At 39.5% G+C, this 72,089-nt stretch overlaps 3 protein-coding genes across 3 annotated transcripts; 2 read left to right on the top strand and 1 right to left on the bottom strand.

Moving 5' to 3' along the window:
- Window positions 1-22,040: 22,040 nt before the first annotated feature.
- Window positions 22,041-29,445, top strand: LOC104233619 (uncharacterized). Its single transcript, XM_009787045.2, has 7 exons — window positions 22,041-22,474; window positions 23,355-23,692; window positions 24,842-24,994; window positions 26,442-26,534; window positions 27,211-27,269; window positions 28,544-28,637; window positions 29,125-29,445. The coding sequence occupies exons 1-7, from the start codon at window positions 22,207-22,209 to the stop codon at window positions 29,338-29,340; spliced, it is 1,221 nt and encodes a 406-aa protein (XP_009785347.1). The 5' UTR covers window positions 22,041-22,206; the 3' UTR covers window positions 29,341-29,445.
- A 2,938-nt stretch (window positions 29,446-32,383) lies between these two features.
- On the top strand, window positions 32,384-35,527 carry LOC104233620 (uncharacterized). Its single transcript, XM_009787046.2, has 2 exons — window positions 32,384-34,913; window positions 35,061-35,527. The coding sequence occupies exon 1, from the start codon at window positions 32,556-32,558 to the stop codon at window positions 34,899-34,901; it is 2,346 nt and encodes a 781-aa protein (XP_009785348.1). The 5' UTR covers window positions 32,384-32,555; the 3' UTR covers window positions 34,902-34,913; window positions 35,061-35,527.
- A 738-nt stretch (window positions 35,528-36,265) lies between these two features.
- On the bottom strand, window positions 36,266-39,174 carry LOC104233621 (protein YAE1-like). Its single transcript, XM_009787047.2, has 5 exons — window positions 38,982-39,174; window positions 37,719-37,845; window positions 37,072-37,193; window positions 36,840-36,961; window positions 36,266-36,708 (listed from the first exon to the last, which is right to left on the bottom strand). Exons 2-5 carry the CDS (start codon window positions 37,822-37,824, stop codon window positions 36,405-36,407), a joined length of 654 nt encoding a protein of 217 aa, XP_009785349.1. The 5' UTR covers window positions 37,825-37,845; window positions 38,982-39,174; the 3' UTR covers window positions 36,266-36,404.
- Between the last annotated feature and the right edge of the window lie 32,915 nt (window positions 39,175-72,089).

The following is a 72,089-nucleotide window of genomic DNA, read 5'->3' as shown; positions in this document are numbered from 1 at the left end:
TCCTCTATCATGTTGCAATAAGCATGCTGATCACGAACCTGGATGTACGGGTTAACATGAATTTTGTCTAGGTGGTGCAACGTCGATGCTAAAGTGGCCAATGCATCGGCAACCTCATTGTGAACTCTCGGGATGTGTCTGAACTCCACTGATCGAAATCACTTGCTTAGATCATGCAAACATTGTTGATATGGTATGAGCTTCAAATCCCGTGTTTCCCATTCACCCTGAATCTGATGCACCAAGAGGTCCGAGTCTCCCAAGACCAAAACGTCCTGGACATCCATGTCTGCAGCTAGTCGCAGACCCAAAATGCATGCCTCATACTCAGCCATGTTGTTGGTACAATAGAAACGCAACTGAGCTGTAACAGGATAATGACGTCCTGTTTCAGAAATAAGTACCGCTCCTATTCCAACTCCCTTTGCATTTGCGGTTCCATCAAAGAAAAGCTTCCAACCTGGTTCCTTAGGTAATTCCAACTCATCTATATGCATTACTTCCTCGTCAGGAAAATACCTCCTCAACGACTCGTATTCTTCATCAACAGGATTCTCAGCCAAGTGATCGGCCAGCGCTTGGGCTTTCATGGCGTCCTCGTCACATAGACAATGTCAAACTCCGTGAGTAATATTTGCCATTTTGCTAACCTCCCTGTGGGCATAGGCTTTTGGAAAATATACTTTAATGGATCCAGGCGTGAAATGAGATAAGTAATATATGAGGACAAATAATGCTTCAATTTCTGGGCCACCCAAGTTAGGGCGCAACATGTCTTCTCGAGTTGAGTGTACTTAACCTTATACACCGTAAACTTCTTGCTGAGATAATAGATGGCTTGCTCCTTCCTTCCTATAATGTCGTGTTGCCCCAACACGCAGCCAAACGAATTCTCCAGGACCGTTAGATAAAGAATTAACGGTCTCCCCGACTCAGGTGGAACCAACACAGGTGGGTTTGATAAATATCCTTTAATCTGGTCAAATGCCTACTGACATTCCGCCGTCCATTCTATCGCAGCATCCTTCTTCAGTAGCCGAAAAATGGGTTCATAGGTTGCCGTGAGTTGAGCAATAAATCTGATGATGTAGTTCAACCTTCCCAACAGACTCATTACCTCTGTCTTGTTCTTCGACGGTGGAAAATCTTGGATAGATTTGATCTTTGACGGGTCCAACTCAATACCTCGCCGACTGACGATGAATGCCAACAGCTTTCCAGATGGAACTCCAAATGCACATTTGGCCAGGTTGAGCTTAATATCATACCTTCGAAGTCTTTGAAAAAACTTCCTTAGGTCTGCTACGTGGTCTTCTTGATGCTTGGATTTTATGATCATATCGTCCACGTATACCTCAATTTCTTTGTGGATCATGTCATGAAACACAGTGGTCATCGCTCTCATGTACGTTTCCCAGTATTTTTCAAACCAAATGGCATTACCCGGTAGCAATAAGTTCCCCATGGCGTAATGAATGCCGTCTTTTCAGCATCTTCTTCATCCATCAGAATCTGATGATACCCAGCATAGCAATCTACAAAAGATCCGATCTCACGTCCGGCACAATTATCGATCAAGATATGGACGTTGGGTAAAGGAAAGTTGTACTTTGGGCTTGCCCTGTTCAAATTACGGTAATCGACACACACCCTAATCTTCCCATCTTTCTTCGGCACCGGCACCACATTAGCCAACCAATCAGGATATCGAGTGACACGAATAACCTTTGCTTGCAGCTGCTTGGTTACTTCTTCTTTAATCTTCACACTCATATCCATTTTGAACTTCCTCAATTTCTACTTGACGGGAGGGCATGCCGGGTCGGTAGGTAATTTATGAACTACTAAATCTGTGCTTAACCCTGGCATGTCATCATATGACCATGCAAAAACATCTTTGAACTCAATAAGTGTTTTGATCAATTCTTCCCTGATATTTGGTGCAATGTGGATGCTTATTTTAGTTTCCCTGATATCGACTGCATCCCCTAAATTGATGGCTTCTGTGTCATTTAAGTTGGGCCTGGATTTTTCTTCAAACTGGCTTAGCTCTCTGTTTATTTCTTAGAAGGCTTCATCCTCATCGTATTCCGATTCACTATCATAATCGACCTCTTGTATGGTTAGTTCGAAATCAGATTGATCTTTTAGACTAGGTTGAAGATCCGTTGTGCATACCATGTCGTTAAGACCAGTATGAAAAGAACTGTTCAGAAAAAAAGAAAAGAAAGAAACAAAAATTAAAAATAAAAATAAAATAAGGAATGAATAAGAAACTTTTCATTTTATTGAATTATAGGATAACAAGGTTTCACACTTTGCTGAGCAATAATAAAGATAAAAAGGAATCTGGATTACAACCCTGGAATAATCCAAAAAACAAAAAGGAAAATCAGAGCCAACTACCAGGACTCTCTCCAAGTAGGAAGAGGAGTAGCTGTCCAATTGTTGACATTGGCCCTAGGCCCCACAAACTGTATGTCTGCCTTACTGGAACCCTCTCCAGCTTCTATCATGTTGACATCTGCGAACATTCTTTCAAAGCCCTTATTCAAATCTCCATCTGGCCCGATCAAGGGTCCAAGAACTTCCGAGACTGGCAACTTTCTGCACCCTGCTTTGACAAATGATCTGGACAGGCGTGGGATTGGCTTAGGAAGGACCCAGACTCTTTTCTTCAACTTGCAGGCCCACTTTATCCGTTGCGGTAGGCTTAAACCCAACCCAAAAGTATCCAGGTTATTGGGTAAAGAAACTAGCTGGACCATTCCCTGCAGATCAATCCCCAGACCTTTTCCTGGTACAAACCCGCTGTTCAACATCTCTGAGGCTATCATGAAGGTTGCAGCTGTGATTCTGGGAAGTGGAAGGCCCCCACCCTCAGGAATTTTGTCTACTAAGACTGCGTCAAAAACCTGATAAACCCATGGGCCCTTGTCATCGTCAGTTTCTATGAAGGGTACAATTGCATCACTGACGGAATGTGTGCCGTCATCCCCGTGTACCACAATCTCTTGTCTATCCCATTCAAATTTGACCATTTGATGCAGTGTAGAAGGCACTGCTTTAGCTGCGTGGATCCAGGGTTGTCCCAACAAAAGATTGTACGACACCGCCACATCTATCACTTGAAATTCCATGGTGAACTCGACTGGACCAATGGTTAGTTCCAGTACAATATCACCCACTGTTTTAGTACCGCTCCCATCAAAACCTCGGACGCAGATGATGTTCTTGTGGATCCTATCATCAACAACCTTTAGTTTGTTCAGAGTGGCCAAAGGACATTTATTGGCACTTGATCCATTATCAATTAGTACTCGAGTGACCACCGAGTCTTCACATTTTACCGTCAAGTAGAGTGCCCTGTTGTGTTCTGTACCCTCTACCGGTAACTCATCGTCAGAGAATGTCAGTCGGTTTACTTCGAAGATCTTGTGCACTATTTTCTCCAAATGGTTCACAGAGAGCTTGTCCGGGACATGGGCTTCGTTCAGAATCTTCACTAAGGCCTGACAATGATCGTTTGAATGGATCAATAAGGATAGCAACGAAATCTGGGCTGGGGTTTTCCTCAACTGCTCTATAATTAAGTAGTCCTGGGCCTTCATCTTCTTCAAAAACTCTTATGCTTCTTCCTCCGTTACTGGCTTCTTTATTGTTACAGGATTGGTCCTTCTCAATTCTGTAGGAACAAAACACCTTCCCGAATGAGTTAACCCCTGAGCCTCGTATACCTCCTCCACAACCTCCTTTCCCTTATGTATCACTGTCACTTGACTGTAGCTCCACGGCACAACTTTCTCACTTGTCATCGGCAACTGCATGACTGGCCTGATAACAACCGGTTCTACGTGGACCCCCTTCACCACCAACACTGGTGTGCTTGATACTCCCTGCAACACTACCTTGGCTGACTCTGGCTTCTTCGCACCAACAGACGAATCTTTCCCCATTACCATAAATGGCTTATCATCTGCCTTTCCCAACTGTACCACTACCTTTCCACTGGTCGAATTTTCGTTCGGACTAGCACGAATCATCATTACCGTTTGTGAGGGTGTTTTAAATTTCCCTCCTTCGTGCACTAGTTCGATCATGTGGGCCTTATGGTGCACCGGTAACGGGTTTTCATTGATGTTGGGTGCCTCTGGTGCCTGAACCTCGATCCTATTTGTGTCAATAAGATCTTGTATGACAGTCTTCAACTTCAAACACTTCTCAGTATCATGCCCGGGAGCCCCCGAACAATATTCACAGCTTACTGAGTGGTCCAGATTTCTGGGAAGGGGATTGGCAATTTGGGTTCAACAGGACTTAATAGGCCTATTTGTCTCAACTTGTGGAACAGAGTAGTATAGGTTTCTCCCAACGGAGTGAATGTTCTCGGCTTCTGCATCCTTTCATTCCTGAAAGCCTGATTTCCGCGGAAGCTTGGCCCTAAAGGATTCTTGTATGCTCTCGGTGGTGGATATGTGTTTTGTGGAGGTGGATATGTGTTTTGTGGAGGTGGATATGTATGTTGGGGAGCCGGCGCACGCCATTGCGGACGAGCCGGAGGCTGGGTGTAAGTTTGGGCATGATGGACGGAGAAATGGGGCTCTTGTGGTGGATAATATGGTTGTGGAGGGTTGTATGGATTGTGTGGATAGTTTGGGTAATGGGGTCTGGGTTGGTAGCGAGGGGAAAGACCTCTTGATCTGGACTAAGTACCTGCTTCGACTGTTGCGACCTCCTCTTTCTTCTTTTTCCCGAGCGCACCTCCCGTGCCGCTTTGGATAGCCTGAGTTGTGGCCTTGATCGCCGAATAACTCATTATCTTGTTGGACCTGAGTCCCTCTTCAACCATGCCGCCCATTTTTACTACTTTATTGAAAGATTTACCAACTGACGTCACCAGATGACCAAAGTAAGTTGGCTCAAACGTTTGTAAGAAGTAGTCCACCATTTCACCTTCCCTCATTGGCGGATCGAATCTTGCTGCTTGTTCTCTCCAACGGAATCCAAATTCCCTGAAGCTCTCTCCGGGATTTTTCTTAAGTTTTAACAGTGTGAGACAGTTGGGGACGATCTCAAGGTTATACTGGAAATGACCTGCAAATGCTTGTGCTAGATCGTCCCAAGTATACCACCTGCTAGGATCCTACCTCGTGTACCATTCTAATGCGGACCCGCTTAAACTTTGACCGAAATAAGCATTCAACAACTCATCCTTTCCACCTGCCCTCTCATCTTACTACAGAAACCTCGTAGGTGCGCCATGGGATCACCATGCCCCTCATATAGATCAAATTTTCGCATCTTAAAACCTGCCAGCAATTGAACATCGGGGAAGGGACACAGATCTTTATAGGACACACTAACTTGGCTGCCCAATCCATGCATATTCCTGAAGGATTTCTCCAGGCTTTTCACTTTACGGAGCACTTCGTCCTGCTCTAAATTCTTAACTGGCCTCTCAGTTTCTGTCGGGAGCTGAAGGTGAGGGGTGTAAGTGTATGGCTCGGGTGCTTTGAAGGTGAGTTCAGGAGGATAGTATTGATTGTCGTGAACCTGAAACACTGGTTCATCGGATGATTTTTGCAATGTGGCGGGTGGAGGTGCCACGAAAACAGGAACAACTGGTGGAGGAGGGTTTTATTTGGGTGGTGGAGCTTGGGGATTATAGGAAGTTTCCCCTTGATAGTATTGGGCAATGGGGAAGCTCGTTGATGGACCAGTAGAAGGGTGTTCCGGAGTCCGAGCTGGTGAAAAGGTAGGAGTAGAGGGAAGTATTGGTGGTGTTTGTCCCTTAGCCCAAGCTAGGTGCATCCCAGCAATCTCTTGTCTCAACCTGTCTACTTCCTCCTTCATCATTTGCATCTCTGTCTTTTCCTCCTCAACACTTTTGTCCGAACCAGACATACTTTCCAGAATGGGCCCTTTTGATCTTGTGTGGTAATGGTAATCTGCCAGAACGTTCTAACGAGCTAACTGTTTTGAAATCTCTTTCTCTGATATAAACAAAAAACTTGTTAGCGTTAGAGTTTAACACATATTGCACTTTCATATTGGGGAATGCAGTGTTCCTAGGCAGTTTAACCGTTTCTAACATGTTTTTGCTTTGACTGCATGCGTCATTCCGGCTTATGTCCTTTCTTTATTCACTTTACCTCTTCTTTTTATCTTTTAGTGGTGGTCGAATCTTATGTGGATTGCCTACGTATCATGTCCCCGCATGAATCAGACCGGGCGTAGTTCTGCCATAAGTAAAATAAAGACTCAATTTTGCATTTTATTACAAAAATATGCTATTACAAGCTATCATTTGAAAAAAACAAACGAAATACAGACTCCACACTATTAACATTGTTTGATATGAAAAGAGAACAGAGGGGTAGACAACAAACTCTTAAAAACAAACAAGTGCAGACTTGAACTAGGGATACATTAAAGCCTTGAATTTTGGTGCTCGCGAGGCATCGTTCGGCCTTTCCGCGGGCTTTGGTGCCAAGCCTCTTTGCAAGCTTTTTAATTCCTCCATGATCCGGTGGACATAACCCATGACTGAGGCATAAAGGGTATCACGGGGCATTTCTTCACATGCTAGGCACTTCGTGGTGATGTAGCGCCAATCTCATCGATCCTACCCCTGATTCTATCCTTTTCCATGCACAACTATTCTATTCGTTGATTATTTAGTCCCAATACTTGAGTGTTGTCAATGAGCTGATCTTGGAACCTCTCCATTTGTTCTTCCATTCGGGCTATCGAATCATAACAGCGTTCCCTATCCGTTCTAGCATCTCGGGCTTGTTTAAAGACCCGATCTCTAAGAGTGGAATTTGTTTCTCTTAATATTGCGATGCTCCCTTCATAATCCCTTCTCACTTGCCATAGGTGCTTTTTCCGTGCTGCTGTACCTTTTGCCCATCTGGCCCGCATTGTTGCTATGCTAGCCTTGGATCTTTCCAAGTCTTTTCGGCTTTCAATGACCTGATTCCTTAACCCTGATATCAACCTTTTATCGGACTGGCTCCTCCGTTGGTTGTCGGCATCCATTATGACTTGTCGGTTTTGAGCTCTAAGGGAGTCATTTTCTTGGTTTGATTTCTTTCTGTCCCCTTCATCGGCCGCGGTCTGAATTTCTCTTTCAAATTGAAGATCTATGACCTGCTGTTTCAACTTGCCTATTGTGGCCCTGTATTCTTTTTCCTTTGCCAACCAGTCCTAATGCTCTTGTGAGGACTTGGAAAATTCTTGAAGGTGAGGTCTTTTAGCCGGCCTTCCAGACGACACTTCCCCTTTGTACCAAGCCTGATATCCGTGTGAAACTTCCCCTCTTGCTTGATTCAGTAAACAAGTATTTGCCTCTAAGTATTGACATTGGCTCCAAATCTGGCGGACCCTTGCTTCAGGAAAATGGCCATCGGAACTGATCTCAATCACTTGGGTGCTCAGGTCCTCATCTTTTGGCACTATCTGACACCTCCCAAGTTGTCTCAAAACCCGATACGGCACATAAGGTTGAATTCTCTTAAGTCCCATCAAGAGAAAATGGGGCCTAGCTGCTGGCATGTATATGACTTCGTCGATCGGTAACCATCCCAGTGTCCACTGTATTTGACTGGCGTTGAGGGTCCGGAAATATGAGGTCCATGCCGAGACTCCTTCAGGTAGGCGGACCTCATTAATTCTGGTGTAGAACTCCTCTATGCAGGTTTTCTCAGAAGATCCATGGCTTAGGAACTAGGCTCGGTGACATAGGTGTTCGGTCATCCACATTTGCAATAACAAGTTACACCCTTCGAAAAAGTTCTCTCCGGCTTTGCAGGACGTGAAAGCTCGGAACATATCAGATACAATCATGGGTGCAAGCGTGCTATCCTTTTGAGTGAGCAAAGTACTGACGACCCCAACTATATTTATGTCAATATTACCGTCTTTTCTTGGGAATACTAAAAGCCCTAAGAAGGTTATCATGAAAGCAACCCATATATGTTCATCCCACTTTCGACGGTTACTTTTGCTGCACAACTTGTTTTCTGGCTTGTCGAATCCTCCTATGTGGCCGTATCTTTGGTATATGAAGCTCAGAGTGCAAAAACCTTTTGCCAAGTCAGGGTTATGGATTGTTCTGACTATCTTTAACGAGTCCAAAAACCGGTGCACCGCTACGACTCTTGGAGCAACCAGGTATTTATGCCTCAACGGAACCTCAGCACTGCCGAGGTACCCTGCTATTTTCTCTAAAGTTGGGGTGAGTTCAAAGTCCGAGAAGTGGAAGACATTATGCGCAGGGTCCCAGTAAGGGACCAATGCCCTTATAATATCCCCTCGAGGCCTGATACCCAACAAACTCGTGAGACCTTTCAGATGTTTCTTGATTTCGTCACGCCCTTCTTTGCCTAAATCATTCCACCATAGCTGCAACTGGAGGGGGATTTTATTCATGATTGAAAAAGGTTCATTTTGAGTCGTGCTAATTCTGCACATTTATTAATATGATTAAACAAAAGAAAATTTATTTGACTCAAAACGATTTGATCATTTTTCCTAAAAAAAAACAGATCTTCCGAACACGACCTTTCAGCACTTCAGGGACGAAGATTTTAAGGTTGTGCGAGTTAACCAATCAATAATAAAAACAAAAAAATGACAGAAGTGGCCGTTTATACAAAGTCAGCCTTCCGACGTTCCTTTTGGGAACATTCGGCTATTTTTGATAAAAACGGTATCACCCGACTCTATGACGAAAAATTAAAATTTTTGACATTTGTTTGGGCTATTTTTGCAAAATGGGAGGTTGGACCCGACGAGAGTTGCCTACGTATCTCACGCCCTGTGAGAATCAAACCGGCGTAGTTCGCCCCATATAAACTAAACTTTGTAAACAATACTCCTTTCTTTTCCAATAAATCAAACTAAAAAAAATATTTCAAAATTTCGGCAGGGTTTTGACACTACTCCCTACACTGCTATATACTTTTTTTTTCTCTTTTTTTTTCTCAAAAATTCCTGATTTCAGAAGCCGGTCAGCATGCCGATTTGAAGCAAATAAATGTGCAAAACAAACAAGATGCAGCAGAATGGTCTTTTTCATTTCAGGTTGCTTGTCCTAGACGGACCCAACTCCTGTGTTGAGTCCCCTAAGCCAAATGCAACATGATGCAAATAAACGTTCCTACTAGGGATCCGGCATGAAGTCAAGTTATTCTAGGTTCAACCTGGGTATATGTTCTAGACAGTGTGCCCGAGCGGACAACTCGAGTTGAGGAAGGAGCTCCTTTCCGGGAACCAAAAGGCCAGCCGGCTTAGAAACTTTCCGAGCCTCTTTTATTTAGGGTATGACACTAACAGAATAGGGAGTCTCAACCAGTAAGCACATCCCCGGAGGTGAGAAGAGAAGGTTTCGGCACAGTTTATATGTACAGTTCAAATAATATCAAAGCAGTAATAAGCATCATTTTGCATATTAAGCACAGATCATATGAGAATATCAGATAATAAAGCCAAAATACAACAATTTATCAAGCTCGAATTTCTAACCCTGAACTGGTGGTTCTGGGTAAAGAGTCCCCAACAGGGTCGCCAGAGCTGTCACACCTCCTTTTTCGCCCGCGCCACCGCAAAGGGACGCAAAAGGGAGTTTTCCCAATTAAAGGACAATCGAAACGAGATTTATTTATTTATTTCAGAGTCTCCACTTGGGAGATTTATGGTGTCCCAAGTCACCGGTCAAATCCCGAATCGAGGAAAAGATTGACTCTGTTTAACAGTCCGCAAACCAGAAATCCGGATAAGGAATTCTGTTAACCCGGGAGAAGGTGTTAGGCATTCCCGAGTTCCGTGGTTCTAGCACGGTCGCTCAACTGTTATATTCGGCTTATTTATCTGATTTTTAACAATTAAGAACTTATATGCAAATTTTAACTTTGAACCGCTTTTATCAATTTTATTATTATTGTTATTATTTTACGGAGAATTGCAACGTTGTGAAAACGTATCGCGAACCACGTCACAGTCAATGTACCCGTAGTTATCGACACATTTTGACTCCGTTGAGATTTGAATTTGGGTCACATGAATGCAAACTCGTATTTAAGAAAATAATTTATTAAAGACGCGCCTAAAGCGACTAGCGTATTATTGTTTTGGGAAAGGCCGTAAAATTTTGTTAAACGGCCCCGTCCCGAAATCTTAGCAGTTTCATCAAAACACATATAGAGGGCCCCGCAGCCAGCGTATTCTTGTTTGGCGAGGCACGTCTCATTAGTTAAAAAAATTTGCAACGTCATGGAAATGCATCTTGAACCACGTTACAACCAGTGTACACGTGGTCGTTGGCACATTTCGACTCTGTCGAGATTTGGATTTGGGTTGCATAAATGCACACCCTAGTTTTAGGAAGGTAAGATTAATTAAGGCGCGTCCTAAAGAGACTATCGTATCGTTATTTTGGGAAGAGGCCGTGAAAATTCACTAGACGGCCAACCCCAAAGTCTATCCGGTTATTGAGTCCTTTTATTGAGGGCCCCACAATTTATGATTTACTGTGGCGAGGCACACCTCCTTTATTTTAAGGATATCCTAAAGTGACTACATTTCTATTTAAATTAGTCTCTAAAATAAAAATAAAAAAATCCTAATTAATTACGAGCTTAAAAATAAGAAAGCGTAACATACTAATTGCTAGATTAAGACAAATATTAATGGAAAGGAATTTTACTAAAAAAAAGAAAAAATTCGAAATTGTAAATAAAATACGAAATTCGCCAACTAATATTCAAAAGAAATCAATTATAGCTAGATTAAAGCTTGCATTGTTATAAAAAAAACTATTGGAATTAATTATTCACAACCATTTGAAACTAGATTTAACCATAATTACTAAAGCTTATTAGAAAGTTTATTAAACTTAAACGTTGACTCATCTTGCTCAAACTCGCACCTAATGGATTAATGTTCTTAGCCTTGCTACGTTGAATCACACATTAAAAGCATCAAACCTGTTGATTCTACGAAATTATTGGCCTATTATATTTGCCTACTATTTGCTGATCTTCGTTACTAACAAGATTCAAAAAAAAAAAACCTCAAATTGCTTCTACTCCAATATTTGCAAATTCAAATCAAGATTTTACTAACCTCCCCCCCCCCCAAATTAAATCGATTTCCCATATTGACTATTTACCAATTTGATTTGAATGCGATTTCAAACTAAAATTTTTTATAAAGCCGAAACTAATACTTATGGTGTTCATACCGACACTCATCCAATAGCTCCGCAATATAACGCTTCACATTATACATACTTCTACCATTCATATAACATGAAACACATAATGAATATCTAACTAAAAATACGAATATTCTATAATTAGAAGCATAAATCTTCTGGCCATTTCATTTCAGCTTCAATGCATATGTCAAAATGATTCAGAGTAGTGTACCTGGTATTTGAATACAAGGAAAGGAAGAGTAGGATCAGCAGCAGTAGGAACAATGCAGCAACAAAAAACAACCAGTAGCAGTAATGCAATAGTCCAGAAACAGAGTTTAAAAACCGGTGGAACAGTAACCCAAAAACCAACCAGACTTAGGAAAAAAAAACCAAGCGAAGACCCAGAAATCCCAATAATTCTCAAAGGCAGGACAAAATGAACCCAAAAAAAAATAGAAGAGGCAATGGGATAATTCTGATTTTCTGTTCTTTAAGACTCGAAGTAGAACACTTTCAAACTACTGACTCTCTATGATTTCTAAAAAATCAGTCCTTTTCTCTCAATCCCTTAACTCTCAAGATTAAAAATCTATTTTTATCTCCTCTTTAGTTCTGAAATTTCTATCTCCCAATTTCGTCCCCTTTTAAGTGTCAAATGAATCCTCTTTTATATCCAAAGCAAGACTCCTCCTTTTCTTTTTACCTATTTCCTTTTTACCTTTTTAAACTATTATTACTACCCCTTTTTACCTCATTTACTCTTCAGCTCAATATTCTTCTACTATGTGTACCTTTTAACTTTTATTATTACCTATACTATTTCTGATTTTTAATTAAGTAAAAGCAGTCAACACGGACCCCACAGTCCCCCCTTTTTCAGTGGTCAAAGAAGATCGCATTATTAATCATCCTCCTTTTTACTTTACATCATTATGTCTTCTTCCCCACTACCACTTAAATAAATGTATTAGATTCCCACTACCATATGTCTTGTTCCCCACTATAATATTTTACTATTATTAGAGCTTAGTGGACGGAGCACTTAAATTAAATAAATCTGCAATTGGTTAATTCCAGTATTACCCCCTAAAACTACTGTTACTGCCCTGATTCAAAAAAATCTGTTCAAACTTCAAAAATTATCTAAGAACTAAAATCAGATTACCAGCTATAACCAATTCACCTAATCAATTAACCAAAATATAGCACCTATAACCAATTCTTAATCAAATTCAATCAACAATTCAAACTAAATGATGAACAACAAAGAAACAACTGGAATTATTTTGACTGAACAATATTTTTTAACACCAAACCTACTTTCAGATTCAACAACAATAACAAACAAGTATATTCAAATCACTGAGCTCAAATTCAAATTAAACTTAAACAGAACCAATAAACAGATTCAAATCACTAAACTCAATAATCAATTGAACCTAAAACTAAATCTAACAATATTACAATCAAGATGAAGGATTCAAGTTATTAAACTAGCACACTTCTGTATTAAGACTAAATTCTTTTAAATGAATAAAAACAAACTGAAGAAATAATCAAGAAATGATAAACAACGAACAAGAAAAGAATCAAACATATATTGATTTCAGATCCGAGAATATCAAACAAAATACGGACAGAAATGAAACTTAAACCAACTAACCGGAAATGACCGCAACGGAACAGAAACTCGGAAAGCAACCTCGACGTACCGGATCTCGACTTAACGAAAAACCCACCTTCTCTTTTAACCTGGACGGACTCAGAACGACAACCGACGACCTCGACGGATTGAACCTGAAGAACGACGAGATAGCAGCTGAGTTTCCAGGGGTGATCGTTTGACGATGAAACTGGATGTGAGCGAGGATCGTACTGTTTTTTTCGGCGTGGCTGGGGTCGACTAAAGAAGGAAGCAACTGTGGTTGTTTGGACGTGAAGCAGATGCAAAAGGGCAGCCATGGGAGCTTGGGCGTTTGGGTTTGTTGGAGGTCGACGAGGCAGTGGCTATGACGACGAAGAAGAAGCAGCAGCGATGGTGGTTTGGACGTGAAGCAGATGCTTAACGAGCAGAAACGCAGCAACACTGCTGCTCGTTAATGGCGGACGCTGGAGGGGTCGTTTGAAGGGTAGTTTCGAGCTTCATGTGGCGACGTTAATGGAGGTTTTACGGTGGTGGTCAAACGTGGCTTATTGTTGGTGTTTGGGGTGGCACGACGATGGCTGTTCGTGGTTGCCGTTGGTTCACGACGGAGAAGAAGACGAAGCTGGCGGCTTGGGTGGTCGCCGGTTGCTCGAATGGGGACGATGACGAAGAACGAACAGGGGAGGGTAGTGGGTGGTAGGCGGGCATGGCTGTAAGGTTTGGGTGGTGTCACACCTCCTTTTTACAGACCCGCGAGGGCGCAGGGGAGAAGATGAAGAGGAGAGGGGGGCGGGTGGTTTTTTAGGTTTTGTTAGGTTTATGTTTTTAAATTTTTTTTTTTCAAAAAATGAAAAATGGAAGAAGGGGGGGGTGTTTGTTTGGGGTTATGGGGCGGACCGGGTCGGGTCGACCCAGTAGGAGTTTATTTGGTTTGGGCCTGGTCGATTTAAATTAAAAGGTGGCCCAATCCGATTTTCTTCTTATCTCCCAAGCTTCTTTTTTATTCTTTTTATTTTTATTTTTTCTTAAACTAAAACTAAATTCTAAAAATCCTAAATTATCCTATAGAACTTAATTAATTTATAAAAGTGCAAATTAATTCTCAATAACAATTACCACACAATTAAATAGCAATTACGAAAAAAATCACACAATTTGGACATTAAATGCTAAAAATGCAAACATACATTATTTTTGTGATTTTTTATTTTTGTAAAACAAACTTAATTGCTCCTAATTGTAGAATTAAATCCTAAATGCAAATGCGGCATATTTTTGTATTTTTTTTTTATTAATTTAACAAATAAACATGCACAAACAAATACAAATAATTATCCAAAAATGTCACGAAATTCTCAAAATTGCACACAAAGAAAAATTATTTTATTTTGAATTTTTGGGAGCAATTCTCTCATAAGGCAAAAATCACGTGCTTACACCGATGATATAACTTTGTTTTCGGATTTTGTAGTCCCGATCGATATGGCAGTCATTGTTGTCGTATTCTCTTATCATCTCTCCCAGTGTTCGAATGCAAAGAATGTGAATTTGAACACTGGAAGTCTAGCTCCCTTGAAGATTCCTCTAGTGAATGGTTAAATAATAGTTAGTTCGATAGTAAGCTTCACTTCCCCTTAGGAACTTTTGCTATTGAGCCAAAGATTATCTAACAATCCCCTAACATCTTGCACTCGTGAACGGTTGTGTATCCTTTGGCCCGATAGCAAACTTTACTTCCCGATAGGAACTTTGCTACCAAGCAAAAGATTATCTAACCGTTTCGTAATGGCTCATTGCTCACATGACTTGTCATTTAAAGGTCTTATTTTTGCTGACGAAGCTTCATTCGTAGTATGTTTTCCGTTATTGCCTCGTTAAAAACCTTACCAGAAAAATCCAATTGGGATAAAAACTGGGCGAAAGGAAAAAGAGTGCAACATATACTTTCAGTATAGGCGGTGCTCATAAGCAATTGTATCTTTTGAGATGTACCACATTCGAGTTGCTCGGCAACTTTACTGTGTCTTTATTTTGCAATTTGTATGACTCTTTCCCTGTGACAGCTGAAACCCGATAGGGACCTTCCCACATTAGACCTAACTTTCCTACATCAAGCTCTCGGGTATTCTAAGTTACTTTTCTTAAAACCAAGTCTCCTACTTTAAAATAACGAAGGTTGGCTCTTCGATTGTAATATCTTTCCATTCTCTATTTTTGGGCTGCCATCCTTATATGTGCCAAGTCCCTACTAGGGGTGTTCGTCGGTCGGTACGGTATTTAGATATTCCGGTTCAGTATTTTCGGTATGGTTCGACTTTTCTCCTTTCGGTTTCAATTTATTCGGTTTGAATACTAACTAGTGCATAGAGTCAGACAGTAATATTCTTAATTAAAGTACTCGAAAGTACAAAACAAAATACATTTATTGACAAAAGTTTTGTCCAAAACCAGCAATACCAACCCAGAAAGAGAAAACTGTACATAAAAGAATAAATTTGATCATGAGAAATATCTTGTCACTTGCTTAGAGTTAATTGATGACCTTAGAGAATAAATGAAAGTAACATTTTAGATTTTTTATATTTATGTTATAACTAGTAATATGTGTATTGTGTATTATAATATATATTTCAGTACGGTATTAGTATTTTAGTATTTTATTTTAATATTCCAAACACCATACCTAATACCAATTTTTTTTAAACTTAGACCAAATACCATATCGAATACCAAATACCAAATTTTTTGATTTTGGTACGGTAATTCGGTATTTACCAAATTATGCACAGTCCTAGTCCCTACGTTCGTCGAGCAGCTTCAATTTGACCAACAAAGCCTCGTTGTTTGCTTCTTCATCTGTCTGGAAATATCTCAAGGTAGGTTCCCCTACTTCCACCGGGATCAAGGCTTCCGCTCCATATACAAGAGAGAAAGGAGTCTCCCCCCGTGCTTGATTTGGCCGTTGTTCGATACGCCCATATTACTCCTGGTAGTTCTTTGGGTCATTTGCGTGTAGCTGCTTCCAATCTCTTTTTGAGATTTTGGATTATCACCTTGTTCATTAATTCTACTTGACTGTTTGCGCTCGATAAGGTGACAATGTTATCCTTTTGATTTTCAAGTCTTCAAGGAATTTTGTGACCTTTGTGCCTATAAATTGTGGCCCGATGTCGCAGGATATCTCTTTTAGTATCCCAAATCTACAAATTATATTTTCCCACAAGAAATCTACCACTTCATGTTCGTCAATTTTCTGGTAAGGACCTACTTCAACCCACTTAGAAAAATAGTCTGTTAAAATGAAAAGAAATCTTACCTTATCGGGTGCCGGTGGCAACGGACTAACTATATCCATTCCCCACTTCATGAAAGGCTAGGGCGACAAAACCGAGTGCAGTAGATCTGTCCGTTGATGTACCAACAGTGTGTGGCATTGACACTTATCGCATTTTTTAACATAAGCCTTAGCAACTTGTTCCATCAGGGACCAGTAGTATCTTGCCCTAATTAGCTTTAACACTAAGGAATCCGCACCTAAGTGATTTCTGCAGATCCCTTCGTGGACTTCTCTCATGACATAGTTAGCTTCGGAAGCTCCCAAATATCGAGCAAACGGGCCTTGGAAAGATCTTCTATACAATTGACCTCCCTTTAAACTGTATCGAGCTGCTTTAGTATGCAGCGCCCAAGATCCCTTAGGATCTTCAGGTAGTTTTCCATGCTCGAGATAGTCAATGATCTCATTTCTCCACTCCCAGACCAAATTGGTCACGTTTATGTCGTAATAGCTGTCTACGTCCAATACTAAATGCATAAGTTGCACGACCGTACTAGAGTCCGATCCCTTCATTTTTGTGGACGATCCCAGATTGGCCAGTGCATCTGCCTCTACGTTTTCTTCTCTCCATATGTGGGTAATTGACCATTCCTTGAACCATGCGAGCAGGGCCTGGACTTTCACTACATATTGTTGCATGCGTTTCTCTTTAGATTCGAAGATCCCATAGACTTGATTTACTATCAATTGGGAGTCACATTTAATTTCTATAACCTCGGAGTCCAGTCCCCGAGCCAGCTCGAGTCCTACAATCAAAGCTTCATACTCTGCATCATTGTTAGTTAGAGGAACGGTTCTTATGGCCTGCCTTAGTGTTTTCCCCCGAGGGCGTGATTAGCATTACGTCGAGCCCGGACCCTTTCAACCGTCCGTGAACAAAGTACAAATTCTTGATGTCGATTATGACACCATCACTGCTTCTTTAGTAGCCAAAGGTAACAGTCCCAGGCTGAAATCGGCCGCAAAATCGGCCAAAAGTTGTGACTTAATCGCAGTCCTAGGTTTATACTCTACGTCAAATTCACTCATTTTGACTTCCCACTTGGCCAGCCTACCTGAAAGTTCAGGTTTATGAAGGATATTCTGCAGGGGAAAAGTAGTCACCACGGCTATCAGATGACATTGAAAATAAGGCCTAAGCTTTCGAGCGACGACTACGAAAACTAAGGCCAATTTCTCCAAATATAGGTAGCGAGTTTTTTCTCCCATTAAAATTTTACTAACATAATAGATAGTATATTGCGTACATTCCTTCTCATAGACTAGAACGACACTTACCGCCACCTCTGAGAACGCTAAACAGATCAACAGTTGTTTGCCTTCCTCTGGTTTTAACAGTAGTAGAGGACTCGACAAATACCTTTTAAAATCCTTCAAAGCCCGCTGACATTCCGGAGTCCATTCAAAGTTGTTCTTCTTTTTTAGAAGTAAAAATAAGTGATGGTTTTTTTCTAAGACTGGGAAATAAATATGCTTAAAACATCCAATCTTCTTATCAACCTTTAAACCTCTTTCACACTTGATAGCTGGTCAGGAATGTCTTTGGTGGCTTTAATTTTATCGGGGTTGACTTCAATCCTCATTTGCAACACCAGGAACCCCAAGAACTTACTAGAGCTGACTCTGAACGCACACTTCTCGGGGCTAAGCTTTATGTTATGCTTTCTTAGGATGTCAAAGGTTTATTGTAAGTATTTAAGATGATCATCTGCTCAAAGACTTAAGCAACATATCATCTATGTAAACTTCCATTGTTTTTCCTATTTTCTTCTCAAACATCTTGTTTACGAGCAACTGATAAGTGGCTCTAGTGTTTTTTTAACCCGAAAGGCATCACATTATAACAATATGTGTCGAAGTTTGTTATGAACGAAGTTTTTTCCTGATCCTTCGGGTTTATCTTGATTTGGTTATGCCTGGAGTAAGCATCGAGGAAATTCATTAACTCATGCCCGGCCGTGCATCGATCATTTGATTAATGTTTGGCAATGGGAACGAGTCTTTGAGGCATGACTTATTTAGATCCTTATAGTTTACGCATATGCAAAATTTATTCTTCTTCTTTGGAACAACTACTACGTTAGCTAGCCAGTCAGGATACTTTATCTCTCGGATTGAAGCAATATCAAGCAAACGAGTTACCTCTTCTTTGATGAATTTGTTTATGACCCCGACAATAAGACTTTTTTCTACCTTACCGGAAGGATGTTAGGATCCAGGCTTAGTCTGTGCACAACCACTTCTGGCAGCATACCGGTCATATCCGCATGCGACCATGCAAAAAAATCAATGTTAAATTTAAGAAATTCAATAAATCCAGACATGAACTCGAGGTTTTATTCTGTCCCCAAGTGGAGCTTCCTCTCTAAGAACTTTTCGAACAACGCGACTTGCTCAAGTTCTTTTGCTATAGATTTTGTTGCCCCTGTTTCTTCTGATACCTGGAAATATTTTGGTACCTGATAGGATTCCGACTCCTCCTCCCCCCCTGGTTGACTTCACTCGGCTCGGGAGTATGTGTTGATTCCAATAATTACTATGCTGCTTGCTCCTTCCCTTTGCTACTGGAAACTGAAATTGCATTCATTTACCTTGTTGCCGGTTGATCACCTCTTATTTGTTTAATTCCCTCGAAAGTTGGGAATTTCAATAATTGATGATATATTGATGGTACAACCTTAATTTCGTGCAACCACAATCTCCCCAGGATAATATTATAGCCCACATCATCATTTACTACCTCGAAAAGGGTCGCTTTTATTACCCTTTTGGCATTTGTAGGCATAAGGATCTCTCTCCGAGTCGTCACGCTTACTAGATTGAACCCGGTGAGGAGTTTTGTGGCCGGAATGATACTTCCAATCAGCTTGTCTTGCTCCAGCACTCACTACTAGATAATATTGGCCGAACTTCATGGGTCCACCAAAACATATTTAATTTTAAAATATAATATATTCAAAGAGATTACCAAGGCATTGTTGTGCGGCAACAGTAGTCTGTCTGCGTCTTCCTCCGTGAAATAATGTCGTCCTCAGCTACTTTGCAGAGTCTCTTACTGTGGGTTACTGACACCTTCGTCATTTTTGTCGCCGAAAATATCACACCATTAATCTCGTTCCCCCCAAATCATGTTGATAGTCAAACGTAAAGGATCTTCTCCTACTTTCAAAAGTTCCGTGTTATCATGATTGTGGTCGTAGTTGTTTTTAGCCTAGTCGCTTAAGAATTCCCTAAGATGGCCATTTTTCAGCAATGTTGCCACCTCCTCGCGCAAATGCCGATAGTCTCTAATCCGGTTACCGTTGGTTCTATGATATTCACACCACAAGTTAGGATCCATCTAACTAGAATTAGATCTTATTGGTTTCGGGAACTGTGCTTCCTTAATGTTACTTATAGCCGACACTAGCTCAGTTACACTAACGTTGAAGTTGTATTCGAAAGCCTGGGGTACGAGGAATATCGAGAACCCGATATCTCCTTGTCCTGCAATGATATGTTATTCCGGTCGCGATCAACTCTTTTATCGGTAGTGAATATATCTGCCGATCGGAAACCTCTGCCGCATCCTTCGGCCCTTTTATAAGGCAAAAACCAACCTCTTGAAGACCGCTGATGTGTGTCAAAATCATCATTTGACTTTTTATTGTTCTTCTCCTGGTCCCGACCCTTGGTTGATGCTGGGTAACCGAGCTGATCATCCTTAATTCTTATCTTCGACTCATACCGGTTGTGAACGTCTACCCATATCGTTGCCCGAAACTCAACAAGTCTTTCTTTTAATTTTTAGGAAGTTTCGGAACTTCTTGGATTCAGCTCTTTAGTAAATGCCTCAACTTCCCATTCGTCCGGTACATTCGGGAGCAATATCCTTTCTTTCTAGAATCTGGTCACGAACTCCTGCAACAATTCAGACTCACCTTTTGTAATCCTGAATATGTCGGCCTTTAAGGCATGTATCTTTCTGCCCCCGACATGGGTCTTAATAAAAGAATCTGCGAGCATCTCAAAGGAATCTATTGAGTGCTCGGGCAAGAGCGAATACCATGTTAGGGCCCCATTGGAGAGGGTCTCCCTGAATTTCTTCAGTAGGACTAACTCAATCTCGTGTGTAGTTAAATCGTTCCCCTTTACCGCCATCATATATGTGGTGATGTGCTCCTGAGGATTCGAAGTCCCATCATACTTCGGCACGTCTAGCATTTTGAACCACCCCGGGATCAATTCTGGTGCCGCGCTTGGTTTGAATGACAACTATGTATATTTCTTTTGAGTCCGGTCCTTTCAACACTGGTGGTACGCCCAGAATTTGATCCATTCGGGCATTTATTTCCCTCATAAACCACATGAGTTCTATTTTAAAGATATCATTCTCATTGTTGTTACCAGATTCGCTATCGTTCCCCCCGATCCTGTCGAAACCGACTTCGCCCCTCGGGGTGTTGTTGTCGACCCTCTGCGTTGTTTGGTTTAAGGAAGCACCGGGAGGAACTGGACCTCATCCATTCGCTTTGTTGGAAGCTCCCGACAACGCCTGCTTCAACTCCATCATGACCTGATACTGTCGTGAGAAGTGGCTCATAATGCTTTTTGTTGCTCCCTCATGATCCTTACTGTTTCAACATCGTGCTCTTCTTCAGCATCATCAGGAGTTGCCTCTCAAACATGTCGTGGATATTGCTCGCCATGGACCGGCGTCGCCTTATCCCGCTTGTTGCAGGTATCACTAATCGAATCTTCGTGCTGAGGCTGATTTCCTTGGGCCTCAACGTTGTGTGCGATGTTAACATCGTTATCTGCCATTTTATAATTTTTGCTAAGAACAAAGAATTAAACAGGTTAGTAATAGATGCAAGGATCAACTCAATTACAAAACCGTCTAAGTCCCACGGTGGGCGCCAAACTGTTTACCCATAAAACGGTACAATTGAATTTATACGTAGTTTATAGATAAGTGAATCGATTTGATCCCAAAAATGATAAATATATTAAATAAGAATGTAAGACTTAGCGTTGAAATCAAGGTAAGACAACTGAAATCCTGTTTTCGGGAGTAGAGCTTCCGGAGGCAACAATAACAATATTAATAAGCAAGAAGAAAAAATATTTTTGAGCTTTGAATAGTTTATAGCATAAGTTTGTCAGAAAATTCCTCATTACAATTGCTGTTGAGCTCACTATTTATAGTTGCACCTAAGGAACAAGGTCCTAGGATCAAGCTCCTCTTAAATGACAATTATGGGGGCCATTGAAGAATGTGTAATGAAAAGCAGAGAATGCCATATTCTCTGTAACAGACTACATACTTAATGCTATAGAATATTCTCTATTAAATGCTACCGGTGTCAGACATTTATCTCGTCTTCATGAACATCATTCCATTCGGAAACAAACGCGATTATTACCTTCGGATCTGATTGCCTTCTACATTCGGCTCAACGTATCGCCTTATTATGCAAGCATTAAGTATGAACGTACCACGAGATTTTCCAAAAGAATAATTCAGGAAATCATTGCTACATTCCTTGATGAGTATAGAACAATTGAAATAGAAGGAAGAAAACAAAATAGCTAATTAATGAAGGAAAAGATAGTTTTTAGAACTTTCTATTTCTTTGTTTGCTTTGACAAGAGAAAAGAGAAAGTTACCTAGAGACAAAGAAACAATATTTTTTGTCCACTACATATATTTTTCTTTAAAGAGGAAATAAAATAAATAGAGAATGATGAGACAAATAAATACACTTTTCTCATTAACTCCTCATTTCTTCTACATTTCCCTAAATGCAAAACACAGAAAAATTAAAACAAAAATAACACCAATATAAAGAGAAAAGAATGAGGTTGAAATTAGTAGCAGCTAAAATCTCCTCTTATCTGAGCTCGCAAACAGCACCTGTCCTGTAAATCAGCAGGGCAGCCTTATTATTCGACTCCCATGGCCATTTCTGCACCTTATTTATTATAAAGAACAATCCCTTGGAAATATTGGCCCATTAATTCAGCAGCAGAAAAGAAGACATGGCCTTAGTCCACAATTCCCAAGTTTTCTCTTCTTTTCCAGCAATCAAGTCTGGCCCATATCCCAAAATCATGAAATCGAGGACTCTCAAAATCTCAGCTTCAGAAGATAAGCCTCAGAACCAGAAGGCTGAAACTGATCCTGTGAAGCTTGCATTTTTAAAAGCTAAGGCTTACAAGAAAGAAACTAAATTAGCTAATGATAGTGATGATAAAGTGGTGTCTTCAGCTGATAAACTTGCATTGGACACTAACACTCTACAAGAAAGTGAGCCAAATATCTTCTTACTTATTTACCTATCTTTTTTCCAGAATTATTCACTTTACTCTTTTCAATAGTTAAACTTGAGAAAAGTTTCCACCCTCTAGTTATTTTATTCAAATGATTAATATATTCTCGTAAATATTTTTTTGTAGAAATTAGTAAGCTAGACCTAGAAAACCTTCAATATGGAGTTGTGAAGGAAGTAATTTTTTTTTTTTTTAAAGTTTAGTGCAATATGGATGTGCTTAGCATTTTATATTGTGTGATTTTCTGTTAACTGTAGATGGATTCTATGGATATTGTAAACCATGGTTAAAGGATGTAGCTTAAGATACTGTTAGTAGTTTGATCAAGATTATTAAGGGTTGTTTGGTTGGGGAGATTAAAAAAATAATCCCAACATGAAATGACATAATGCTTGGTAGGAGGGATTATGAAAAATAAATTCATTCGTGACTAATGCAGTGTTTGGAAAAATAATCGCCGTATAACTAATGCATTATTTAGTTAGCGGTATAGGATAATACGCGTATTAAATTGTGCGAGAACCTACGTATTATTTATGCGAGATAGAACATGAAATAAGAATACATGTATAAGTAATATAGAGATTAGATAATATCTGCATAACATTCTCTGACTTGCTATTCTTTAGGTATAATATTCCCTTCATTGTTATTCACCCCCATAAAAATAATCTCAGCAACAAGTGAACCAATGACCCTATAGACTTTGATTGTTATGCAAAAGATAAGGGCTTTATTATCCTTCGTTTGGTGCATCAACATTATCCTGCAGCATTCTTGAAAATGAAACTAGAAACAAGTATGAAATTATGTAATCTGAGTTGTATTCCACTGAAAGCTGTGAATATTTTCTGTAGGATCAAATAAAGGGAATGGGGAAAGTGACATAAATGCCTTACCCAAAAAAAGTGTTAGTAAGAAGGAAAAGTTGATGATCTCAAGTAGTGATTTCGTGGGGCTTGGTTTTTCTGATAAAAAGCAAAGCAGGGGACTGCCTGCTGGATTGGTTCCAATAGTAGACTCATTCCCTGAAGGAAACTTGCCTGATGTAGAGATACTTGTTGGGGATACAAGCAAGTTTGTGGATACCGAGACATCAAAGTCAAACCGCATCCGAGAATATGACACGAATACCTATAAGCCGAAGATTTCCACGTGGGGAGTTTTCCCCAGACCAAACGACATCTCAAAAGCTGTAGGTTGCCTATTATGACTTGCACTTCAGCTTTTTGTTATGCACTGTCTTCTTATTTAGTATGTTTTGTTGTATAGTTATCTACTATGATTTCATGGAAATAGCAGCTTTTGCTGCTACTGTAGGATATGTTTATTTGAATGTTTTCTAGTGCAATTAGAAGTTAATGCTTACTTTGATATGCCTGAGTTCAATGCTTTATGGATTAGCAGTAGGTTAATTTTAGTACTAACTCCCAATTCCAGAACTTCACTAATTTGACTAAGATTCTTCCTAAGACAGAAAGTTACTCAAAAGTGAAACAGTAAATGCAAGTACAATGAAAAGATATACATAGAAAGCTAAGCAAAACTGGATAGATGATATCGTATTTCAATCCTCTCCAAAAAAATAACAGGCTCATTGTTTGGAAAATTAAGTTTCTTCAGTTTCTTGCATTATGTTGTAAAACAATCTGTTTGTCCAGGGTATTTCAAAAATATGTGTAGCATTTAAGTCGGGGTTTTTATTGTTGCAATTATCTGGGGCTATGATGTGTAGTGCAATACAATTGACCATTACATGCATTTTTAATGATGGCTGGATCCCTGTTGATAACTCCAGTTGCAGCAGTGGAGAAAGTAATGAAGTTAAGCTTCAGGTCAGGAATCATTTAGAAGAGAAGTGGTAAAAGTAGAAAAGATGTAGTATTCTATATAGAATATCATAAGAACATCGAGTGACCTTCTTTAGACTGTAAAAAAAAAAATGCAATGTGCACTATCCAGTGTTTAATTGTAGTTCTGTTCAAAACAGGCATGCAAAATGATAGTTTACTCATCTGGTTAATATTGGAAATAAGTGGGTTGAGAGCTAATAAAAAGAGGTTTATATAGTCAGTTGTTTTCTGTTTTATGAGGATATTACACACACATATTGTAGATTGCTGATGACGAGTACATGAAAGGTTTCAGGAAATTGGCACTCAACTTCATCCATGCATGAAACCTTATTCTTTTTGCAGTTAAGAATGACAAGCTGTATTATGCTTGACTATGCCTCTCTCTATCAAATTTTTAATTTCTCTGAATACCATGATCTCTTGAACTAATGAATGTAGTTATTTATGCAAAACACTATGAATAAACTTATTGCTTGTTTGGAGCTTAGTTCGGCGGTGGAAGAACTTTACGTCCAGGAGAGGCTCTGGAATCAGCAGAAGAGAAAGCAGCTAAAGAAGCACGTACAAGGGAGCTACTTGCTGCCTACAAGAAAAGAGTAGGCCTAAGCATTGATCCAAACATAAAACTTGAATGTGAGAAGGTATAGTTTAACTGCTATTATTATTCTTTATATCATGATTCTTAATGCATCAGATTTCTTTCATTAAGGAAAAATGCATTTAATTTGCTTCTTATATTGATCATGAGAGCTGATGCAGAATTCTCATCAGTTATTCACAAGTTTTCACTTTTCAGCATATAAAAGCTGTTGTATACCATTCCCAGTTCCATGAATTGGCATGTTCTTGGCGGCTTGATTCGATAAACACCAGGCTTGTTAATTCAAGTAGTGGAATTAAATGTTTTTGCCAATCATTTCTACTTTGAATACACATAAAGCAGAGTCTGATTTTGAAACGAAGAGGGGTATCTTGTTACGTAGTCAGTCACTTAACTGAATGAGGAAGAATTGATAGTTTTTGGAGGGTTGGTACTGATGTACTCCTTATTTTCACAAATCCATTTAGATGGACTGAAATTAAAGGTTTTAAGACTTGGAAATTATATCATCGCCATGCATTTTCAAAAAAATTATATCATTGCCATGGCCCTTGGTGATTGGAGATAAATTCACATTACCATCAGGCGGAGTTAGAGAACCTCAGGGATATTGGCCTTCAGACTCATTACAACTTAAGCACACCTACCAAGCAGTGTAATTTTCCTCGATTAGATGATGCTTTGGATCTCCACATTCCAGTAGTTAATTAGATATGTTTGCACACTCAGGCAATTGTAGATTATATTTAATTGGGCCATGAACGAGAAATAGTGAAGTTAAATGCTGGGATGTGGACAATTATTACATTAGGTCCCTACGTAGTATGATTCACTCCTGAAATTTCTACAACTGACATCTTTGTTTCTGCATTGGCGGGTCGTCTTGAATTAACTTTTAGCATTAAGGGTGCCAACATTTCATGTTCATGAGAAGCATTCTGACATGCACGACTGGTGCATATAAGATTGATTTTACAAAAAGCATGACATTACCGGCAAAACTATGGATAGAAAGACTCACAGGGTTTGGCAATGGGACGTGCGAAGAAAATGGAATGATATTGGTCTGAATTAGTTATTCTCTAGAACCACAAAGCCCAAAAAGTCCTCTATGGGTGACATGTCTTTCCATTTGTGTTTCTTAATGCATTTAAGAGGTTAGATGTGGTTTCATTTCCTGAATTTACAAGTGGCAAATAGACCAACGACTTGTCAACATGATTGAAATTGATTGAAGCACGCTTTTGTAAAATAGATTTACTCTCAAATACCCCATCCCTTATAAGCAAGATAAAGTGAAAATTAAACTACTTCAGAAACTTATGTTTATGGTTTATTTGCATAAGTTAACAAGCTATGTTGAAGGAACCCTTCGAAAGGGAAGAGTGCTTTCTAGTATTATGCCATTCTTATGCAGATTTATATCTTGATTGATTGAGAATCATGGGGTATCACTTACTTCTTAATTTTAGTGTTGTCATGCTTAGGCACTGAAGGATGGAGACTCTTTCATGGACCTTGGCAAGCTCAGGGAAGCACTACCATTCTATGAGAAAGTTATGAATGAGTTGCCATTTCAGGTAATTTCTTGTACTACTTGGATATTCTTCAACACTTAAAAGCTGCAAAGTTGAGCATGTGTCATTTTTTCTCCCTTTCACTGATTCACATCATCATCAACAACAACAACAAAAAACCCAGTATAATCCGACAAGTGGGGTCTGGGTAGGGTAATGTGTACGCATATCTTACCTCTACCTGATGAAGATAGAGAGGTTGTTTCCGATAGACCTTCCGCTCCTTTTCACATCTTAAACCAAAAAAGAAGGAATTGTTTAGATGTATTTTTTCCAACTTCATTGTCTCTTATTTGAGTAACGGTGCCAACTTTATCCAGCTTTATCCAACTTCATTATTATGATGGAAGAGGCCTTAAACTAATTGATGTGCTTGCGCATAAGTAACAAGGACTAAAGTAATAACTTATACATTTTTATGTTTTTTGAATGATGTGAAAACTTAAGATTTGTTTTCTTACAGAATGAATGCCCTGTTTCATGAGCCACTAGGATTACTTTGGTCTTACTTTTAAACGTCTTAACTTTGTGTTATCTTGTTCTTAACAGAAGCATAATACTTTGTGTTATCCTATTTTTAGCAGAAGCATAAAGTAATATAATGCAAACACGAAAGCAATTGGCACTTCTCTTCTCCAGTACATTTGACATTGAAATCTATGACATAATGTTTGTGCAGACTGAACTTCATGGATTAGCTGCACTGCAGTGGTCTATTTGTCAAGACTCGCTTCGTAGGTATGTCATCTGTAGCTAAGTTGCTCGGACACGGGTGCGGATCTAGAGATCGGATCCTTCGAGATGTAAATTCTAAGATTCAGGGATATGGATCCTAGTACGGATACGGGTGTAGGGATCCGATTAAAAATAATTCAAAAAAATACAACCACCCAGTAAAATCCCACAGGTGAGGGGTCTGGGGAGGGTAATATGTACTTTGACTTTGCCCCTGCCGATAGGGTAGAGAGGCTGTTTCTGAAATTCAACAAAAAAAATAAAATAAAAATATCTTTAAATTATGAGAAATTTTGTGAAATAAATACGTAGCGCTTGTAAAGTGCGGATTTCTTTTTTATTCTCAAGTTGTAGATAAGTAAATGATTGATTTCGTAGATAACGTATGCTATTTTCTTCAAATTTACCGTAGTTCCAGTTCTGATTTCGGGAATCAAATTGTATCTTGTCTTGAATTTATCCGTCCGTCGTGGTCAAAGTACCCAAAATTGTTTGACCAGATCCGGTATGGATCCCATACCCACACCATACTAGTGTCGTATCGACACGAGTGCGGCATCTAAACTGCCATGTCGGAGCAACTTAGATCTGTAGTTCTCTAGTTTTCCAAGGGTTTAAATAAGTTCTTATGAAATGCCTGTCTTTTTCTGTTGTAAGAGTAGTTAAAGAATTTATGCTAAAGAATTCCAGCTCACCCAAGAGAAGAAAAAGGAAAAGAGAATGATGTTTTGCATTGTTCTCATATGCTTTCTATAAGGGGAATAACATACTGAATACTGATATGTCCATCACGTTTTGCAGCCATGCCCATATTCCTTACTCACTAAGCCATGACCTACTCTTTCTGACAATTCTAAAATATAACGGGGCTAAAACTCAAGAGTGTTAAGTGGAAGTATGGATGATTATATGTCTCTCTATCAAGATCAAGAGCTTAACACTTAAGTTAATTAAATGTTATGGACAGAAAAATCTCTTGTTACCGTGATGTTTCTGGCTAAAACTAAAGTTATATCAGCATGCACTGGAAAGTTTTCTTACATTATAGAATCTTTATAATATAAAAGATGGGTGTTAATCTGGTTATGTCAGAGTCCGAGAAATTGGAGCTCTAGAACTTTACTGTGGATTGACAATTGTTGCAGCAAACTTTCTGTCATTTCATGATCTCTATGATGTTTGAATGTTAAAACATTTAACTCTGAAGTTGCAGTTGCATTTTGGACCTTGTGCCGGCTTCTAAGACTGACCATTCAAATCCACATCATAATTGACAGGTCAAATGAAGCTCGTTCAATGTACGAGAAGCTTCAGTCTCATCCTAATGGTCAAGTGAGCAAGAAAGCAAGGCAATTCATGTTCAGCTTTCAGGTAATCCTTAGCTATTCGGGGAGTACAAGTTGTGTATCAAACTAGAGGGTAAAGACTAAACACCCATTGAAAGTTCAAGTTTAAAGTACAGTTGATTACAGCCAGGAATTTATACAGAAGGATTCAAACATAATGCTAGAATGTTATAGTTGGTATCTGAACCTGTGGCCTAAAGTAAATTTTGAACCACCTCTACCACTAAACTAGAATTTTCCCTTTTGTCGAGGGGATTCGACGTTTTATACATAACAACAAACAGATATCCTTAATTGCTCTACTTGTGCAGTATAATTTTCCGGCAAAGGGGATACAATTGAACCCCCTTCCCGTCACCTAGATAACATTGAAGCTCTCAGTATATCAGAATTGGACCATTGGCTTTTGGTTGGATCTTTTATAAGCTGGAAATTCATGATATATTTGAAATTTTTGATAAGGAAAATGTTTGCCTTGAGTACTCAAATTGTTTGTCTTGATTGATGGGCAGGCTATGGAAATGATGAAGGTAACTGGCTCAACATTCTCTTCAATGAATCTTGGCTATCAGAATTATTTCAACGCCTTTATTAGGGATAAAGTAAACTATTCCTTAAAAGAGGATGAACCTGAAGAAGGTGCAATTCGACAGGCAATCCCGTACATTATATTTCTTCTTTTCCCTATTTTTATTGTGTTACTAATTGCTCTACGAAAGGGTGTATAAACTTTGTATTTAAATATCTTGAATGTCAGACAAGAATAACTTTGGAACTGAAATGCATGTTGCTCCCTCGTATATATGGTGATAAATTCGTTTGGTTTGGTAAAATCTTCACCATATGCATGAGCATGATTCCTTATGATAATACTATTATCATAACAAAAGAAAAAAAGTCTTATTTCTTAATTAAATAATTCATAAGAAAACAACACACAGATTAAAATATGATAAATGTTGGGCTGGTTGGGATATGACCCAAGTTTTAGCCGAACGTGACCTAATTCATTTCAGTCCAAATAACTTTTGAGGGGTTCATTCACCTACTCATTTATTGACTCAGCCTATTTCGTCCCGCCTAAAATCAATCCAATCCACCCATTTGACACCCTAAATTTAACTGATACTTGTAGTTGTTTTAAAGTCAATCACTTGCACGCAATTATTGATACTTAACGCAAGATAACTGGTTATCCGCATTTGATGATTACATCAAACAATATAATTTAGCTTTAGCAATTAAAAATATTATAATTATTAGAGAAGTGTGTGTTCCATTGGACAGGTACTTTACGTTATTAATTTGGCATAAATACTAAATGCTCATAGTTTTTTACCAATTATATTAAAAACAAGATAAAAAACTATCTTGAAACAAATGCAAGGATAAAGAAAAAGAAAGAGTAGCTCAAAAGTAGTGTCAATTGTATGATTTATGCATGCATTTGACAAGACATGACAGCACCATGCTACTTCTATTAGGAAAGGACTTCGATTTATATCCACATTTTTCATGGGCGGTGCGCTACGAGTTAGGGAGAAAAAAGGTGACTACTTACATAATTGAGTTACATCACTATCTTGTCAAAATAATAATGAAATGCTGTAATTTTACTATTATCAATCACTAGTTTGGAGTAAAATAATGGAAGTTGATCCTCTAATTCTTATTGCATCATAGTTTGAACGAAACTAAACTTGCAAATTACTTTTTCTCCTCCCAAAACTAAAAGAGATGCTGATATAATAAGTTTATTCTTTTTGTTGGGTATGATAAATACTTCAGTTTGCAAAACTCGGTGACTAAAATGCATTTGAAATATATAAACAAAGTAATTCAACGTCAACTTTGTGTGTAGATAATAATTTTAAAATTTTAGATAACATTAAAATGATTACTGTCTTTATTTATTTGATTCTCAAAAAACAAATTATTTAACCTAATTTAAGAGTATGGAAGTTATTTGGCCATCAATTAAAAATACGGTTACAATATGTAAAAGCACTTTAATTCATCGCAAATATTCTTTCAACGAAACCAAATAAGTTCAATTATGTTACGTATAATCACTTCGTGGAGCCGTTTGATTGGGCAAATAATTTCTAGTTATATTCAGCATAGCTATTACTACATTGTTTGGTTGCTCGCATAAAAAGAATCAATCTCCTCCCTAAAATCAGCATAATTTGCACCTTGATTGTTTGTTTCTTATAAACATATTATTTTAGTCGAGATAAAATATAAAATAAGAATATTTATATATTAGCAATTTATGAACTAAAACTACTAAAATGACAAAGATGCCATTATCTATTCAGACTCATACGTCTTGTAATAACGTCAAACAAAAATAACTTTTACATTATTAAATTACTAATTTTTAAATTATAAATAAATCTCTACATTATCAATTCATGCCTAACTTGTTTACGAACTTAATAAAAATATCAAACATGATCATTATTCAAGAAAAAACATTTAGCACTACTTTTTTTTTTCTACCTTAAAGAGAAAGCAAAGAGAAAAGAGGTGTGAAGTGTCTGGAAAAATCTGCTGTACCTAAAGACGCTCCTCCTTTGGGTGGGTGGTCCTACAACAGGCAGTTTTTTGGCCGACCATTAGCTTAATTCATTTTTTGTGACCATCTCCACTAACTTTTTTTTTTTTTTTTTTTTTTTACTTTTCAAAAAAGTAAAATATATTAAAAGACCCCTTGGATTTTCTATGGTCAACTAAATCACCCTAGAATACAAGATTTGTCTTCTCCATATTCTCATTTCTTTACTTTCCTTTATCTAATAAATAAAGCAAAAAGAAGACTCATCCACCATCAACATCATCCCTAATATTATATTTTCAAAAAGTTCTTCTACATGTTTTAGCTTTCTAATTAGAAAAACAATTTTTTATACGGTCTAATACTTGAAAATAAACGATTTGGGTATATTAAAAATCTGCATCATCAGCTAAAGTATACATTATGCTCCCTTATTTTATGCCATTATGGTTGGCCAACAAAGTTGATCTTTAACTAAATTCGTTACTCCTATCATTGTCATTTTTCTTTTTAAAAAAAAAGATGATTTTGTTTATAACTTGTAATTTATTTAAGCTTCAATATATCGTGAATTATTTACTTACAGAACTAACAAATCTCATCCCAAAATGGCAAGTTATTTTGCTGAAAAAAAAGCCATCCTTTACTGTATAAAAATTGAGGATACTTCAGTCATTTCATAAATACATTACACTGGAAATATGTAATGACTCATCACTTGATACTTTTAAGAAATTAAATCTCCGCGGTGCCATATCACATATGTTTGAGTTCCCTTTCCTTGTCACATATCACAATAATCCAAATACCAGGACGAGCATAAAAGAATCATCAAAGGTTGGAGTGGTTTAATAAATACTTCTCCGGCCTTAACTAGACGCTTTGGGTTCGAGCTCTAGATATAGAATCGCCTTTGGTAGAAAATATTTTGTCTCCAAAGTAAAATTTTCTGGCACAAATCCAAATTAATCGTAGTCCACGACAGTAAATGAAAAAAAGAAAAAGGAATGAGCATAAAAGAAGCCAAAAAGCACACAGGGCCCCATGACCTCCCAATTAGTGCAGGTCAGCATCTAATTCTTATCTTAACCTTAATATTATTAATAATTTCCCACATGACAAATCAAACACCAAAAAGCAATAAGCGCCCCCCCCCCCCACCACCCACACACGAAAACAAGACAAGAAAATAAAAAGAAGGCTACAAACCAAAGGAAATAAACTTGGAATCTCTGGTAGTTGAGATTTCAAAAACTGCCTTTCTTCATGATCTCAAAGTCCTCTATCTCAAGAAGAAGCAACACCCAAGAAAACCTCACCTCATAACCAAAAATCCTTGTGGTTTTCCTTTGAAAAGGATATATCCTATTCCAACCAACTAAGATGGTGCAAAGAAAGGTTCCAAACAAGCTTGATATCAAAGCTGATCATATTAAAGCCAACAAACAAATGATGAACCTCAAACCATCTTTACCAACATCACCAAAACATGATATCAAGAACAGAGGAGCTGACCTCAAGACAAAGATGATGAAGAAATCAGGCAAAACCAAGCTCTCAAAATATGAAATCCGTCACTCACCCAAATTCAGAAGGCATGTTCCTCAGCCAGGAAAGCCACCACCTCTTGTCCATAGCACTACTAATTCATCAACACCAAAGAAGTCAACTCCAAATTATATGAAGTCCACCAGCAGTTCTGTTGCAAGGAAAGAGCAGTCTCAGGTTAGTTCAAGGAGCCCTCAAACTTATTCTCAAAGTTCTAGCAGAAAGAATTCAAATAACTCAAAGTTAAGCTCAGGTTCTTCTGTTAATAAACCAACAAGAAGTTTAGCTAGAACTTCTAGTTTGAAACTAGTGAGGACCACCCTGACAAAAACTCCCAGTTTTAAACCAGTAAGAGCTTCAACCAAGAAATCATGTTCCCCAGCTGTTGTTCTGTGTGAAAACTTCCACGTTGAAAGAGCAACATGTTCGTCAACTTTGAAAGAAGCTAAGTTTCCTTCATACCTTGAACTTAGTCCCGGAGCAACAGAATCAGATGGAACTTCTGTTTTTAAGGTCTGCCCCTACACATATTGCTCTCTTAATGGCCATCATCACCCTCCTTTGCCTCCATTAAAGTGTTTCTTGTCAGCTAAAAGGCGTGCATTAAAGACTCAGAGGAACTTCAAGTTGGGATGCCTATCTCCCCGTCGAGCTAATCCCCATGGATTAGGCTTGAATGCTAATGTACCAAAATCAATAGTGAATCCTACAGAGGTAGCTCCTCTGACAAATGAAGACGACGACAGAGATTTTTTTATCGAAATTTATAACAAAGAAAGGGAAGAGATGGCTGATACCATTAGTAAAAACACAAACTCGGCAGATGATCTAGTAACTTCGAATGAAGGCAGTGAAGTGGCAGCAGATGATACAGAGGGCAATCTTGATCAAAAGAGAGAAGATATTTCAGCAGAAATTAACATCCTTGGCTTCTCTCTTGCAGAGAATCTAAATGAAGGTGCTACTGAAGAGGCAGATTGTGAATCCTTGAGTATGCATAGTGAATTAGATATAGAAGAGCCTGAAGCTTCCGATATGGACTGGGATGTAGAGAAGTACTATGCAAACAGCAAAGGCGAAACAGGTTCAATCTCAAATGATATAAAGCCCATCACACTGGTTGATGATTCAGTTGGCAGCGGCGAGTTTATGGAAAAATCATCTATTCTGGAAGAGACCTTGGATAACGGAAGTATCATCTCTGGAATAAGTTATGATTATGATGACTCACAATCTGCCTGTTCGCACACAGAATTTGACATAGATGAGTGTGTTGAAGCGTCTGTGGACACCTCAAATAACTCTCTGGATGCCACTTTCTTTCTGGAACAGGAAATAGCTGAGAAGCCAGAAGATGAGCGCGGTCCCTGTCTAGCAGATGGCGAGGCAGCAACAATGGATAATCAGGTTGCTGTTACCTTCTGTCTAGAAGATGAAATTTCAGCTTCTTGCGAGGACGATACAACTCTTCAAGATGATGATGCAACTACACTTATGGGGTATCAAGAGCTAGATGTTTGCAATTTCAATGAAGTACAAGATGAAACATGCAAGGACAATCAAAAAAGTTCTGATGAAAACATTGCTGTCAAGATGGAAGACGCGAAAACAAAAATAGATTGCTGTGAACAAGGAAATGAAAATGATCATGGCAGTAATGATAAACAATTGGTAGTGGATGCAGATCTCAAGAGAACTGAAAGCGCTTCTGGTGTCAAAGCAGATTCAACAACTGAGGCATGTGAGGAAAAGCTGAACCAAATCAAAGATGCACCAAGATTTAAAGATAAGAAGACACATAAATATGATTCGAGTGTAGAACTGTCTGAGAGCTACACAAACCTGAGAGGCATAGCCAGGCGCATTGACATTGAGGAGCCAGGGGAATCAAAAGAATTCAATCCACGAGCCCCAAATTTCCTGCCAGTGGAGCCAGATCCAGAAGCAGAGAAAGTTGATCTCAAGCATCAGATGATGGATGACAGGAAAAATGCAGAGGACTGGATGGTTGATTTTGCACTCCGACGAGCAGTGGACAAACTTGCACCAGATCGCAAGAGAAAGGTAGCATTGCTCGTGGAAGCTTTTGAAACAGTCACGCCAACATCTAAATGGGAACCTCACCTCAGGCGCAGCGCAGCAGGATTTGCACATTCTAGACCAATTCAAGCTTGTCGCTGATGCCAGTTCAAGGTCAGTTACAAACTCGTAGAATTTGATACAATCCTGTCCTTGTAGCTCATATTCAAACTAGTATGATAAGGATCAAATCTTGAATTACATAAAGTTGTTTCCATAGATGAGTTACAGATCGGAACACATGTTTCCATTGTGGCACAGGTGGACATCAGCGGGGAGCAAGTTCTTTATAAATTAAGCCTGTCAGACCAAGAAAGCCCAAGACAAAATACATTTCTAGGAGCAAACAAGAATCTTAGGTCCAGGAGCAACTGTTTGTTTGGGTCCAGGAACAACTGGCTTGCTGCTCACAAGTCACAACCCTCCAGCGTGTGCAAAGATTTCAGCTTAATGGCATTAAGGGAGTTGATTGGGATTGAATGATGGAAACCATCATCATGGATTCTCGATAATTCGATAGAACCTGCTATTATGCTTATTTGTCGAGGATGATGCCTATCCATGCTTTAGTGTTGTTAAGGGTTTTATGTATTTTCATCTATGGCTTTAGCTACAGTAGGCTAATATTTCATGTATGTATCCATGAAATGTTATGATACCATGATCTTCATCTGTCATCTCGGCTACAATCTGAATAATGCCAATAAAATGCTTTAACATGCATGGTACCAGTAATCACAAATGAGCAAATTGAATTTAACGGCTCAAACATTGGTTATTACTAGTGTTCAAAGAGTTAACTGCAAAGTAAGGTAAGCAACAAAATGGTCGTAACTGCGCGCTAGGAACGATTTAAACACTATGAGCAGCACACTTAATGTCGCTTCACGTGTATAGAGGAAAGAACTGCAGCTCAGCCAAGTCACCTCTATCATAAACTTTTAGTCATTTCTCCTAAAGATTACCTAATTTCAGATACTGCTCTATCATGTTTCAACTGATCATTCTTTATCGATGACATTAGACATAACTTTAAGTATCCACTAATCTACCCAAATGCAGCACCTTTTTCCATTTCAATATTTAGGCCATGGTTTTTAGGGTATTATTTCACAATTTCCACTTCATATTAATTCTTTGCTACATTCCTTTCACAATTTTTTTATTAATAGTATAATCATAAGGCTGAAATGCTGAGCTGCTAACATCAGACAATTTAGCCATGAATATAAGGTGCTGGACTTTCTTTATGAGACCTGTGATTTCAACTCTTTTCAACAGGCTATTCTCCTATGCAGTAACAATAGCAATACACTGATATCTTTTCTCTTGAATCTAAAACTTCCAATTTCTAAAATTTTAGCAGTATTAGTTACCTTTTTTCCTTCAGTATTAGTTACCTCATGGGGCCAAGCTCAAACATGTCAAAAAGTAATTTTTTATTTCTCTTCAAAATGCCACACAACTTTAACTTAAACCTTGCATATAATATTAGAAAATGGAAATATTCCACATACAAACTATGCATTCAAGTATACTATCTTTTTTCTTCTGAATGCAATTTTCATGGAGTATGATGGAAACACATCACTTCTGAAGGAAAAGCTATTGCTTTGCGTCTAAGTGCAATTTGAGCCCTGATTCATCAATAAGTGATTGTAGCTCTTTCTGGTAATGGTCCAGAAGATGGTCATCGGGGCTGAGGTCATTGGCATCGGCCAAGCAGGAGCTGGATTTATCATCTTTACCACTCTCTTCCGATTTCTTTGACAGATAATCATGGAACACCTTAAGCACTTCCGTTGTTGAAAGAGATTGCACAGACTCGTGTAAATGTTGGAACTTGTTCTGGATTTCCTTAGTATCAACCATTCTTTCTTTCAAGTCATCAGGAAGAGAGGCAAAAGCACTTCAACAAAGAGGAAGAAAACAAAAAGAGAGAAGATCAAATTTAAATCCAACGCAGCATGAAGAAACTTTCTAGTTGGTAATACAAACTCAAATCTCCACAAATTCCATCAAAGAGATGCTCATACTCACCTAGTGATACCTCTGACAAGACCCCAGTTGTATCCAACATATACAGAGTCCCTAAAACCGATGTTAAATCCCTCTTGTGCTGAAGTTTCTTTCCCTTCCATAAGACCATCACGGTATCCAATCTGATAATTCATCAGGAATTACCAAATACAAATTGAATTTGCAACCAAAAGGAATACATCTAGTTTTGTTTTTCTGGATACTCTCAATCAGATTAAACTTGTAAGGATACAGTATGAAATTGGTCATGCCGCCTCTGCCATTCCCTGTCCATTTCAGATGTTTTATCCAATTTATCAGTAGAAGCATGACACAAATCTCCATCATCATTCCACACGTCGTCCCAATCGCTGTCTGGAATTAGATGTTAATCACAGTCAGTGCACTTAACACAACTATGTGCTGGAGAGAGCCAACAAAGTAAACCAGACATAAATATGGGAATATCTCCACTTAGCAGCATTTAACTAACATAATTATTCACAAATCGCGATAACGTTTTAAAATGTTTGAAATGAAAGAATAGGAAAGGACAGGAGAGATACAGTTCTTTCAATTTTAATTAATCTTAGGCAAACAAAGAAAGGAAAAGAGAGAAAAAAGCATTGGTTAATCAACAGAAGCTCAAATTTGCTATCATCCAAATCTGCTGAGAGTAGCCAGCAAAGAAGACCTTTTTATAATATAACGTTTTAAAATGCCAATGAAGACCTTCAGTTTTCCACTTCGATGGTTATTCAAATAAAGATGCAATCCCAGGAATAAGAGCACCGTATCATACCTCTTTTATTAACGGCAATCTATTTGATATTCAAATCTTAATACCAAATGCATTTCTAATTTTAATTATCAGTTGAAGCAATCAGCTAAAGTTCATACCATGTGAATCATTGTTTCCGGTATCGCTAGTCGACCTAAGACTTGATTGAAGATTTGACATATGGAAGGTGTCAGGGTAGAGTTCATTCTTTATACTGCTTTCCATCTCCAAACCTAGGACAATCAGCTGAAAATAGTACAAAGAGAAGAAATGAAGTCAATTCAAATATCATAAGCCAAAAGGAAACCAATAAGTAAAGAATTGAGTCACAATTATACCAATAGCCTTTGTCCTGTTGTGAAAAATTACAAATAACTTTTAAGCCAAAAATTTCCACATGTTTGCACAAACTGTATTTTACTAATAGAAGCATTTGGGTGCTCAATGGAAGCTAATTGTACCAGAATACATATCACTGTAGCTGGCATGCTTCTTGATAAAAAAAAAACAGAAAACTTATAAAATGATTGATGCAATGGGTCATCCATTTATACCATTTCATACACAATAGCTTCCAAGAATGCCATTCATTGCAACACAATAAAATATTTCATTCCAATAATTATTGAATACATTTATACCATCTTCAGTCCTGTTTGGTTATATTACCTCTTTACCGTAATAGATAAATAGTTCAGCTTACCGAGTTCGGATCAAGTATCCTCTGGTTGGAATACAGGCACTGATAAATAAAGTTTTAACCCAAAATTTGTAGCTTTTGATAATTTATCGGGAATTTTTTTTTGCAGCTTTTGATACTACAGAAAAATAAAATAAAAAATAATAAAATAAAGGTCTACTATCAAACAGAAATTGTATAATATGCAACCAAAAAGAACAATGTGCCAGGAAAGAAAACCTATTCCCAGCCTATGAGCTTCTCCTATAAATTAAAATCTTTTCGCCAGATTAAAACTTATCTATACCATACAAAATCAAGATGGCATTGTTTTTACTATGAACTGATACTGATATCTCAAACTGAAAAGGCATATGAAGTAGATGAATATCACACAATAACCGAATCACAGTAATTGTGATAACACAAGGAAGAAATCATTCCTTAACATTAGCAAAAAATTAATCCTTCTCTAATAGGTTTCATCCTTCCTACAGCAGTAGGATTTCAATTTAAAGGAAGATTTGCCGATAGATTTGCCCAAGAAAAACCCTATTGCCAACGTACGAGCTTCTCCTAATGGATTTTAATCTTTTCCCCCAGATTAAAACTTATATATCTCATTAAAAAATCATGATTTTTACATCAGTTTCAAGTTTCAATACTTATAGATTGAGCTTTTTGAATAAGAGGATCTTCTTACCTTAATTTGAAGCTTTCGAATTATGGAGCCTACCTTCCTTTGTTTCTTTGCCCCCTTCTTTCCTGTACTAAGCTACAACTCCTTTTGTCCACAAAAATATACTCTTGAGCTTGAGCATTAGCGTGGAGAAGAAACCGATTGGGGTCGTCACCCATATTTGCTCACCTGAATTTCATCTCATGGGATACAATCTGTTAGTTCTAACTAACGGTGTTAGGGTATTTGTTAACGGAGACTAAACTGTTCATTTCTTATAAAGGTGAAGGATTAAATATGCTCAAACTATATTTGAAGGACCATTTTACATCTACGAGCTATTAATGTCATTTTCTCCACAAGCAACCCTAGAACTATGGATTCTAATCTTTAATTTGCATACAATCATTTTAATATAAACTAGTTTTTGGATTCGTACGTTACGCGTGTACCCTATTGTAAGCACGTGATTTTTGCTTCACGGACAATCACTCCAAAAGAAATCAAAAAAATAATAACAAATGGCCTCACTGTACAATTTTTTCGATTTTTACGTGACATGTGCTGGTAGTCGTTTGTGGTTCTATCCATCTTTTATTTTGATTTATTTAATCTTATCAAACAAAGTACCAAATATGTATGTCATGTATAATTAAACCATAATTCGGTTAGTAAAAGAAAATTCACAAAATATGCGTCTTTTATTCTAAGGTGTGATTTAACCTATTTTATATTTTTGATATGTGAGTGATAATTGTGTTAAGTGTTAAATTAATGGTTGTTTTAATTTCGTTTTTTTATTTATTTTTAAAAAATTTAGAAAACAAAAGAAAAGAATGAAGAAAATCCGTTTGGGCCAAGAAATGAAACCAAAAATAGGCCCAAACCAATTTTCGACCCAGTCCAAACCAGGCCTCAGGCAGACCCCCCCAAACGACGTCGTATGAAGGCGTTGGATCTGAGCCGTCCGTCCAGGCCAATCCAACGGCCCAAGACCCCTTTTAGCAACCCGTTTCCAAACCCGACCCAGTAACCGATTCAACCCAACCCCTCACTTAAACCAAACGACCCCGTTTCTATACTAAACGACCCCGTCCCGTCTCTCACCAGCGGATCCAAGCCGTTGAGATCATCTGATCTAACGGCCCAGATCTAATCCCCTACCCCGTATATAATCTCCACATCACACCCCACGCCCCCCAAACCAAACCCCACCTCTCACCCCACTGTTCACCATCTTCCAGAACCCCTTCCCCTCAAACCCTAGCAACCCTAGGATTTCCCCGACGTAAACCCGGCCCCCCCGGACTCCGATGACCACCAAAATAACACCCCCGATGCACCCAACCATCCTGAACACGGATCCGTTAACCTTTCACCTCGAATCACCCCGTAGCTTCTCGAATCTTCGATCGAAGATTCGAGCAAAAACCAGACCTGCACCCCTTGACCCCAAACTCACACCACAGCATCTCCTGACCTCCCTCACCCCCTGAACGGCTTTGGTTCCGTTCAAATCTAACCAAAGAGGCTCGAGCACCTAACTCGAACCTCAAGAACCCTAGGACTAGGATCTATGGGTTCTGTCCGAATCAACAACAAGATCAGGGTCTAATAGACTTTTGCCGAGGTGTTCTCAGTTGAGAACACATCGATTAAAGTCCATTCGACCCCAAAATGATCTGGCCCGAGTCCGAGCATTTTTAGTCTTAGTTTCCTTTCCCTGAGGTATTTTTCCTCTTCTTTTGTCCTCTTAAATTCTATCTGTCTTTCATGTTCTGGTGTCTTGGTTTCTGACTTGTCCGTCCATGTGTGTAAGTTTTGAGTTAATGTTGAGCTTGTTTGTTGGTTTTATTGTTTGTTTGATGTATATTATAGTTTGTGTAGTCATCTAAATAAGTGTCGTCAACTGAATTCACTTGAAAGATTGAAAAATCAGGAGCCTACATTTCAGTATGATTACTGTGTCTGTTTCTTTTATTTTATGATGATACTTGTAGGTCCGATATAGTAGCACTTCGATCATAGTTTGCATCCTTAACTGCATATTGGATCAATTGGTTTTGAGTTGGTCAGGTTTGGCTCCCAATGTGGCCAACTCATACCATTTGATTGGCACCCCTGTGTGTTTAAGTTTGAATCATGGCCTGAACTTAGGCAGAAAATTGGCTATTAGCTTTAGGAATCTAACAGATCAGCCTGAAAGCAGTATTGAGTTTAATTAGCTAGTATTCAGGTATTGGCTAAAATCAGAAGGGTTTGTATACTGAATATTAGGAGTTAGGGTAATACAGTAATATGCAAGGTTTAAGGGTAGTTTTGGCATTTAACAGAGTTTGGTCAGGCAGTAACTTAAGAACATGTCAAGTGGTAATTAAAATACTATTAGCCTAATGACAATGGAGAACAAAACATAAGAGTGGGAATTAAATGAATACTTAACTAAACCCATGACTCTTGAATAGAGCAATAGGCCAGGCGTGGGGAACCAAATGACTTGCATCAAGAAGATGCTTAGGCATGGGGAATGAAGGGGATGGGCAGACCTTAGGCTGGAAATTCTAGGCAGACCTGAGGGGGTTCTCTTTTAGGTTATAAATAGAGCTATTTTTAGCTAAGAAGGGGCTGGAAAATTTAGTCTTCAGAGAGGTTTGGTGAGTTGGAGAAAACTGAAAGAAAAAAAAAACAGAAAGAAATTTCCAGAAATACTGTAACTGAACACTGTCCAAAAACTGCACAAGAAATCAAGTCAGTTATCCTAACTGGGGCTGTTACTATTCCATTAGGAGATTCTGTTTGTTTTCTGCTGGGATTACTGCTATTCTGAGCTTCTATATGTTGTGGATTGAGTTTTGGTCTTACTGATTATCGAAGCTGTGTTGGTTATTTGCTGAGCTTGTGTGACTATTGAATTTCTGTTGCTATTGCATCAAAATATTCTGGTTTTCTCGACTGTCTCACTATTCTGCTTCTGGGATCGATTGTTTGGTACTCGACCACTGTGGGTTTCATCGTTTGAAACTGCTGTTGGTCGTTTGTGGACTATTGGCGACATTGTTGCTGATTGTTGTTGTTGTGTTGTGGCTGTTTGGTTGCCTGCTGTTGATACTTTTCTTCTTCTCCTTCTTATTGTCCAAACATCCAGGTACACATTCTAAATTCACTGATGTAATGATGGGTTTGGAGCTGAATAAGAAGCACAAGGTTGTTGCAGTCCAAACATGAGCATGATTACCTTTATTCTGCTGCTTGTAGTTTAGAATATTTGTGTGTCTAACAAGTAAAGTTTAGCTTTCAAACTATGTAATAAGACAGTTTTTCAGTCCATAAAGAGTTTGGTCTGGCAGTCTATTGTTGCATGTAAATCAGTAAGAAGCTAGCTGGATAGTAGTAATACTCGGCCAACAATGGCGTCACATAGGGTCTGTTAAAATGAACGCAGTAATCACATTTGTTTCGCCCTAATTCATCAGTAGATAATGTGTATTTTGAAGGCACCCTAGGCAATCTGGATTATAGCCAAAAGATAAAAATCGTGTAGCTAAACACGTGATAACACCACTTAAGTTAGATAGGGTCAGCATTCAGTCGCTTCGTTTTTTAGTGTCAAACATGTAAGGAATAATTAACTGAACCTTATACGTATGCCCGTCAATAAATAAGGTCGAATATGTCTAGTTTCTTCGCCTAAAAATAATCTGCTTCGATACTATTGTGCGCCAATCTCATGTTTCAGTTTTCTCGAATAATAGAATATAGAACACGAGCAATCCCTCCTTGTACGAACTCTACTGCAACTTCTCGTTTGTGTCAGTCGTAAACCAATAACTAATAAGTTACGCCTTTTCAGCATGTAATTAATCGAGGTATTTTCTTTTTGTTTTTTAGAGACAAACTTAATAGAAAATTTAGATGCTATAGGATATCCTTTTAAAATAAAGACGAGATGAGCCTCGACAAATAAAGAACGCACAAGCTGCGGGGCCTTCGTTAAATGTATATGTCAAAGCATTCAGTTTCCGGGGCGGACCGTTTAGCAAATTCCACGGCCATACCCAAAACAACAATACGCTAGTCGCTTTAGGCGCGTATTAATAATATTATCTCCTTAAACTCGGGTGTATATTTATGTGACCCAAGTCCAAATCTCAACGGAATCGAAATGTGTCTCTAATCATGGGTATATTGATTATGGCGTGGTCCGAGGTGCATTTCCATGACGTTGCAAATTCTTTTAATAATAAATGAGATGAGCCTCGATAAACAAATGTACAAGCTGCGGGGCCCTCTAAATGTGTATATTAAAATACTTAGAATTCGGGACAGGCTGTTTAGCGAATTTCACGGCCTTTCCCAAAATAACAATACGCTAGTTACTTTAGGCGCGTATTTAATAATGTTATCTTCCTAAACTCGGGTGCACATTTATGTGACCCAAATCCCCATCTCAACAGAGTTGAAATATAGCTTTAACCACGGGTACATTGATTGTGACGTGGTTCGAGATGTGTTTTCCACGATGTTGTAATTCTTGATAAAAATAATAGTAAATGACAAAAGCGGTTAAAAGATAAAATTTGCACATAAGTTCCTATTTGTATAAAAATCAGATAATCAAGCCGAATATAACAGTTGAACAACCGTGCTAGAACCACGGAACTCGGGAATGCCTAACACCTTCTCTCGGGTTAACAGAATTCCTTATCCGGATTTCTGGTACGCATACTGTAATATGGAGTCATTCTTTTCCTCGATCCGGGATTAAAATTGGTGACTTGGGACACCCTAAATCTCCCTAGTGGCGACTCTGAAATAAACAAACCAATCCCGTTTCGATTGTCCTTTAATTGGAAAAAACTCCCTTGTACCCTCGCGGGTACGTAAAAAGGAGGTGTGACAGCTCTGGCGACTCCGCTGGGGACCAAAAACCCAGAACCACCGGTTCAGGGTTAGAAATTCGAGCTTAGATAAATTGTTATATTTGGTTTTATCTGATTTTTACATGTTTGAGCCTAATGTGCTAAATGCTGCTTTACTGCTTTGATATTATTTGAACTGTACATATAAACTGTGCCGAAACCTTCTCTTCTTACCTCCGGGGAGAAGCTCGCTGGTCGAGACTCCCTATTCTGTTAGTATCAATGCCCAAGTAGAAAGAGGCTCGGATAAGTTACAAAGCCGGACGACCCCGCGGGTCCTCGGTACGTAACCCCCTCCTCGACTCGAGTTGTCCGCTCGTGTATGCCAGGTTTAGAACAAAGCCCAGTTTGGAGCTTAGTAAAACATAACTTCATGCCGAATCCCTAGTAGGAAAACGCTTATTTGCATCACGTTGCATTTGACTTAGGGGGCTCAACACAGGGGTTGGGCCCGTCCAGGAATAGCAACCTGAAACAAAACAAGAGGGAGACCATCATGTGGCATTTTGTCTGTTATCGCATTAATTTGCTTCAAATTTGCATGTTGACCGGCAGGTGGTAACGGGAATTTTGAAATAAATAAATAGATAAATAAATAAATAATAAAAAAAATGAAAAAAGGGAATTTCAAAATTTCTCGCTTGAGAGGCAGTGACCAAATGTTTTTGAAAACCGTGATAAACTTCTTACCCGAACTACGTCGGTTTGATTCCCACCAGATGTGGTATACGTAGGCAACCCTTATCGGGTCCAACTCCCCGATTCTGTTTACCAAAAATTATAGATACCCATGTATGTATATACACATATTATTTCTTGTCTAAAAACACCTTAATAAATGTGCAGAATGAGCACAAATAGGAGTTCATCTGAGGCCATTATAAACAAAGTTCCTCTGGGCTTACGCATGTGGTGGAGCGACTTGGGAAGATCAGGGCAAGATACGGTCAAAATATACTTGGGAAATTTGGTCGGATTGCTGGATATCGATCCGCGAGGGGACGTTATCAGGGCTCTAATTTCATTTTGGGACTCGGCCCACAACGTATTTCACTTCTCAAATTTCGAGCTCACCCCGACACTGGAGGAGTTGGCAGGGTACATTGGATGTCCTAACATCCCTATGAAAGAACAGTATCTCATTGCGCCAAGGGCCGTAACCATACACAAGTTCCTGGATATCGTAAAGATCCGCAGAACGGTACATAACCCAGAGTTATCAAAAGGGTTTTGTAGTTTTGCATTTCTGTACGACAGGTACGGTCATCTGGGAGGGTTCAACAATCCCGAGAGTAAGATCTGCAGTGGGGAGAACCGGTTGGAATGGGAGAGGCACAGATGTATTGCGTTTATGATAGCCTTTCTGGATTTTTTGGTATTCCCTAAAAGAGACGGAAAAATTAACATACAAATTGCTGGGGTCGTCAATACTTTGATCAGACAAGAAAATAGCACTCTGGCACCACTGATAATTGCGGAAATTTTCCGCGCGCTCACCTTTTGCAAAACCGGAGGAAATTTCTTTGAAGGATGTAATATACTGCTACAAATGTGGATGATAGAGCATCTATGTCATCGCCCTCAATCTCTGAAGTATGGGTCATCACAAAAGACTTGTATAGAAGAATTTCCCACCAGGATCGACGGGTTCAGATTGCCGGAAGGGGTCGCCGAATGGGTCACGCTACTACGCTCTGTTTCAGCAAACCAGATAGAGTGGGCATTCGAGTGGATACCCCTAGATGAGGTCATACACATGGCGGCCACCGAATCTTATTTGCTGTTGATGGGTCTCCAAAGTATCCAGCCTTACGCACCATGCAGGGTGTTGAGGCAGTTGGGATGATACCAAGTAATCCCGAAGGAAGAAGATCTCAGTAGCCAGGTGATTGAAATTGGACCTGGTGGGCAGTTCCCTGAAGCATTCATTCGGAGAATCTGGAATGAATGTCGAACCCTGAAGTTAGATACCTGTGTACGAGATCGGGCTAAGGGCGAAGTGTCTCCGAAATACCTCCCGTGGTACAAAAGAGAGCTTGAACATCAGAGACCAACTAAGAGAGCTCACATCCAAGGCTTTGAGGAATCTTCACAGGCAGAGTGGAGCTGGTTAAAAAGGGAAGAAGGCTACCGGGCTGAAATCGGGAGGCTAAAGCAACAAGTCGAGAGGCTTGTATTTGAGAACAACGTGCAAGTCGCCTCGGGGCAGGGCGAAAAGAACAAGCTAGCCCAAGAGAACCAGATACTAAAGGCCCGCCTACGCCAAGCCAACAAAAGTAACATTGACCGACAGAAACGTCGCTCCGACGAAAGGTTGATAGCAAGTTTGAAAAATCAGGTCGTCCAAAGCCAAGAAGAATTAGAACAATCAGAAGCCCGCATAGCAAGGATGAAGGACAAATGAGCAAAATGCACAATGGCCCGGAAGCAGCGTCTGCAACAGGTCATAAGGGATTATGAACTGAGCATCGGGACATTAAGGGAAACGAATTCCACTCTTCAAGAGCGGATCTTCAAGCAAACACGAGATGCCGAAGCTGACAGAAGGCGCTGTTACGATGCAATGACCAGAATGGAAAGGCAAATGGAGATGTTCCAGGATCAACTTGCCAACAATGCGCAAACACTAGGATTAAAGAACCAACAGATAAGGCAGTTGTTCGCGGAAAGGGACAACATTCGAGGAAGGATCGACGAGATTGAGCATTAAATCTACATGAGATGCCTGGCATGCGAGCAAATGCCTCGGAAGACCCTCCTTGTTTCCATCATGGGCTGCGTCCACCGAATCATGAATGAATTGAAAAGCCTGCAGAGGGACCTCACACCAAGGGCCGCGAAAAGGCCGAATGATGCCTCGCGGGCCCTTAAGTTGGAAAATTAATCTTTGGTCGAGTCCTGTTTATTTGGCTTCGTTGCTTTCCCATATTTTGTTTTCTTTTCTTTTAGTCAAATCAAGTTAAAAACTGTGGAGTCTGTACTGTTGCTATTTTTGTTTGAAGTAATGTGTAATAGCAAATTTTGATAATGAAATTAAGTGACTCCAGAAGAATTTTTATTTGTCTTTACTTTGAGGCAGAACTACGCCTGGTCTGATTCGCGCGGGGACGTGATACGTAGGCAATCCCCATAAGATTCGACCGCTTTTGATAAAGAAAGAAAAGAAAATACAAAAATAAAATGAAATACAGAGTTTCCCAAAGTGCTTTAAAAAGGGGACAAATGAGCAAGCCAGGATGACGCATGTTGTTTGAAACAAAGCACGTAGAAACGGTTAACTGCCTAGGAACATTGCATCCTCTATGTGTTGTGATCAAATTTGTTAAACTCTAATGCTAACAAAGTTTGTTGTTGTCTGATCCAGACAGTTAGTTGTTCAAGAATTCTGGCAACACACCCTTACCAAACCAGATCCAAAGGACCGGTAGCAATAAGCATGACTACTTCAGAGAATAGTAACGAGGAAGAAAGGCCGATGAGCCAGTTGTTAAAAGAAGCGATGGAAAAGATTGAAAGGATGAGACTAGAGATGAATGCAATACAACTAGCTTTAGCCAAAGCACAAAAGAGCCCTGAACCACTGGGGCACATACCGGAATACCCTCATTCCAGCCCTTCCACAAGCCTCCCAAATCCCCGTTATCATCAAGAAAGAAGCCCTCATGATTCCCAAGCTCCACCACCCCATCAACCTCTACCAACACCCAATATTTCCACTTTTGTGGGACCTACATCAGCCACCTTGCAAAGAACGACCAGTGAGCCATTGTTTCAGGCTCACGATACGCAGTACTACCCCCTTGAGCCTACATTCCTTGCCCCCGAACCACAGGCCTACCATCCGCACTTGGAGGTACCGGCAGAGATTGAAAAGCCGGTTAAAGCCCCTGAACAGGATGATGTATTGAGAAAGTTCAAAAGCCTGGAGCAGTCCTTCAGGAACCTGCACAGATTGGGCAACCAAGTCAGCGTAGCTTACAAAGATCTATGCCCTTTCTCGGACGTCCAACTCCCGGCTGGGTTCAAAATGCCTAAGTTTGATTTATATGAAGGGCACAGTGATCCCATGGCACATTTGCGGGGATTCTGTAGCAAAATGAGAGGGGCAGGCGGCAAAGATGAGCTGCTAATAGCTTATTTCGGCCAAAGTCTGAGCGGATCTGCACTAGAATGGTATACCAGGCAGGATTCCAGTAAGTGGTACACTTGGGATGATCTGGCGCAGGCTTTCGCAGGTCATTTCCAGTACAATCTCGAGATAGTCCCTGACCGTCTCACATTATTGAGAACTGGGAAGAAACTCGGGGAAAGTTTTCGCGAGTTCGGGTTCCGCTGGAGAGAGCAAGCAGCCAGAGTCGATCCTCCCATAAGAGAGGGAGAGATGGTGGACTATTTCTTGCAAACATTGGATCCAACCTACTTTGGTCACTTGGTGACGACGGTTGGAAAATCCTTCAACGAGGTGGTGAAGATAGGGGTCATGATAGAAGAGGGTCTGGGGTCTGACAAAATCCTGAATTACTCAGCACTCAAGGCAACGACCCAGGCCATTCAGAACGACACGGGAGGTACGTTGAGGAGAAAGAAAGAAGAAGTTGCCACGATCGAGGCAGGCAGTTGGTCCGGGTCTGGCAGGCCATACTACAACCAACCTAGACCTCACAGGACAAATTACCCATACAACCCACCACATCACTACTATCCACCCCAAGAACCGCATTTCACCGTCCATCAAGCCCAGACATACACCCAACCTCCGGTTTGCCCACAATGGCGTGCGCCAGCTCCCCACAATACATACCCAGCTCCACATAATACCTACCCACCACCGCAAAATACCTACCCTCCACCCAGAGCATACAGGAACCCTCCAGGGACAGGTTTTCGAGGGAGTCAAGCTGCTAAAAATGATAGGCTACAGAAACATAGAGCCTTTACTGAGCTGGAAGAATCCTATACCGCCGTATTCCACAAATTGAGACGGTTGGGTTTGGTAAGTCCTGTCGAACCCAGAGAGAAAAACCCCCCGCCTCAAAATGTGAACATGACGATAAGCTGTGAATATTGCTCAGGGATGCTGGGACATGAAACTGAAAAATGTTGGAGACTGAAGAAGGCGATACAAGACCTCATTGATACTAACAAAATCGAGGTCCATACACCAGAGGCACCTAACATCAATCAGAACCCACTGCCAGCGCACCACGAGACGCACATGATCGAGTTGGTGTATGAGGAAGGAGAGTTGAGAAAGCCCTCGCAAACGGTGATGATGATCCAGGCCGCTCCGAGAGAAGGATCGACCAGTGGAGGAGTGGGGGTACAGTCGCAGGGAGAAGGCGTCAAGCCAGTAGTAATATTGGGAAAGAGCCCGTCCGCTAAAACAAGCAAACCTGAGCCAAACAAGTTGGGAACTCCGCCCACACTCGCAGTTGTGCTGAAGGGGGTATACAGAGAACTAGTCACCATAAAGCCCGTAGTCCAGCTGCCAATGATTGATAGAAAGGCTGTGCCTTGGAAATACGAGAAGGCAGTAGTGATGTACAAAGGAAAACAGGTGGAGGAAGTTACTTGCGAAGCACAAGGGCTGACTCGATCAGGTCGGTGTTTTGCTCCGGTGGAGTCAAGAAGAACCAACCCAGCTGCAACCAAGGAACCTGTATCCGAAGAAGAGGCTGAGGAGTTCCTGAGAAAGATGAAAGTGTAGGACTACTCCGTGGTCGAACAGCTGAGGAAAACACCGGCCCAGATCTCGCTGCTGTCATTACTGATCCATTCTGAGGAGCATCGTCGGGCCTTGATGAAGATATTGAACGAAGCTCATGTGCCCAACGAGATTTCTGTAAACCACCTGGAAACCATTGCCAACAAGATTTTCGAGGTGAACAGGGTAACATTCTCAGATGATGACCTGCCGATGGAAGGTACAGAGCATAATAAAGCTCTCTACCTAACTGTCAAATGTGAAAACTCGGTAGTTACTCGGGTATTGGTGGATAACGGTTCAAGTGCCAATATCTGCCCATTATCCACTCTGAACCAGTTAAAGATCGACCACGGAAAAATCCGCAAGAATAGCATCTGTGTTCGAGGATTTGACGGAAATGGAACAACCACTGTAGGGGATGTTGTACTTGAATTGACCATCGGTCCAGTCCTGTTCACCATGGAGTTCCAGGTGTTACATGCCACAATATCTTATAACCTTCTGTTAGGACGACCATGGATTCATGCAGCCAAAGCAGTGCCCTCCACCCTACATCAGATGGTGAAGTTCGAGTGGGAAAGATAAGAGGTCGTGCTACACGGCGAGGACACGGCGTACACCATGGGTGGCGCCATTGTACCTTTCATAGAGACCGATGATGACAAAGGTCCTTGGGTCTACCAGATTTTCGATACAGTGTCGGCAAACAAAATTTCTGAAGGAGAAATCATCCCGCACCCTAGGGTATCTGCCGCGACAGTCATGATGGTCTCGGAAATGCTGGGTAATGGATTCGTGCCGGGAAAGGGCCTGGGAGTCGAGCTTCAGGGGATTGTCCAAACTGTCTCCCTGCCTAAAAATCTGGAAACTTTCGGATTGGGGTTCAAACCAACCGCAGCAGATGTAAAGCAAGCGCGGAAAATGAAGAAGAAAGTCTGGTATCTTCCCAAACCCGTGCCACGTCTTTCAAGATCTTTTGTCAGAGCAAGCGCCAAAGGGCCACCGGTCCCAAAGATTCTAGGACCATTGATTGGTATGGATGGGGACTTGAATCAGAGTTTTGAGAGGCTATTCGCTGATGTCAGTATGGTAGAAGCTGGAGAAGGTTCCAGCAGAGCAGAGATACAGTTTGTGGGGCCTGAGGCCAAAACCAACAATTGGACAGTTACTCCTCTTCCTGTCCGAGGGGAGTCTTGGTAGTAGGCTTTGATTTATGTTTTGTTTGTTTTGTTTTGTTCGGATTATTCCAGGGTGTAATCCAAATTTTACTTTTGTTTTGTAAAAGTGTGAACCCTTTTATCCCGCAAGTTTAATAAAGTTCTCTTCTTTTGTCCCATTTTAATTTTGTTTTGTTCTTTTTCTTTCTGAACAGTTCTCTTTTTATTGGTTCTAACGACATGGCATGCACAACGGATCTTCGACCTAGTCTAATAAATCAATCTAAATCCGACTTAATGACACAAGAGGTCGTTTGCGACGATGAATCTGAATATGACGAAGATAAAGCCTTCGAAGAGATAAACCGAGAACTGTGCCAATTTGAAGAAAAACCCAAACCTAACCTAAATGACACTGAGGCTGTGAATCTAGGGGATGCTGATAATGTCCGAGAAACCAAAATCAGCATCCATATTGAGCCGAATGTTAGGGAAGAATTGATCAAAACCCTCGTGGAATTCAAATATGTTTTTGCATGGTCATATGATGATATGCCGGGATTAAGCACCAATTTAGTGGTTCACAAATTGCCCACTGACCCGGCATACCCTCCGGTCAAGCAAAAGCTAAGGAAATTTAAGACAGAAATGAGTGTAAAGATCAAAGAAGAGGTGATTAAGCAGTTGCAGGCGAAGGTCATTCGGGTCACTCGATATCCCGAGTGGTTGGCCAATGTGGTACCAGTTCCAAAGAAGGACGGGAAAATCAAGGTGTGCGTCGACTACCGCAACCTCAACAAAGCAAGTCCCAAGGACAATTTTCCATTGCCCAACATCTATATCTTGATCGATAATTGCGCTGGGCGCGAGATCGGATCCTTTGTGGATTGCTATGCGGGTTATCATCAGATCCTAATGGACGAAGAAGATGCGGAAAAGACAGCATTTATCACGCCATGGGGAACTTACTGCTATCGGGTAATGCCGTTCGGACTGAAGAATGCCGGGGCAACGTACATGCGAGCAATGACTGCTGTGTTTCATGACATGATACACAAAGAAATTGAGGTGTACGTCGATGATGTGATCATAAAGTCTTGGCGTCAGGAGGACCATGTAGCAGACCTAAGGAGATTCTTCCAAAGACTCCGAAGGTATGATATCAAGCTTAACCCGGCCAAATGCGCATTCGGAGTTCCATCAGGAAAGCTGTTAGGATTCATCGTCAGTCGACGGGGTATTGAGCTGGACCCATCTAAGATCGAATCCATCCGAGATTTGCCACCGCCAAAGAACAAAACAGAAGTAATGAGTCTGTTGGGTAGACTCAATTACATCAGCAGGTTCATCTCTCAACTTATGGCGACTTGTGAGCCCATATTTCAGTTGCTGAAAAAGGATGCTGCGGTAAGGTGGACGGCAGAGTGTCAAGAGGCTTTCGACCAAATCAAAGGGTATCTGTCTAATCCACCCGTGTTGGTCCCGCCTAAGCCAGGGAAGCCCTTAATTCTCTATCTGACGGTCCTGGAAAATTCATTTGGTTGTGTACTAGGGCAACATGATGACACAGGAAGGAAGGAGCAGACCATTTACTATCTTAGCAAGAAATTTACAGTATATAAGGTCAAGTACACTCAACTCGAGAAAACATGCTGCGCCCTAACTTGGGTAGCTCTGAAGTTGAAACACTACCTGTCCTCGTATACTACTTATCTCATATCCCATTTGGACCCATTGAAGTATATCTTTCAGAAACCTATGCCCACAGGGAGGTTGGCAAAATGGCAAATTCTGCTCACAGAGTTTGATATCGTCTATGTGACGAGGACAGCCATGAAAGCCCAGGCGCTGGCCGACCATTTGGCAGAGAATCCCGTTGATGAAAAATACGAGCCTTTAAGAACGTATTTTCCCGACGAAGAGGTAATGCATACAAATGAGCTGGAGTTACCCGAGGAACCAGGGTGGAAGCTTTTCTTCGACGGAGCCGCAAACGCGAAAGGGGTTGGAATAGGAACAGTACTCATTTTTGAAATAGGACGTCATTATCCTGTTACGGCTCAACTACGCTTCTATTGCACCAATAATATGGCCGAGTATGAAGCTTGCATTTTGGGTCTGCGGTTGGCTGCGGACATGGATGTCCAAGACGTTTTGGTCTTAGGAGACTCGGACCTCTTGGTGCATCAGATTCAGGGCGAATGGGAAATACAGGACTTGAAACTCATACCTTATCGACAATGCCTGCACGATTTGAGCAAGCAATTTCGATCGGTGAAATTCAAACATATCCTGAGAGTTCATAACGAGGTTGCGGATGCATTGGCCACCTTAGCATCAATGTTGCACCACCCTGACAAAATGTATGTTGACCCTCTGCACATCTAGGTTCGTGACCAGCACGCTTATTGCAACACGGTAGAAGGGGAAGTAGATGGTGAACCTTGGTTTCATGATATCAAGGAGTACCTCAAAATGGGGATATATCCGGAACAGGCCACTGGAGACCAAAAAAGAGCCCTTCGGCGTCTGTTGAATGGTTTCTTCCTCAGCGGAGGAGTTTTGTACAAAAGAACCCCGGATTTGGGATTGTTAAGATGTATAGACGCCGGTCAAGCCACGACAGTCATGGCAGAGGTACATGCTGGAGTTTGCGGGCCACATATGAGCGGATATGTATTGGCAAGGAAGATCCTTCGAGCAGGGTATTATTGGCTTACCATGGAGCATGACTGTATCTCTTTCGTGAGAAAATGCCATCAGTGTCAGATACATGGAGATCTGATTCATTCTCCGCCAACAGAGTTACATACGATGTCAGCACCCTGGCCGTTTGTTGCATGGGGCATGGATGTCATTGGACCTATCGAGCCAGCAGCATCCAACGGTCATAGGTTCATTCTAGTAACCATTGACTACTTCACCAAATGGGTTGAGGCTAAAACCTTCAAGTCGGTAACTAAAAAGGCAGTGGTGGATTTTGTGCACTCCCATATCATCTGCAGATTTGGGATCCCAAAAGTGATCATTACGGACAACGGTGCAAACCTTAACAATAGTTTGATGAGAGAGGTATGCCAACAATTCAATATTACACACCGCAATTCCACCCCATATCGCCCCAAGGCGAATGGAGCGGTCGAAGCAGCCAATAAAAACATCAAGAAGATACTGCGAAAGATGGTGGAAGGATCTAGACAATGGCACGAGAGATTACCCTTTGCTTTGTTGGGTTATCGCACTACCGTCCGGACTTCCATAGGTGCGACTCCCTATTTGTTGGTATACGGAACCGAGGCCGTAATACCAGCGGAGATCGAAATTCCGTCCCTCCGGATTGTCGCTGAAGCCGAGACTGATGATAATGAATGGGTCAAAGCTCGATTGGAATAGTTGAGCTTGATAGACGAGAAAAGATTAGCAGCAGTATGCCATGGTAAGCTGTATCAGAAGAGAATGGCAAGGACATATAATAATAAGGTACGCCCCAGGAAGTTTGAAGTAGGGCATCAGGTATTGAAGAGGATCCTCCCGCATCAGGTCGAAGCAAAAGGCAAGTTCGCCCCAAATTGGCAAGGGCCTTATATCGTGACCAGAGTGTTGTCCAACGGTGCTTTGTGTTTGACGGATATCGAGGGGAGATGTGTTGACATGGCTATCAATTCGGATGCAGTCAAAAGATATTATACGTAATTTCTTTGATTATGGAAATTATTGGTTCGTTTGTTTGTACTTGGTACTTATTGGATAATGAAATGATGGAGGCGATTCTTTCTTCTATCCAAACGCTGTTAACCTTTGTTTCCCCCTTTTTGAGCCTTAGTTTATTCTTTCATACCCCTCTTTTGGAATCGCTAATGGAAAGATATGAAAAGGAGAAAGAAAAGAAAAGAAAATTTTTAAAAGAAAAGAAAAAGAAAAAAAAAGAAAAGAAAAAAAAAGAGAGACAAAAATCACAAGAAAAACAAAGCAGTGGGAACTACGTTTGACCTGATTCCTCAAAGAGGATACGTAGGCGCCTCACGGCTCGGTCATAGTGTGCATAATATCCATAAGTGTGCATAATAGGCATAGTGTGCATAACGCACATAGCTCAACATAGTGTAAAAAATAAAAAACCCCAAGCAAGAAAATTGGGGCAGAGGTTATGTTTTAAGGTTCCAACAAAGGTTTGATTCCAAAAGTTGTAGCGTATCACCCATCAAGTTATTTCATTTTGATAGCCTTTCTTTTAGCCCCACACCGAAACCAACATCGACGTCCAAAAGTCCTCCCGATCAATATCTAAGAGGTGCCAAGCCAGGCAAATAAAGCCGAGAATAATACACTGATCCCCGGCAAAGAAGAGGATCATAAAACGGGAAATGAATTGATATTCCAAAGGAATCTCCAGAAGGGAGGGTCATATCGACAGCACTACAATCCTCCGTTGAAAAATAAAATGAGAGAGTCTTGGCGGTGAAAACCTTCGCAGGCACCACAAGGCGACGAAAGATGAGGGATATAAAACGAGAGAGTCTTATTGGTGAAAACCTTCACAGGCACCATAAGGCGCCAGGAGCTGAGAGAAAGAGAGAGTCTCATTAGTGAAAACCCCTCGAAGGGCACTATGAGGCGACAAGACAGATCAACAAAAGGATCCACGTTCACAAAGAAATGGATGCCCATTTATCCCCAACAAGTAAGGTCATCAGGCAAGTTGATTGATATAAATAGACTGGGTCGGGAATCTATGGTGCACGTCATGATCACAAGGTCCAGTCATGTTATCCAGATAAGTTCTTCTCTTTTCCTTTTTCCACCAAGTATTGGTTCAGAAAGATTTTCCTCCTTTCTATCTTTTTCATTTTTTTTTCTAAGAATTCGTTTTGGAAAAGATTTTTCAAAGTTTACTACCAGAGGCCGAAGGGGCACAAAAGCAAAATACGATAAGAGTAGGCCAGGAGCCGAGGCAATAAGACAAAAGGCATTGGCTGCAAAACCGAAAGACGAATTGAGTAGAAAGAAGGGTGACGTAAAGAGAGCGGAAAAAGTTCCGAGAAGGTTTCCCCGCAGAATGTTGATAAATCCCAGACCCAAATCCGAAGTGATCAGACGCCACAAGAAAGAGAAATCAATCCGGTGCAAGATATCCCCAGGCAATGCAATTCTATGCCTTGCAGTTCCGGGAGGAAGTAAACTCCTGAAGGGAGTTAGTTTCGGGACTAAAAGCAGACTCCCACAGCATGTCCTGAAAAGAGAAAGCAGAAAGGGGGATAAATGGAAAACCACCCCCAGCAAGCAACGTCGTCCACCAACCAGTTGTTGGAACATATAGCAAGGAAAAGAAAAGGGAAAAATTGTCACCCATCGGAAAGGTCACCGTTGCCCCACCATGATTAAAGCTAACTAAACCCTTTTGTCTGCTGCAGGAAAACAAAAATTGATGATGGCAGAAGGACGCGATACCAGAAGGGTCACCAAAGCTTGCAGGAAAATTTTCTGCCATTGCCAAATATTTTCTCGGAAGAACGAGAAAACAAAATCAAATATGTCTTAGTATAAATAGGCGCCCACCTGTATAATGAGAGGAATAATTTTCAGTCGTAGTTTAAATAGGCGCCCACCTGTATAACGAGAGGAATAATTTTCAGTCTTAGTTTAACTAGGCGCCCACCTGTATAATGAGAGGAATACTTTTCAGTCTTAGTTTAAATAGGCGCCCACCTGTATAATGAGAGGAATACTTTTTCAGTCTTAGTTTAAATAGGCGCCCACCTGTATAACGAGAGGAATAATTTTCAGTCTTAGTTTAAATAGGCGCCCACCTGTATAACGAGAGGAATAATTTTCATGTCTTAGTTTAAATAGGCGCCCACCTGTATAACGAGAGGAATAATTTTCAGTCTTAGTTTAAATAGGCGCCCACCTGTATAACGAGAGGAATAATTTTCAGTCTTAGTTTAAATAGGCGCCCACCTGTATAACGAGAGGAATACTTTTCATGTCTTAGTTTAAATAGGCGCCCACCTGTATAATGAGAGGAATAATTTTCATGTCTTAATAGGCGCCCACCTGTATAACGAGAGGAATAATTTTCAGTCTTAGTTTAAATAAGCGCCCACCTGTATAGCGAGAGAAATAATTTTCAGTCTTAGTTTAAATAGGCGCCCACCTGTATAACGAGAGGAATAATTTTCATGTCTTAGTTTAAATAGGCGCCCACCTGTATAATGAGAGGAATAATTTTCAGTCGTAGTTTAACTAGGCGCCCACCTGTATAATGAGAGGAATACTTTTCAGTCTTAGTTTAAATAGGCGCCCACCTGTATAATGAGAGGAATACTTTTCAGTCTTAGTTTAAATAGGCGCCCACCTATATAACGAGAGGAATAATTTTCAGTCTTAGTTTAAATAGGCGCCCACCTGTATAACGAGAGGAATACTTTTCAGTCTTAGTTTAAATAGGCGCCCACCTGTATAATGAGAGGAATACTTTTCATGTCTTAGTTTAAATAGGCGCCCACCTGTATAATGAGAGGAATAATCTTAGTTTAAATAGGCGCCCACCTGTATAACGAGAGGAATAATTTTCAGTCTTAGTTTAAATAGGCGCCCACCTGTATAACGAGAGGAATACTTTTCAGTCTTAGTTTAAATAGGCGCCCACCTGTATAACGAGAGAAATACTTTTCATGTCTTAGTTTAAATAGGCGCCCACCTGTATAATGAGAGGAATAATTTTCATGTCTTAATAGGCGCCCACCTGTATAACGAGAGAAATAATTTTCAGTCTTAGTTTAAATAGGCGCCCACCTGTATAATGAGAGGAATACTTTTCAGTCTTAGTTTAAATAGGCGCCCACCTGTATAACGAGAGGAATAATTTTCAGTCTTAGTTTAAATAGGCGCCCACCTGTATAACGAGAGGAATAATTTTCATGTCTTAGTTTAAATAGGCGCCCACCTGTATAACGAGAGGAATAATTTTCATGTCTTAGTTTAAATAGGCGCCCACCTGTATAATGAGAGGAATAATTTTCAGTCGTAGTTTAACTAGGCGCCCACCTGTATAATGAGAGGAATACTTTTCAGTCTTAGTTTAAATAGGCGTCCACCTGTATAATGAGAGGAATACTTTTCAGTCTTAGTTTAAATAGGCGCCCACCTGTATAACGAGAGGAATAATTTTCATGTCTTAGTTTAAATAGGCGCCCACCTGTATAACGAGAGGAATAATTTTCAGTCTTAGTTTAAATAGGCGCCCACCTGTATAACGAGAGGAATAATTTTCATGTCTTAGTTTAAATAGGCGCCCACCTGTATAACGAGAGGAATAATTTTCAGTCTTAGTTTAAATAGGCGCCCACCTGTATAACGAGAGGAATAATTTTCATGTCTTAGTTTAAATAGGCGCCCACCTGTATAACGAGAGGAATACTTTTCATGTCTTAGTTTAAATAGGCGCCTACCTGTATAACGAGAGGAATAATTTTCATGTCTTAGTTTAAATAGGCGCCCACCTGTATAATGAGAGGAATAATTTTCAGTCGTAGTTCAAATAGGCGCCCACCTGTATAACGAGAGGAATAATTTTCATGTCTTAGTTTAAATAGGCGCCCACCTGTATAATGAGAGGAATAATTTTCAGTCGTAGTTCAAATAGGCGCCCACCTGTATAACAAGAGGAATACTTTTCATGTTTTAGTTTAAATATTTCAGGTTTTGAGAGCAGTAACCTCACCAGAAGGCGGAAGGTTACAACAGGAATGCCCAGCAGGAAAACAATAAAAATCCCCAGCACCGGGAAGCAAAAGGTTGCTAACTCAAGTGCATGCGTCAAAAGAAAGAAAAGACGCGGTTTGAAAGAAGCGGCTTGGGAACGTTAGATCATGCCCAGCATAACAAATCTGATGAAGAGAGCCATACCACCGAAGAAACCGCTGAAAAGCTTAATGAAGAAGGCCATGTCCCCAGCGGACCAAGCCAAATGATGAAAACTGGCATTCAGAAAGGCAAATGACCAGTGTCATCCCCAAATTCACAGAAGAAAAGCACCGGAGGAAAACGCAAGCCGACGAGAAAGCAAGGCGACAAGAACAAGTTAAAGATAGATGAGATCTTATGATCCATAGGCTAGCCTAGCTTCTTGTTTTCTTTTCAGCACAATGTAACGAGGGGATCAGTAAGCAATAACGACATATATCAGCACGTAACAACACACAACAACATCAAACATGACAGTCACACGGTAGTCCCAGCTACCGAAACTTCCCGAACTACATTGACCTGATTCTTGTTCAGCCCAGGATTTGTAGGAAACCTCTGAAGCAACGGTTCAGTCAAAATCTTTTTTTCTCTCTCTCAAAAAATGCTTCACACGGAGTACTCGGTGGAGCAAAACTCACCCGTTTTATCTTTGCGCGAAAACCCTTCGTGTCTTCGGGCAAAAAGGGGAAGCTGTAAGCACGTGATTTTTGCTTCATGGACAATCACTCCAAAAGAAATCAAAAAATAATAACAAATGGCCTCACTGTACAATTTTTTCGATTTTTACGTGACATGTGCTGGTAGTCGTTTGTGGTTCTATCCATCTTTTATTTTATTTATTTAATCTTATCAAACAAAGTACCAAATATGTATGTCATGTATAATTAAACTATAATTCGGTCATTAAAAGAAAATTCACAAAATATGCGTCTTTTATTCTAAGGTGTGATTTAACCTATTTTTATATTTTTGATATGTGAGTGATAATTGTGTTAAGTGTTAAATTAATGGTTGTTTTAATTTCGTTTTTTTATTTATTTTTAAAAAATTTAGAAAACAAAAGAAAAGAATGAAGAAAATCCGTTTGGGCCAAGAAATGAAACCAAAAATAGGCCCAAATCAATTTTCGACCCAGTCCAAACCAGGCCTCAGGCAGCCCCTCCCCAAACGACGTCGTATGAAGGCGTTGGATCTGAGCCGTCCGTCCAGGCCAATCCAACGCCCAGGACCCCTTTTAGCAACCCGTTTCCAAACCCGACCCAGTAACCGATTCAACCCAACCCCTCACTTAAACCAAACGACCCCATTTCTATACTAAACGACCCCGTCCCGTCTCTCACCAGCGGATCCAAGCCATTGAGATCATCTGATCTAACGGCCCAGATCTAATCCCCTACCCCGTATATAATCTCCCCATCACACCCCACGCCCCCAAACCAAACCCCACCTCTCACCCCACTGTTCACCATCTTCCAGAACCCCTTCCCCTCAAACCCTAGCAACCCTAGGATTTCCCCACCGTAAACCCGGCCCCCCCGGACTCCGATGACCACCAAAATAACACCCCCGATACACCCAACCATCCTGAACACGGATCCGTTAACCGTTCACCTCGAATCACCCCGTAGCTTCTCGAATCTTCGATCGAAGATTCGAGCAAAAACCAGACCTGCACCCCTTGACCCCAAACTCACACCACAGCATCTCCTGACCTCCCTCACCCCCTGAACGGCTTTGGTTCCGTTCAAATCTAACCAAAGAGGCTCGAGCCCCTAACTCGAACCTCAAGAACCCTAGGACTAGGATCTATGGGTTCTATCCGAATCAACAACAAGATCAGGGTCTAATAGACTTTTGCCGAGGTGTTCTCAGTTGAGAACACTTCGATTAAAGTCCATTCGACCCCAAAATGATCTGGCCCGAGTCCGAGCATTTTTAGTCTTAGTTTCCTTTCCCTGAGGTATTTTTCCTCTTCTTTTGTCCTCTTAAATTCTATCTGTCTTTCATGTTCTGGTGTCTTGGTTTCTGACTTGTCCGTCCATGTATGTAAGTTTTGAGTTAATGTTGAGCTTGTTTGTTTGTTTTATTGTTTGTTTGATGTATATTATATTTTGTGTAGTCATCTAAATAAGTGTCGTCAACTGAATTCACTTGAAAGATTGAAAAATCAGGAGCCTACATTTCAGTATGATTAATGTGTCTGTTTCTTTTATTTTATGATGATACTTGTAGGTCCGATATAGTAGCACTTCGATCATAGTTTGCATCCTTAACTACATATTGGATCAATTGGTTTTGAGTTGGTCAGGTTTGGCTCCCAATGTGGCCAACTCATACCATTTGATTGGCACCCCTGTGTGTTTAAGTTTGAATCATGGCCTGAACTTAGGCAGAAAATTGGCTATTAGCTTTAGGAATCTAACAGATCAGCCTGAAAGCAGTATTGAGTTTAATTAGCTAGTAGTCAAGTATTGGCTAAAATCAGAAGGGTTTATATACTGAATATTAGGAGTTAGGGTAATACAGTAATATGCAAGGTTTAAGGGTAGTTTTGGCATTTAACAGAGTTTGGTCAGGCAGTAACTTAAGAACATGTCAAGTGGTAATTAAAATACTATTAGCCTAATGACAATGGAGAACAAAATATAAGAGTATGGGAATTAAATGAATACTTAACTAAACCCATGACTCTTGAATAGAGCAATAGGCCAGGCGTGGGGAACCAAATGACTTGCATCAAGAAGATGCTTAGGCATGGGGAATGAAGGGGATGGGCAGACCTTAGGCTGGAAATTCTAGGCAGACCTGAGGGGGTTCTCTTTTAGGTTATAAATAGAGCTATTTTTAGCTAAGAAGGGGCTGGAAAATTTAGTCTTCAGAGAGGTTTGGTGAGTTGGAGAAAACTGAAAGAAAAAAAAAACAGAAAGAAATTTCCAGAAATACTGTAACTGAACACTGTCCAAAAACTGCACAAGAAATCAAGTCAGTTATCCTAACTGGGGCTGTTACTATTCCATTAGGAGATTCTGTTTGTTTTCTGCTGGGATTACTGCTATTCTGAGCTTCTATATGCTGTGGATTGAGTTTTGGTCTTACTGATTATCGAAGCTGTGTTGGTTATTTGCTGAGCTTGTGTGACTATTGAATTTCTGTTGCTATTGCATCAAAATATTCTGGTTTTCTCGACTGTCTCACTATTCTGCTTCTGGGATCGATTGTTTGGTACTCGACCACTGTGGGTTTCATCGTTTGAAACTGTTGTTGGTCGTTTGTGGACTATTGGCGACATTATTGCTGATTGTTGTTGCTGTGTTGTGGCTGTTTGGTTGCCTGCTGTTGATACTTTTCTTCTTCTCCTTCTTATTGTCCAAACATCCAGGTACACATTCTAAATTCACTGATGTAATGATGGGTTTGGAGCTGAATAAGAAGCACAAGGTTGTTGCAGTCCAAACATGAGCATGATTATCTTTATTCTGCTGCTTGTAGTTTAGAATATTTGTGTGTCTAACATGTAAAGTTTAGCTTTCAAACTATGTAATAAGACAGTTTTTCAGTCCATAAGGAGTTTGGTCTGGCAGTCTATTGTTGCATGTAAATCAGTAAGAAGCTAGCTGGATAGTAGTAATACTCGGCCAACAATGGCGTCACATAGGGTCTGTTAAAATGAACGCAGTAATCACATTTGTTTCGCCCTAATTCATCAGTAGATAATGTGTATTTTGAAGGCACCCTAGGCAATATGGATTATAGCCAAAAGATAAAAATCGTGTAGCTAAACACGTGATAACACCACTTAAGTTAGATAGGGTCAGCATTCAGTCGCTTCGTTTTTTAGTGTCAAACATGTAAGGAATAATTAACTGAACCTCATACGTATGCCCGTCAATAAATAAGGTCGAATATGTCTAGTTTCTTCGCCTAAAAATAATCTGCTTCGATACTGTTGTGCGCCAATCTCATGTTTCAGTTTTCTCGAATAATAGAATATAAAACACGAGCAATCCCTCCTTGTACAAACTCTACTGCAACTTCTCGTTTGTGTCAGTCGTAAACCAATAACTAATAAGTTACGCCCTTTCAGCATGTAATTAATCGAGGTATTTTCTTTTTGTTTTTTAGAGACAAACTTAATAGAAAATTTAGCTGCTATAGGATATCCTTTTAAAATAAAGACGAGATGAGCCTCGACAAATAAAGAACGCACAAGCTGCGGGGCCTTCATTAAATGTATATGTCAAAGCATTCAGTTTCCGGGGCGGACCGTTTAGCAAATTCCACGGCCATACTCAAAACAACAATACGCTAGTCGCTTTAGGCGCGTATTAATAATATTATCTCCTTAAACTCGGGTGTACATTTATGTGACCCAAGTCCAAATCTCAACGGAGTCGAAATGTGTCTCTAATCACGGGTATATTGATTATGGCGTGGTCCGAGGTGCATTTCCATGACGTTGCAAATTCTTTTAATAATAAATGAGATGAGCCTCGACAAACAAATATACAAGCTGCGGGGCCCTCTAAATGTGTATATTAAAATACTTAGAATTCGGGACAGGCTGTTTAGCGAATTTCACGACCTTTCCCAAAATAACAATATGCTAGTTACTTTAGGCGCGTATTTAATAATGTTATCTTCCTAAACTCGGGTGCACATTTATGTGACCCAAATCCCCATCTCAACAGAGTTGAAATATAGCTTTAACCACGGGTACATTGATTGTGACGTGGTTCGAGATGTATTTTCCACGATGTTGTAATTCTTGATAAAAATAATAGTAAATGACAAAAGCGGTTAAAAGATAAAATTTGCACATAAGTTCCTATTTGTATAAAAATCAGATAATCAAGCCGAATATAACAGTTGAGCGACCGTGCTAGAACCACGGAACTCGGGAATGCCTAACACCTTCTCTCGGGTTAACAGAATTCCTTATCCGGATTTCTGGTACGCAGACTGTAATATGGAGTCATTCTTTTCCTCGATTCGGGATTAAAATTGGTGACTTGGGACACCCTAAATCTCCCAAGTGGCGACTCTGAAATAAATAAACCAATCCCGTCTCGATTGTCCTTTAATTGGAAAAACTCCCTTGCACCCTCGCGGGTGCGGAAAAAGGAGGTGTGACAGCTCTGGCGACTCTGCTGGGGACTTGGCCCAGAACCACTGTTTGAATTATAAAATAAAATTTTTTAGCTCCTGAATATAAAGAATGTTGAACCTATATAGCTAACTTAATAAAGGAAGAAACTCGATCATCATTCCAAATATTCAACTTAAACATAGTTCAAATTTATAATTTCATCCCCTCCATAACCTTTGAAAATTAAGAGCCCTAATTTCTGTTTTTAAAAGCCATTTTAAAGTTCGTCCTTTTTTTTGTCATTTTCCAAATTCATTCTATAATACACAAACATATCAAGTAACTAAAATAATACTATCATTATAGCTTATTTTACATAATTATTCAAAAAAAGATTTATATTATTTCGATTTCATACCTTAATTTACACTGGCTTGACATTCCCATAGCAATTCTTCATTCACCTCACTGTAATAGCCCGATCAGTCGTTTTGAGTTTTGCATTTCGCTCGCCAGTTCTTGGGCATGACTTGCCCCGTGTGGTGTATTATGACTTATGTAAATCGTTGGTGTTGGGTTTTAGGTTAATCAGAATGAATTTGGAAGAACAGTCTCAGTTGAAAGCTTAAAATTTGAAAGGTTTGACCAAGATTTGACTTGTGTGTATTTGATCTCAGATTGGAATTTTTATGGTTTTGTTAGCTCCGTTAGGTGATTTGGGACTTAGGAGCGTGATCGGAATGCATTTTGGAAGTCCGTGGAAGGTTTAGGCTTGAATTGGCGAAATTGAGCTTTCGGCGTTTTCCGGTTGATAGGCGAGATTTTGATATAGGGGTTGGAATGGAATTCCGAGAGTTACAGTAGCTTCGTTGTGTCATTTTGGATGTGTGTGCAAAATTACTGGTCATTCGCACGAGATTTGATAGGCTTTTTGATCGAAAACATAATTTAAGAGTTCTTAGAGTTCTTAGGCTTGAATCCTATGTTAAATTGGTGATTTGATGTTGTTGTGAGCATTCCGAAGTTTTGAACAAGTTTGAACAATGTCATGGGATGTGTTGGTATAATTGGTTTGAAGTTCCGGGAGTTCCGGGTAGGTTCCGGGATGTTTTAGGCCGAAAATAATAGCTGTAGCAGGTCCAGAAGGGTTGCAGGCCTTGAAACCCACCCGCGCGGTCCGCACAAAAAGAAGTGCGGCCACGGTATGTGCTGTGCGGACCGCACAAAAAGGAGTGCGGCTGCGGTAGGTGTTGTGCGGACCGCACAAAATGGTGTGCGGCCGCGGTGAAGAACATTCCGCTGGTCCTATTTCGGAAGCTCATATCTTTTGATCTACAAAGAATATTGAGATGATTCAAAAACGAAAGTTGTATCCCTTCGTGTCTAGTTTCCAGAAAGGTAAAGATATCGTAATTTTGACATCTTTAGCGAAATTTATGGCCAAAATACTAAAGCATGTCACTGCAGAGGAAAGCTTGTGCGGCCGCGGTCGTTTTTGTGCGGCCCGCAGAGGTGGAAATCTGTGGGGTACTCCATAAATACGAGATTTTGGGTTTTATTTGATATTTTGACCTAGAGAGCTCGGATTTTGGCAATTTTTCGAAGGTTTTTCAAGAAATTCATCGGGGTAAGTGATTCTAAATCAGATTTGGCTAGAGTACATGAATCTATAATTGAATTTATCATTTAATTCATGATTTGGGAAGAAAATTGTGAAATCTTTCAAAAATATAAAATGATGATTTGAAGGATCAAATGGTATCGGAATTGGATAATTTTCGTATGGATAGACTCGTGAGAGTATAAGGATTCTAGTTTGTGAATTTTGTCAAATTTCAAGATGTGGGCCCGGGGGTCGGGTTTGACCAATTTCTGAAATTTTGTGATAATTCGATTGTTTTCGCTTGGGCTTTGTTCCCTTAGCATATTGTGACGTATTCGTTCTGATTTTGGATAGATTCGACGCGCGTGGAGGCCAATTCGAGGGGCAAAGGTGTCGCGAGCTAGAGAATTAGCCGGTTCGAAGTGAGTAATGATTGTAAATGATGCTCTGAGGGTTTGAAACCCCGAATTGCACATCGTAGTGCTATATTGAGGTGAGACACGCGCTCGATGATGAGCGTGGGGTCTTTTACTACTGGGGATTGAGACTTGGTCCGTCCCGACTGATGATTTTACCACGCATTTGACTGAAACTTATTTGTTATCATCATGATTTGGGGCTAATTTCCTTATTTGGGCTTCGTGCCAACTATTTGAACCCTTCGGGGATTTTGACTGATTTTCCTCACTATACTTGTTAAAAATTGTATCCTCGGTCATGTTTCTCTCTGTTTTAAACGATTCGAGCCGATTTTATCATACTATTCCTAAATGAGAGGAATTTGTGGGCTGAGATCCCTATCTTCTATTATTGTGCCCGAGGGGCTGTGAGGTTAATGACTGAGAGGGGTTGAAAACCCAATGGTGAGGATATTATATATGTTATGGATTGGGATGCACGCCGCAACAATACTTATATGGATCGGGCTGCACGCCGTAGCAATATAGCGCTTGGGCTGTAGGAGCCCCTCCGGAGTTTGCACACCCCTAGTGAGCGCAGTCGACTATCTTTATGGATCGGGCTGCACGCCGCAACAATGTACAGATTGGGCTGTACGCCGCAGCGATTATTCTGATTTCTGTTATTATGAGAGATATATGGGTCGAGAGCTGAGAATGAGCACCAAGTGATGAGAGTGAGCCCGAGGAGCTGATACTGTTCTGAGTGATTGACACTGTGCTCGAGGGGTGGATTTCTGCTTGTTATTTACCTGCTAAATTACCGTTTTACCTGATTTAAAGAGATTTCACTTGCCATTTTCACTGATATACTACTTTAAGTGGTTTTTACTGCTTGATATAGAATTGCTTTGTGCCTTTACGTGTTTTCTTGCTTTCAGCCATTATTTATGATTATTACTCACTGAGTCGAAGTACTCACATTACTCCATGCATCGTGTGTGCAGATTCAGGCATCGCAGAGGCCGCTCCTGAGTGCTGATCCTCCCAGTCCAGACAGTGTTTTCGGAGACTACGAGGTAGCTGTTGGCGTCCGCAGCCCCGTGCCTCCCTTATCTTACTATTTTCATGTCCTTGAACTTCTGTATCGGATTTCGTATCTAGTAGACTCGTATCCGGATTTATTAGTTGCTCATGACTTATGACACCCCAGTTTGGGCTGTATCGGGATGGTTTCTACCGTTGTTATCGTTATTTCCGCAAAATATGGTTATTATATCATGTTTTAAAACTATTTATGGTATTTAACTGTTTAAATGAGGTGTTCTGCTTTGGTCTAACTATTTATGGTATTTAACTGTTTAAATGAGGTGTTCTGCTTTGGTTTGGCTGGCCTTGTCTTCATGAGAGGCGTCATCACGACCGGGTTCGGGGTTAGGGTCGTGACACTCACAGTCTAATCTCTACTGATCACCTCGGCGCAAATATCTGTTCCAACTCTAATTCGTATTCAGTGAAGAAAAAAAGCACCAAATTCTAATCTCTTTACAATTTTAAAGAAGAAATTAAAGAGGCGCAAGATTTAAAGCATATAACAACATCAAAAACAGAAAAGAAAAAAAAGAAGAAGGTCAATATGATCAATAAATATCGTAATTGCACAAATAAAGAATGGTAGAAGTTTACGACTTAGGACGGCTGCCACAGGCTACAAAAATGTGGAGAGGAAGGGTTTCGTGTTACTATAAGCGAAAGTATCAATATTTTAGTATAATTTGTTTAAGGCAAATCTTAATTGATTACATAGTTCAAATTAAAAGTTTATTGATTTTAAACTCCTAAAATTCAAGAAAATAATTGAATTATAATTTTGTCCAACATAAAATTTGTTTTAAGGGTAAAAAAGACAAACGACATTTCGCTAAGGGACATCGTGCTTTTCATATAGTATAGATATAGATTAATTTAACTGTTCAAATTTAACAACTAATTTTTCTTGAAATTTCTCACAATCTTTTTTTATAACTATTTTTCTTAAAATAATTTTAGAATATCTTAATTAACAAGTCGCTTCAATTGTATCAAAACCGTTAAAAATCTTTCACTATCTAAAGTAGTTGTACAAATCGCAATTAATCCACCAAAATCTGCATGGTAGTTTAATATGTAAATTAGTTACTATAACAATTGCAAAATGTACTATTTATGCTCTAGCTGAGAGGTTACACGAAATCGTCACAGATTAATGTACTCAAAAAATGTTTGTTGCTAATTACCTTCTATGATTTGGGTTTCCTTTAATCAGTGAGCAAAGTATCGCAAATATTTTAGGGGCGATTGATTTTACAAGATCGTCATTAAATACCTATTTTTTTGTGGCGTCGGAAAAAAGGGTTATTGATCGATGGATGAAAGTCGATCAATCTAAAAAATCAATTAAATAATTTATTAGATTGACGCACTTCCTTCGTTTGATTTCGCAAATAAGTGTATAATCTATTAAATGTCAATATATGATTTTCCTAGTGGAATTATCTTATACATGAATATTTTTACTTCTACTTTGTGCTTGCATTTAAGCAACGCACAACAAATTAAAGCCCTTAAGCTTCCGTACACACAAAATGCAAGTGTTTCACTCTAGAATCTATATCCATCTATCTATTTATACTATATTAGTCTCTCGGCACGTGCGTTACACGTGTATATCGAGTCAGAGGATACACAAATTAATAAAACAACATATATACCAAATATAGTTAATAATACACATACATATTCGAAAAAATAAGTTATAAATATACCAAAATCCGACTCCATCACCTAACTTTAAGACGTTTGATGAATAAAGTCAAAAGTAGGGGTGGGCGTTTGGACACTTGGATTAAATATGAAAATTTTGTTTTGGATATTCGGTTTTCAGATTAAATAATTGACAATCCAAATCCAATCAAAAAAAGCTCGGATTGGATCGAATTTTTTAAGTTCGATTTTGGATTAATTGGATTAGATATTTTAAATTTCGATTTTGTGCCTATAATTTAGATGTTTCTTCTTCTTAAAAAAATGAACATATATTGAAGTTCCTCATTCTCATTGCTTCATCCAAATAAAGTATTCAAGTAATGCAATCATTATCAAGTAAATACAATAAAGACATTAATAAGGCCTATAAGAAGTAGCAATAGTAAAACTATGTCCAAATAAAAAGTACTCTGACAATAACTTAGTAATTAGTACTGAATATATGACATAATATCAAATGGCTATGGTATTGGACTTATTACTATCGGCATATGAATAATGGACTAAATATAAAGTATATATATTTCGGATTTTCGAATATCTAAAAATCTGAAGTCCCAAATCTAATATCCAATCTAAAAAAAAATTGAATTAAATCCGAAATTCAATTTGTAATCCGAAAATCCAAACCAAAAATAAAAAAATAAATTAAATTTCGGTTTGGATTTCGGGTTTGCCCAAAATATGTCAACCCCTAGTCAAAAGGCATACTCTCCAATCAACTTTGTCTCTATTCTTCTAGCCATCACACTTCCAATTAAACTTTGATATATTTTTATTTTTAAGTTTGATTACTCTAATAGGCAATGCAGAAAGCAACATTCTTCGATCAATTTTATCTTCTCTATACCTTCTGCTATAACAATATCATTTGTGCCTCGACATAATTATCGTCTCAAGATTGATTGTTCTTTTCTAAATATCAAACCTCCTTTTTATATTCATCTTCAACTTCATCAAATACACGCACATTTATTCATCTATAAGTGTTAGCTAGAGTTTAACTTTTATGAGCGATTATGAAAGGTTGAATTGTGTAATAAGTCATTCTTTATCTACTAAATACAAAGTAGGTAATCAATTAAGATAAAATGTCTACGTATGCCACGCACTATTAAAAATTACTTTGATATCTAATTTTTTAAATAAGACTCAAGATCTTGATATCTTCCTTAAATGACCATGGTCCTTTCTTCTCAGTAGTGTTATCATATCAAGGAGCTCTTTTTCCTTTCCCCATTTATCTGTTTAACTAAATAGAACTCAGATAAAGACAACTTAGATTCAGCAAGGAAATATCTATAGGATACAAATTGTTGTAGTAGCAAAAACTAAACTTAATCTTCTAATAACTACATAAAATCAAAGGTTTTTTTCTTGATAAGTAAGGAATAATGAGTTCATATCTTCAATTCAGGTTCTCGACTCATATATTCTCGCTCATAAGATTTGTTTTCATGTGAAATCCACTAATCTAAGGAAAAAAGATCAAATAACTCGTGAGAGAACATTTCCACCAAACAGAAAATAAAAGAAAATTTTGTTTTGTTTCGTTATGAAAATATGACCAATGTTCACCCAATTTTTATCTATTAGACATAGAAGTGCCAGAAATCTTAATGTCGAGAAATTATTTGAACTGCCATTTATGACGTCAACCACATCTCTAGCTAGAACTCCAAAAAATGATTAAACTCGTCAGCTACTCCTTTTATTGTACAAAATCGACCAACAAATCAACATAAAAGAACATAAAAACTATCACATAAATAGAGTGATAAACAAATAAAGAAGAAAGATAAATTACAGAAAATATAATATTGCAGATTTCATAGATAAAGTAAAACGCAATTGGAGAAATTTTGAAACAAACCAAAACCACAAGCCAGAATATAAGCGCAAAATAGATCAAAGTTAAAGCACGCAAGCATTTAAAAAATAAAAAGAGCACGTCAAACCTGCACGGTCACGACCCAAAATTCACTAAGGGTCGTGATGGCGCAGGACACCACTATCAGGCAAGCCAACCATAAATACTTAATTAAATTCTCATTTAAATAATTGTGAAAACTATGATTTTCCTTCAATTTGACCAGTAAAAGATAATCTTTACAAAATAAATAAAAAAATATTTAGAAGTTAATACAGAATACCCCAAAATCATCCCAGAACCCGGTGTCACAAGTGCATGAACAGTTTCTAGGAAATAATGTAATACAACAACTGTCTGGAATACAAATTGGACAGAAAAGAAAATATAGTACAGTACTCTGAGGGAGACTCTGCTGGCTGCGGGTCGTCTCAAGAGGTGCAACTCACCCAAGTCTCTGTATCAACCATGCCGCTGCGCCCAACTAGGCCACTAGACATACATGTGTCTGTGCAACAAAAATGTACAACAAGTGTAGTATGAGTACAAAAATAACGTGTACCCAGTAAGTATCCCGTCTAACCTCGAAGAAGTAGAGACGAGAGGTCGACTTCGACACTTACTAGTGGTCCAATAATAATATATTAATAATGCGAACAATCATGAATTTATTAAAAACGGCAGTAAACTCAAGCAAGTCAAGAAACAAGTAAACATTCCTTTTTATATTTAGAAATCTCCAAATTCATAATCTATTATTTATCAATTTATCTCAGACCAGGGAGGCAATATCAATTTATAAATCTCAAGCAAGCATTACAAGCATGCGCAAATCATGTCGAGGTCGTACGGCTCGATCCAACAAATATTTAAATTGTGCACTGCCAGAGGGTCGAATGTCGCGGACCATAGATGCATCTATTTAATCTGCCGGGGCATTCGGCCCGTTCCAAAATTAAACACACATAGACAGTCAATCAAGAAGTCATTAGGGAACAATTATCCAAGGAAATGAAAATTTCTCTTTTAACAGTTAAGAAAATAAGGTTAAACCTTTTAGAAATTCATTTACTAATTCGATATGATTTAAGCAATTTAAATTGTCAATAATATTATAAATATTTCAGGTATAGCATGCTTTTGGGTCCTAGACTATCCGGACTTAAACATAATAGTAGCTACGCACGGACTCTTCGTCACCTCGCGCGTACGTAGCCCCCACAAATAGAAGCACATAACCAATTATTTTACCTATGGGGACAATTCCCTCTTATAGGGTTAGAAAGGAAACTTACCTCGATCCAAAGTTTCATAACCGGTATTCCACGCCCTTCCGAAGGCTCAAATCGATGCACAACGCTCCAAAACTAGCCAATAATTATGCAAACCCATTAATTTATGCTAAATTACTCATAATAATCCAATTCATAATCATTTCTAACCCCGATCGAAAAGTTGACAAAATTTTACTCAGGCCCACGTGGCTGGTTTTCGAAATTTTTCTAAGATAATCTTTACCCATAACCTCACGAACTCAAATATATAATTTACTCTCAATTTCGTGCCCAAAATCGTGGTCAAAATTCATGAATACCAAATTTTTAGGTTTTTCTTCAAAACCCAAATTTTCACTAGTTTCTCATGATTTTTCATGTTAAAATCCAGATATAATCCAAGTAATTAACTTACAATAGGTGGGAATCACTTACCTTGAAATGGATGATGGAAATGAAGCCCCAAAATCGCTCCTAGGTCGGCTCCCATGGAGGAAATGAGATGAAATGAGCCAAACCCATTTCTTTACAATTATACACTACCTAGACGACTCTTCTCCGCGA

This window comes from Nicotiana sylvestris, chromosome 9 (genome assembly GCF_000393655.2).
Source record: "Nicotiana sylvestris chromosome 9, ASM39365v2, whole genome shotgun sequence".
Taxonomy (NCBI): domain Eukaryota; kingdom Viridiplantae; phylum Streptophyta; class Magnoliopsida; order Solanales; family Solanaceae; genus Nicotiana; species Nicotiana sylvestris.
The sequence above is the reverse complement of the archived record's forward strand: the minus strand, read 5'-3'. Positions and strand labels throughout refer to the sequence as shown.

Excerpts from the sequence above, each read along its gene's own strand:
- LOC104233621 (XM_009787047.2), bottom strand. The coding sequence starts at position 37,824 with ATGGAAAGCAGTATAAAGAATGAACTCTACCCTGACACCTTCCATATG. Across the intron at positions 37,194-37,718 it reads CGGAAACAATGATTCACATG|ACAGCGATTGGGACGACGTG; the intron begins GTATGAACTTTA and ends ATCTAATTCCAG. Across the intron at positions 36,709-36,839 it reads CTTGTCAGAGGTATCACTAG|TGCTTTTGCCTCTCTTCCTG; the intron begins GTGAGTATGAGC and ends TCTTTGTTGAAG.
- LOC104233619 (XM_009787045.2), top strand. The coding sequence starts at position 22,207 with ATGGCCTTAGTCCACAATTCCCAAGTTTTCTCTTCTTTTCCAGCAATC. Across the intron at positions 23,693-24,841 it reads CAAACGACATCTCAAAAGCT|TTCGGCGGTGGAAGAACTTT; the intron begins GTAGGTTGCCTA and ends TTTGGAGCTTAG. Across the intron at positions 27,270-28,543 it reads TGTCAAGACTCGCTTCGTAG|GTCAAATGAAGCTCGTTCAA; the intron begins GTATGTCATCTG and ends CATAATTGACAG.
- LOC104233620 (XM_009787046.2), top strand. The coding sequence starts at position 32,556 with ATGGTGCAAAGAAAGGTTCCAAACAAGCTTGATATCAAAGCTGATCAT.